Source organism: Tachypleus tridentatus, chromosome 3 (assembly GCF_004210375.1).
Source record: "Tachypleus tridentatus isolate NWPU-2018 chromosome 3, ASM421037v1, whole genome shotgun sequence".
NCBI lineage: Eukaryota > Metazoa > Arthropoda > Merostomata > Xiphosura > Limulidae > Tachypleus > Tachypleus tridentatus.
This window is the reverse complement of record NC_134827.1, coordinates 57,478,275-57,550,363: the sequence shown is the minus strand read 5'-3', so window position 1 is coordinate 57,550,363 and position 72,089 is coordinate 57,478,275. Positions and strand designations below refer to the sequence as shown.

At 35.6% G+C, this 72,089-nt stretch overlaps 2 protein-coding genes and 1 long non-coding RNA gene across 5 annotated transcripts; 1 reads left to right on the top strand and 2 right to left on the bottom strand.

Moving 5' to 3' along the window:
* The first annotated feature begins 25,450 nt into the window (after nucleotides 1-25,450).
* Nucleotides 25,451-31,188, top strand: LOC143246927 (uncharacterized). 2 transcript variants are annotated; one of them, XR_013026235.1, is made up of 5 exons: nucleotides 25,451-25,586; nucleotides 26,035-26,212; nucleotides 28,025-28,163; nucleotides 28,726-28,847; nucleotides 29,630-31,188. It is a non-coding gene; the product is annotated as an uncharacterized LOC143246927 (long non-coding RNA). The 2 variants fall into 2 exon arrangements; XR_013026234.1 differs by having other exon boundaries at nucleotides 28,025-28,847.
* A 1,565-nt stretch (nucleotides 31,189-32,753) lies between these two features.
* LOC143246071 (sodium- and chloride-dependent GABA transporter 2-like) lies at nucleotides 32,754-45,198 on the bottom strand. Its single transcript, XM_076492293.1, has 5 exons — nucleotides 44,947-45,198; nucleotides 42,784-42,916; nucleotides 42,376-42,510; nucleotides 41,418-41,854; nucleotides 32,754-33,025 (listed from the first exon to the last, which is right to left on the bottom strand). Exons 1-4 carry the CDS (start codon nucleotides 45,153-45,155, stop codon nucleotides 41,747-41,749), a joined length of 585 nt encoding a protein of 194 aa, XP_076348408.1. The 5' UTR covers nucleotides 45,156-45,198; the 3' UTR covers nucleotides 32,754-33,025; nucleotides 41,418-41,746.
* Nucleotides 45,199-49,614: 4,416 nt separating this feature from the next.
* Nucleotides 49,615-51,959, bottom strand: LOC143246928 (sodium- and chloride-dependent GABA transporter 2-like). Of its 2 annotated transcripts, none has more exons than XM_076494201.1 (4): nucleotides 51,861-51,959; nucleotides 51,204-51,303; nucleotides 50,719-50,880; nucleotides 49,615-50,416 (listed from the first exon to the last, which is right to left on the bottom strand). In XM_076494201.1, the coding sequence occupies exons 1-4, from the start codon at nucleotides 51,869-51,871 to the stop codon at nucleotides 50,264-50,266; spliced, it is 426 nt and encodes a 141-aa protein (XP_076350316.1). In that variant the 5' UTR covers nucleotides 51,872-51,959; the 3' UTR covers nucleotides 49,615-50,263. The 2 variants fall into 2 exon arrangements, with proteins under 2 accessions (XP_076350316.1, XP_076350317.1); XM_076494202.1 differs by having other exon boundaries at nucleotides 50,779-50,880.
* Between the last annotated feature and the right edge of the window lie 20,130 nt (nucleotides 51,960-72,089).

Here is a 72,089-nt window from a genome sequence, read left to right as displayed (position 1 = left end):
CTCACTGATGGTTGTCACTAGAAACACAGTCTCACTGATGGTTGTCACTAGAAACACAGTCTCACTGATGGTTGTCACTAGAAACACAGTCTCACTGATGGTTGTCACTAGAAACACAGTCTCACTGATGGTTGTCACTAGAAACACAGTCTCACTGATGGTTGTCACTAGAAACACAGTCTCACTGATGGTTGTCACTAGAAACACAGTCTCACTGATGGTTGTCACTAGAAACACAGTCTCACTGATGGTTGTCACTAGAAACACAGTCTCACTGATGGTTGTCACTAGAAACACAGTCTCACTGATGGTTGTCACTAGAAACACAGTCTCACTGATGGTTGTCACTAGAAACACAGTCTCACTGATGGTTGTCACTAGAAACACAGTCTCACTGATGGTTGTCACTAGAAACACAGTCTCACTGATGGTTGTCACTAGAAACACAGTCTCACTGATGGTTGTCACTAGAAACACAGTCTCACTGATGGTTGTCACTAGAAACACAGTCTCACTGATGGTTGTCACTAGAAACACAGTCTCACTGATGGTTGTCACTAGAAACACAGTCTCACTGATGGTTGTCACTAGAAACACAGTCTCACTGATGGTTGTCACTAGAAACACAGTCTCACTGATGGTTGTCACTAGAAACACAGTCTCACTGATGGTTGTCACTAGAAACACAGTCTCACTGATGGTTGTCACTAGAAACACAGTCTCACTGATGGTTGTCACTAGAAACACAGTCTCACTGATGGTTGTCACTAGAAACACAGTCTCACTGATGGTTGTCACTAGAAACACAGTCTCACTGATGGTTGTCACTAGAAACACAGTCTCACTGATGGTTGTCACTAGAAACACAGTCTCACTGATGGTTGTCACTAGAAACACAGTCTCACTGATGGTTGTCACTAGAAACACAGTCTCACTGATGGTTGTCACTAGAAACACAGTCTCACTGATGGTTGTCACTAGAAACACAGTCTCACTGATGGTTGTCACTAGAAACACAGTCTCACTGATGGTTGTCACTAGAAACACAGTCTCACTGATGGTTGTCACTAGAAACACAGTCTCACTGATGGTTGTCACTAGAAACACAGTCTCACTGATGGTTGTCACTAGAAACACAGTCTCACTGATGGTTGTCACTAGAAACACAGTCTCACTGATGGTTGTCACTAGAAACACAGTCTCACTGATGGTTGTCACTAGAAACACAGTCTCACTGATGGTTGTCACTAGAAACACAGTCTCACTGATGGTTGTCACTAGAAACACAGTCTCACTGATGGTTGTCACTAGAAACACAGTCTCACTGATGGTTGTCACTAGAAACACAGTCTCACTGATGGTTGTCACTAGAAACACAGTCTCACTGATGGTTGTCACTAGAAACACAGTCTCACTGATGGTTGTCACTAGAAACACAGTCTCACTGATGGTTGTCACTAGAAACACAGTCTCACTGATGGTTGTCACTAGAAACACAGTCTCACTGATGGTTGTCACTAGAAACACAGTCTCACTGATGGTTGTCACTAGAAACACAGTCTCACTGATGGTTGTCACTAGAAACACAGTCTCACTGATGGTTGTCACTAGAAACACAGTCTCACTGATGGTTGTCACTAGAAACACAGTCTCACTGATGGTTGTCACTAGAAACACAGTCTCACTGATGGTTGTCACTAGAAACACAGTCTCACTGATGGTTGTCACTAGAAACACAGTCTCACTGATGGTTGTCACTAGAAACACAGTCTCACTGATGGTTGTCACTAGAAACACAGTCTCACTGATGGTTGTCACTAGAAACACAGTCTCACTGATGGTTGTCACTAGAAACACAGTCTCACTGATGGTTGTCACTAGAAACACAGTCTCACTGATGGTTGTCACTAGAAACACAGTCTCACTGATGGTTGTCACTAGAAACACAGTCTCACTGATGGTTGTCACTAGAAACACAGTCTCACTGATGGTTGTCACTAGAAACACAGTCTCACTGATGGTTGTCACTAGAAACACAGTCTCACTGATGGTTGTCACTAGAAACACAGTCTCACTGATGGTTGTCACTAGAAACACAGTCTCACTGATGGTTGTCACTAGAAACACAGTCTCACTGATGGTTGTCACTAGAAACACAGTCTCACTGATGGTTGTCACTAGAAACACAGTCTCACTGATGGTTGTCACTAGAAACACAGTCTCACTGATGGTTGTCACTAGAAACACAGTCTCACTGATGGTTGTCACTAGAAACACAGTCTCACTGATGGTTGTCACTAGAAACACAGTCTCACTGATGGTTGTCACTAGAAACACAGTCTCACTGATGGTTGTCACTAGAAACACAGTCTCACTGATGGTTGTCACTAGAAACACAGTCTCACTGATGGTTGTCACTAGAAACACAGTCTCACTGATGGTTGTCACTAGAAACACAGTCTCACTGATGGTTGTCACTAGAAACACAGTCTCACTGATGGTTGTCACTAGAAACACAGTCTCACTGATGGTTGTCACTAGAAACACAGTCTCACTGATGGTTGTCACTAGAAACACAGTCTCACTGATGGTTGTCACTAGAAACACAGTCTCACTGATGGTTGTCACTAGAAACACAGTCTCACTGATGGTTGTCACTAGAAACACAGTCTCACTGATGGTTGTCACTAGAAACACAGTCTCACTGATGGTTGTCACTAGAAACACAGTCTCACTGATGGTTGTCACTAGAAACACAGTCTCACTGATGGTTGTCACTAGAAACACAGTCTCACTGATGGTTGTCACTAGAAACACAGTCTCACTGATGGTTGTCACTAGAAACACAGTCTCACTGATGGTTGTCACTAGAAACACAGTCTCACTGATGGTTGTCACTAGAAACACAGTCTCACTGATGGTTGTCACTAGAAACACAGTCTCACTGATGGTTGTCACTAGAAACACAGTCTCACTGATGGTTGTCACTAGAAACACAGTCTCACTGATGGTTGTCACTAGAAACACAGTCTCACTGATGGTTGTCACTAGAAACACAGTCTCACTGATGGTTGTCACTAGAAACACAGTCTCACTGATGGTTGTCACTAGAAACACAGTCTCACTGATGGTTGTCACTAGAAACACAGTCTCACTGATGGTTGTCACTAGAAACACAGTCTCACTGATGGTTGTCACTAGAAACACAGTCTCACTGATGGTTGTCACTAGAAACACAGTCTCACTGATGGTTGTCACTAGAAACACAGTCTCACTGATGGTTGTCACTAGAAACACAGTCTCACTGATGGTTGTCACTAGAAACACAGTCTCACTGATGGTTGTCACTAGAAACACAGTCTCACTGATGGTTGTCACTAGAAACACAGTCTCACTGATGGTTGTCACTAGAAACACAGTCTCACTGATGGTTGTCACTAGAAACACAGTCTCACTGATGGTTGTCACTAGAAACACAGTCTCACTGATGGTTGTCACTAGAAACACAGTCTCACTGATGGTTGTCACTAGAAACACAGTCTCACTGATGGTTGTCACTAGAAACACAGTCTCACTGATGGTTGTCACTAGAAACACAGTCTCACTGATGGTTGTCACTAGAAACACAGTCTCACTGATGGTTGTCACTAGAAACACAGTCTCACTGATGGTTGTCACTAGAAACACAGTCACAGTCACTGATGGTTGTCACTAGAAACACAGTCTCACTGATGGTTGTCACTAGAAACACAGTCTCACTGATGGTTGTCACTAGAAACACAGTCTCACTGATGGTTGTCACTAGAAACACAGTCTCACTGATGGTTGTCACTAGAAACACAGTCTCACTGATGGTTGTCACTAGAAACACAGTCTCACTGATGGTTGTCACTAGAAACACAGTCTCACTGATGGTTGTCACTAGAAACACAGTCTCACTGATGGTTGTCACTAGAAACACAGTCTCACTGATGGTTGTCACTAGAAACACAGTCTCACTGATGGTTGTCACTAGAAACACAGTCTCACTGATGGTTGTCACTAGAAACACAGTCTCACTGATGGTTGTCACTAGAAACACAGTCTCACTGATGGTTGTCACTAGAAACACAGTCTCACTGATGGTTGTCACTAGAAACACAGTCTCACTGATGGTTGTCACTAGAAACACAGTCTCACTGATGGTTGTCACTAGAAACACAGTCTCACTGATGGTTGTCACTAGAAACACAGTCTCACTGATGGTTGTCACTAGAAACACAGTCTCACTGATGGTTGTCACTAGAAACACAGTCTCACTGATGGTTGTCACTAGAAACACAGTCTCACTGATGGTTGTCACTAGAAACACAGTCTCACTGATGGTTGTCACTAGAAACACAGTCTCACTGATGGTTGTCACTAGAAACACAGTCTCACTGATGGTTGTCACTAGAAACACAGTCTCACTGATGGTTGTCACTAGAAACACAGTCTCACTGATGGTTGTCACTAGAAACACAGTCTCACTGATGGTTGTCACTAGAAACACAGTCTCACTGATGGTTGTCACTAGAAACACAGTCTCACTGATGGTTGTCACTAGAAACACAGTCTCACTGATGGTTGTCACTAGAAACACAGTCTCACTGATGGTTGTCACTAGAAACACAGTCTCACTGATGGTTGTCACTGGTTGTCACTAAACACAGTCTCACTGATGGTTGTCACTAGAAACACAGTCTCACTGATGGTTGTCACTAGAAACACAGTCTCACTGATGGTTGTCACTAGAAACACAGTCTCACTGATGGTTGTCACTAGAAACACAGTCTCACTGATGGTTGTCACTAGAAACACAGTCTCACTGATGGTTGTCACTAGAAACACAGTCTCACTGATGGTTGTCACTAGAAACACAGTCTCACTGATGGTTGTCACTAGAAACACAGTCTCACTGATGGTTGTCACTAGAAACACAGTCTCACTGATGGTTGTCACTAGAAACACAGTCTCACTGATGGTTGTCACTAGAAACACAGTCTGATGGTTGACTAGAAACACAGTCTCACTGATGGTTAGAAACACAGTCTCACTAGAACTACACAGTCTCACTGATGGTTGTCACTAGAAACACAGTCTCACTGATGGTTGTCACTAGAAACACAGTCTCACTGATGGTTGTCACTAGAAACACAGTCTCACTGATGGTTGTCACTAGAAACACAGTCTCACTGATGGTTGTCACTAGAAACACAGTCTCACTGATGGTTGTCACTAGAAACACAGTCTCACTGATGGTTGTCACTAGAAACACAGTCTCACTGATGGTTGTCACTAGAACACACTGATGTTGTCACTCACAGTCTCACTGATGGTTGTCACTAGAAACACAGTCTCACTGATGGTTGTCACTAGAAACACAGTCTCACTGATGGTTAGAAACACAGTCACTAGAAACACAGTCTCACTGATGGTTGTCACTAGAAACACAGTCTCACTGATGGTTGTCACTAGAAACACAGTCTCACTGATGGTTGTCACTAGAAACACACAGTCTCACTGATGGTTGTCACTAGAAACACAGTCTCACTGATGGTTGTCACTAGAAACACAGTCTCACTGATGGTTCACTGTCACTAGAAACACAGTCTCACTGATGGTTGTCACTAGAAACACAGTCTCACTGATGGTTTGTCACTAGAAACACAGTCTCACACTGAAACACAGTCTCACTGGTTGTCACTAGAAACACAGTCTCACTGATGGTTGTCACTAGAAACACAGTCTCACTGATGGTTGGTCACACTAAACACACAGTCTCACTGATGGTTGTCACTAGAAACACAGTCTCACTGATGGTTCTCACTCACTACTAGAAACACAGTCTCACTGATGGTTATCACTAGAAACACAGTCACTAGAAACACAGTCTCACACAGTGATGGTTGTCACTAGAAACACAGTCTCACTGATGGTTTGTCACTAGAAACACAGTCTCACTGATGGTTGTCACTAGAAACACAGTCTCACTGATGGTTGTCACTAGAAACACAGTCTCACTGATGGTTGTCACTAGAAACACAGTCTCACTGATGGTTGTCACTAGAAACACAGTCTCACTGATGGTTGTCACTAGAAACACAGTCTCACTGATGGTTGTCACTAGAAACACAGTCTCACTGATGGTTGTCACTAGAAACACAGTCTCACTGATGGTTGTCACTAGAAACACAGTCTCACTGATGGTTGTCACTAGAAACACAGTCTCACTGATGGTTGTCACTAGAAACACAGTCTCACTGATGGTTGTCACTAGAAACACAGTCTCACTGATGGTTGTCACTAGAAACACAGTCTCACTGATGGTTGTCACTAGAAACAGTCTCAGTCTCACTAGAAACACAGATGGTTGTCACTAGAAACACAGTCTCACTGATGGTTGTCACTAGAAACACAGTCTCACTGATGGTTGTCACTAGAAACACAGTCTCACTGATGGTTGTCACTAGAAACACAGTCTCACTGATGGTTGTCACTAGAAACACAGTCTCACTGATGGTTGTCACTAGAAACACAGTCTCACTGATGGTTGTCACTAGAAACACAGTCTCACTGATGGTTGTCACTAGAAACACAGTCTCACTGATGGTTGTCACTAGAAACACAGTCTCACTGATGGTTGTCACTAGAAACACAGTCTCACTGATGGTTGTCACTAGAAACACAGTCTCACTGATGGTTGTCACTAGAAACACAGTCTCACTGATGGTTGTCACTAGAAACACAGTCTCACTGATGGTTGTCACTAGAAACACAGTCTCACTGATGGTTGTCACTAGAAACACAGTCTCACTGATGGTTGTCACTAGAAACACAGTCTCACTGATGGTTGTCACTAGAAACACAGTCTCACTCACTGAAACACAGTGATGGTTGTCACTAGAAACACAGTCTCACTGATGGTTGTCACTAGAAACACAGTCTCACTGATGGTTGTCACTAGAAACACAGTCTCACTGATGGTTGTCACTAGAAACACAGTCTCACTGATGGTTGTCACTAGAAACACAGTCTCACTGATGGTTGTCACTAGAAACACAGTCTCACTGATGGTTGTCACTAGAAACACAGTCTCACTGATGGTTGTCACTAGAAACACAGTCTCACTGATGGTTGTCACTAGAAACACAGTCTCACTGATGGTTGTCACTAGAAACACAGTCTCACTGATGGTTGTCACTAGAAACACAGTCTCACTGATGGTTGTCACTAGAAACACAGTCTCACTGATGGTTGTCACTAGAAACACAGTCTCACTGATGGTTGTCACTAGAAACACAGTCTCACTGATGGTTGTCACTAGAAACACAGTCTCACTGATGGTTGTCACTAGAAACACAGTCTCACTGATGGTGGTTGTCACTAGAAACACAGTCTCACTGATGGTTGTCACACTGATGAAACACAGTCTCACTGATGGTTGTCACTAGAAACACAGTCTCACTGATGGTTGTCACTAGAAACACAGTCTCACTGATGGTTTGTCACTAGAAACACAGTCTCACTGATGGTTGTCACTAGAAACACAGTCTCACTGATGGTTGTCACTAGAAACACAGTCTCACTGATGGTTGTCACTAGAAACACAGTCTCACTGATGGTTGTCACTAGAAACACAGTCTCACTGATGGTTGTCACTAGAAACACAGTCTCACTGATGGTTGTCACTAGAAACACAGTCTCACTGATGGTTGTCACTAGAAACACAGTCTCACTGATGGTTGTCACTAGAAACACAGTCTCACTGATGGTTGTCACTAGAAACACAGTCTCACTGATGGTTGTCACTAGAAACACAGTCTCACTGATGGTTGTCACTAGAAACACAGTCTCACTGATGGTTGTCACTAGAAACACAGTCTCACTGATGGTTGTCAGAAACACAGTCTCACTGATGGTTGTCACTAGAAACACAGTCTCACTGATGGTTGTCACTAGAAACACAGTCTCACTGATGGTTGTCACTAGAAACACAGTCTCACTGGGTGTCACTAGAAACACAGTCTCACTCACTGAAACACAGTCTGATGTTGTCACTAGAAACACAGTCTCACTGATGGTTGTCACTAGAAACACAGTCTCACTGATGGTTGTCACTAGAAACACAGTCTCACTGATGGTTGTCACTAGAAACACAGTCTCACTGATGGTTGTCACTAGAAACACAGTCTCACTGATGGTTGTCACTAGAAACACAGTCTCACTGATGGTTGTCACTAGAAACACAGTCTCACTGATGGTTGTCACTAGAAACACAGTCTCACTGATGGTTGTCACTCACAGTAGAAACACAGTCTCACTGATGGTTGTCACTAGAAACACAGTCTCACTGATGGTTTGTCACTAGAAACACAGTCTCACTGATGGTTGTCACTAGAAACACAGTCTCACTGATGGTTGTCACTAGAAACACAGTCTCACTGATGGTTGTCACTAGAAACACAGTCTCACTGATGGTTGTCACTAGAAACACAGTCTCACTGATGGTTGTCACTAGAAACACAGTCTCACTGATGGTTGTCACTAGAAACACAGTCTCACTGATGGTTGTCACTAGAAACACAGTCTCACTGATGGTTGTCACTAGAAACACAGTCTCACTGATGGTTGTCACTAGAAACACAGTCTCACTGATGGTTGTCACTAGAAACACAGTCTCACTGATGGTTGTCACTAGAAACACAGTCTCACTGATGGTTGTCACTAGAAACACAGTCTCACTGATGGTTGTCACTAGAAACACAGTCTCACTGATGGTTGTCACTAGAAACACAGTCTCACTGATGGTTGTCACTAGAAACACAGTCTCACTGATGGTTGTCACTAGAAACACAGTCACTCACACTAGAAACACAGTCTGATGGTTGTCACTAGAAACACAGTCTCACTGATGGTTGTCACTAGAAACACAGTCACTCACAGTCTCATGGTTGATGGTTAGAAACACAGTCACTATGGTTGTCACTAGAAACACAGTCTCACTGATGGTTGTCACTAGAAACACAGTTTCACTGATGGTTGTCACTAGAAACACAGTCTCACTGATGGTTGTCACTAGAAACACAGTCTCACAGTCACAGTCACTGATGGTTGTCACTAGAAACACAGTCTGGTTGTCACTAGAAACACAGTCTCACTGATGGTTGTCACTAGAAACACAGTCTCACTGATGGTTGTCACTAGAAACACAGTCTCACTGATGGTTGTCACTAGAAACACAGTCTCACTGATGGTTGTCACTAGAAACACAGTCTCACTGATGGTTGTCACTAGAAACACAGTCTCACTGATGGTTGTCACTAGAAACACAGTCTCACTGATGGTTGTCACTAGAAACACAGTCTCACTGATGGTTGTCACTAGAAACACAGTCTCACTGATGGTTGTCACTAGAAACACAGTCTCACTGATGGTTGTCACTAGAAACACAGTCTCACTGATGGTTTGTCACTAGAAACACAGTCTCACTGATGGTTGTCACTAGAAACACAGTCTCACTGATGGTTGTCACTAGAAACACAGTCTCACTGATGAAACACAGTTCACTGATGGTTGTCACTAGAAACACAGTCTCACTGATGGTTGTCACTAGAAACACAGTCTCATGGTGACTGAAACACAGTTCACTCACACTAGAAACACAGTCTCACTGATGGTTGTCACTAGAAACACAGTCTCACTGATGGTTGTCACTAGAAACACAGTCTCACTGATGGTTGTCACTAGAAACACAGTCTCACTGATGGTTGTCACTAGAAACACAGTCTCACTGATGGTTGTCACTAGAAACACAGTCTCACTGATGGTTGTCACTAGAAACACAGTCTCACTGATGGTTGTCACTAGAAACACAGTCTCACTGATGGTTGTCACTAGAAACACAGTCACTGATGATGGTTGTCACTAGAAACACAGTCTCACTGATGGTTGTCACTAGAAACACAGTCTCACTGATGGTTTGTCACTAGAAACACAGTCTCACTGATGGTTGTCACTAGAAACACAGTCTCACTGATGGTTGTCACTAGAAACACAGTCTCACAGTCTCACTGATGGTTGAAACACAGTCTCACTGATGGTTGTCACTAGAAACACAGTCTCACTGATGGTTGTCACTAGAAACACAGTCTCACTGATGGTTGTCACTAGAAACACAGTCTCACTGATGGTTGTCACTAGAAACACAGTCTCAGTCTGACAGTCTCACTGATGGTTGTCACTAGAAACACAGTCTCACTGATGGTTGTCACTAGAAACACAGTCTCACTGATGGTTGTCACTAGAAACACAGTCTCACTGATGGTTGTCACTAGAAACACAGTCTCACTGATGGTTGTCACTAGAAACACAGTCTCACTGATGGTTGTCACTAGAAACACAGTCTCACTGATGGTTGTCACTAGAAACACAGTCTCACTGATGGTTGTCACTAGAAACACAGTCATGGTTGTCACTAGAAACACAGTCTCACTGATGGTTGTCACTAGAAACACAGTCTCACTGATGGTTGTCACTAGAAACACAGTCTCACTGATGGTTGTCACTAGAAACACAGTCTCACTGATGGTTGTCACTAGAAACACAGTCTCACTGATGGTTGTCACTAGAAACACAGTCTCACTGATGGTTGTCACTAGAAACACAGTCTCACTGATGGTTGTCACTAGAAACACAGTCTCACTGATGGTTGTCACTAGAAACACAGTCTCACTGATGGTTGTCACTAGAAACACAGTCTCACTGATGGTTGTCACTAGAAACACAGTCTCACTGATGGTTGTCACTAGAAACACAGTCACTAGAAACACAGTCTCACTGATGGTTGTCACTAGAAACACAGTGATGGTTGTCACTAGAAACACAGTCTCACTGATGGTTGTCACTAGAAACACAGTCTCACTGATGGTTGTCACTAGAAACACAGTCTCACTGATGGTTGTCACTAGAAACACAGTCTCACTGATGGTTGTCACTAGAAACACAGTCTCACTGATGGTTGTCACTAGAAACACAGTCTCACTGATGGTTGTCACTAGAAACACAGTCTCACTGATGGTTGTCACTAGAAACACAGTCTCACTGATGGTTGTCACTAGAAACACAGTCTCACTGATGGTTGTCACTAGAAACACAGTCTCACTGATGGTTGTCACTAGAAACACAGTCTCACTGATGGTTGTCACTAGAAACACAGTCTCACTGATGGTTGTCACTAGAAACACAGTCTCACTGATGGTTGTCACTAGAAACACAGTCTCACTGATGGTTGTCACTAGAAACACAGTCTCACTGATGGTTGTCACTAGAAACACAGTCTCACTGATGGTTGTCACTAGAAACACAGTCTCACTGATGGTTGTCACTAGAAACACAGTCTCACTGATGAAACACAGTCTCACTGATGTTGTCACTAGAAACACAGTCTCACTGATGGTTGTCACTAGAAACACAGTCTCACTGATGGTTGTCACTAGAAACACAGTCTCACTGATGGTTGTCACTAGAAACACAGTCTCACTGATGGTTGTCACTAGAAACACAGTCTCACTGATGGTTGTCACTAGAAACACACTGATGACTAGAAACACAGTCTCACTGATGGTTGTCACTAGAAACACAGTGGTCACTGATGGTTGTCACTAGAAACACAGTCTCACTGATGGTTGTCACTAGAAACACAGTCTCACTGATGGTTGTCACTAGAAACACAGTCTCACTGATGGTTGTCACTAGAAACACAGTCTCACTGATGGTTGTCACTAGAAACACAGTCTCACTGATGGTTGTCACTAGAAACACAGTCTCACTGATGGTTGTCACTAGAAACACAGTCTCACTGATGGTTGTCACTAGAAACACAGTGATGGTTGTCACTAGAAACACAGTCTCACTGATGGTTTGTCACTAGAAACACAGTCTCATGATGAAACACAGTTGTGATGGTTGTCACTAGAAACACAGTCTCACTGATGGTTGTCACTAGAAACACAGTCTCACTGATGGTTGTCACTAGAAACACAGTCTCACTGATGGTTGTCACTAGAAACACAGTCTCACTGATGGTTGTCACTAGAAACACAGTCTCACTGATGGTTGTCACTAGAAACACAGTCTCACTGATGGTTAGAAACACAGTCACTAGAAACACAGTCTCACTGATGGTTGTCACTAGAAACACAGTCTCACTGATGGTTGTCACTAGAAACACAGTCTCACTGATGGTTGTCACTAGAAACACAGTCTCACTGATGGTTGTCACTAGAAACACAGTCTCACTGATGGTTGTCACTAGAAACACAGTCTCACTGATGGTTGTCACTAGAAACACAGTCTCACTGATGGTTGTCACTAGAAACACAGTCTCACTGATGGTTTGTCACTAGAAACACAGTCTCACTGATGGTTGTCACTAGAAACACAGTCTCACTGATGGTTGTCACTAGAAACACAGTCTCACTGATGGTTGTCACTAGAAACACAGTCTCACTGATGGTTGTCACTAGAAACACAGTCTCACTGATGGTTGTCACTAGAAACACAGTCTCACTGATGGTTGTCACTAGAAACACAGTCTCACTGATGGTTGTCACTAGAAACACAGTCTCACTGATGGTTGTCACTAGAAACACAGTCTCACTGATGGTTGTCACTAGAAACACAGTCTCACTGATGGTTGTCACTAGAAACACAGTCTCACTGATGGTTGTCACTAGAAACACAGTCTCACTGATGGTTGTCACTAGAAACACAGTCTCACTGATGGTTGTCACTAGAAACACAGTCTCACTGATGGTTGTCACTAGAAACACAGTCTCACTGATGGTTTGTCACTAGAAACACAGTCTCACTGATGGTTGTCACTAGAAACACAGTCTCACTGATGGTTGTCACTAGAAACACAGTCTCACTGATGGTTGTCACTAGAAACACAGTCTCACTGATGAAACACAGTCTCACTGATGGTTGTCACTATGAACTAGAAACACAGTTTCACTGATGGTTGTCACTAGAAACACAGTCTCACTGATGGTTGTCACTAGAAACACAGTCTCACTGATGGTTGTCACTAGAAACACAGTCTCACTGATGGTTGTCACTAGAAACACAGTCTCACTGATGGTTGTCACTAGAAACACAGTCTCACTGATGGTTGTCACTAGAAACACAGTCTCACTGATGGTTGTCACTAGAAACACAGTCTCACTGATGGTTGTCACTAGAAACACAGTCTCACTGATGGTTGTCACTAGAAACACAGTCTCACTGATGGTTGTCACTAGAAACACAGTCTCACTGATGGTTGTCACTAGAAACACAGTCTCACTGATGGTTGTCACTAGAAACACAGTCTCACTGATGGTTGTCACTAGAAACACAGTCTCACTGATGGTTGTCACTAGAAACACAGTCTCACTGATGGTTGTCACTAGAAACACAGTCTCACTGATGGTTGTCACTAGAAACACAGTCTCACTGACTGAAACACAGTCTCACTGATGGTTGTCACTAGAAACACAGTCTCACTGATGGTTGTCACTAGAAACACAGTCTCACTGATGGTTGTCACTAGAAACACAGTCTCACTGATGGTTTGTCACTAGAAACACAGTCTCACTGATGGTTGTCACTAGAAACACAGTCTCACTGATGGTTGTCACTAGAAACACAGTCTCACTGATGGTTGTCACTAGAAACACAGTCTCACTGATGGTTGTCACTAGAAACACAGTCTCACTGATGGTTAGTCACTAGAAACACAGTCTCACTGATGGTTGTCACTAGAAACACAGTCTCACTGATGGTTGTCACTAGAAACACAGTCTCACTGATGGTTGTCACTAGAAACACAGTCTCACTGATGGTTGTCACTAGAAACACAGTCTCACTGATGGTTGATGGTTGTCACTAGAAACACAGTCTCACTGATGGTTTGTCACTAGAAACACAGTCTCACTGATGATGTTGTCACTAGAAACACAGTCTCACTGATGACTAGAAACACAGTCTCACTGATGGTTGTCACTAGAAACACAGTCTCACTGATGGTTGTCACTAGAAACACAGTCTCACTGATGGTTGTCACTAGAAACACAGTCTCACTGATGGTTGTCACTAGAAACACAGTCTCACTGATGGTTGTCACTAGAAACACAGTCTCACTGATGGTTGTCACTAGAAACACAGTCTCACTGATGGTTGTCACTAGAAACACAGTCTCACTGATGGTTGTCACTAGAAACACAGTCTCACTGATGGTTGTCACTAGAAACACAGTCTCACTGATGGTTGTCACTAGAAACACAGTCTCACTGATGGTTGTCACTAGAAACACAGTCTCACTGATGGTTGTCACTAGAAACACAGTCTCACTGATGGTTGTCACTAGAAACACAGTCTCACTGATGGTTGTCACTAGAAACACAGTCTCACTGAACTAGAAACACAGTCTCACTGATGGTTGTCACTAGAAACACAGTCTCACTGATGGTTGTCACTAGAAACACAGTCTCACTGATGGTTGTCACTAGAAACACAGTCTCACTGATGGTTGTCACTAGAAACACAGTCTCACTGATGGTTGTCACTAGAAACACAGTCTCACTGATGGTTGTCACTAGAAACACAGTCTCACTGATGGTTGTCACTAGAAACACAGTCACTAGAAACACAGTCTCACTGATGGTTGTCACTAGAAACACAGTCTCACTGATGGTTGTCACTAGAAACACAGTCTCACTGATGGTTGTCACTAGAAACACAGTCTCACTGATGGTTGTCACTAGAAACACAGTCTCACTGATGGTTGTCACTAGAAACACAGTCTCACTGATGGTTGTCACTAGAAACACAGTCTCACTGATGGTTGTCACTAGAAACACAGTCTCACTGATGGTTGTCACTAGAAACACAGTCTCACTGATGGTTGTCACTAGAAACACAGTCTCACTGATGGTTGTCACTAGAAACACAGTCTCACTGATGGTTGTCACTAGAAACACAGTCTCACTGATGGTTGTCACTAGAAACAGTCTCACTGATGGTTGTCACTAGAAACACAGTCTCACTGATGGTTTGTCACTAGAAACACAGTCTCACTGATGGTTGTCACTAGAAACACAGTCTCACTGATGGTTCACTGTCACACTAGAAACACAGTCTCACTGATCTCACTGATGGTTGTCACTAGAAACACAGTCTCACTGATGGTTGTCACTAGAAACACAGTCTCACTGATGGTTGTCACTAGAAACACAGTCTCACTGATGGTTGTCACTAGAAACACAGTCTCACTGATGGTTGTCACTAGAAACACAGTCTCACTGATGGTTGTCACTAGAAACACAGTCTCACTGATGGTTGTCACTAGAAACACAGTCTCACTGATGGTTGTCACTAGAAACACAGTCTCACTGATGGTTGTCACTAGAAACACAGTCTCACTGATGGTTTGTCACTAGAAACACAGTCTCACTGATGGTTGTCACTAGAAACACAGTCTCACTGATGGTTGTCACTAGAAACACAGTCTCACTGATGGTTGTCACTAGAAACACAGTCTCACTGATGGTTGTCACTAGAAACACAGTCTCACTGATGGTTGTCACTAGAAACACAGTCTCACTGATGGTTGTCACTAGAAACACAGTCTCACTGATGGTTGTCACTAGAAACACAGTCTCACTGATGGTTGTCACTAGAAACACAGTTTCAAACACAGTGATGGTTGTCACTAGAAACACAGTCTCACTGATGGTTGTCACTAGAAACACAGTCTCACTGATGGTTGTCACTAGAAACACAGTCTCACTGATGGTTGTCACTAGAAACACAGTCTCACTGATGGTTGTCACTAGAAACACAGTCTCACTGATGGTTGTCACTAGAAACACAGTCTCACTGATGGTTGTCACTAGAAACACAGTCTCACTGATGGTTGTCACTAGAAACACAGTCTCACTGATGGTTGTCACTAGAAACACAGTCTCACTGATGGTTGTCACTAGAAACACAGTCTCACTGATGGTTGTCACTAGAAACACAGTCTCACTGATGGTTGTCACTAGAAACACAGTCTCACTGATGGTTGTCACTAGAAACACAGTCTCACTGATGGTTGTCACTAGAAACACAGTCTCACTGATGGTTGTCACTAGAAACACAGTCTCACTGATGGTTGTCACTAGAAACACAGTCTCACTGATGGTTGTCACTAGAAACACAGTCTCACTGATGGTTGTTGTCACTAGAAACACAGTCTCACTGATGGTTGTCACTAGAAACACAGTCTCACTGATGGTTGTCACTAGAAACACAGTCTCACTGATGGTTGTCACTAGAAACACAGTCTCACTGATGGTTGTCACTAGAAACACAGTCTCACTGATGGTTGTCACTAGAAACACAGTCTCACTGATGGTTGTCACTAGAAACACAGTCTCACTGATGGTTGTCACTAGAAACACAGTCTCACTGATGGTTGTCACTAGAAACACAGTCTCACTGATGGTTGTCACTAGAAACACAGTCTCACTGATGGTTGTCACTAGAAACACAGTCTCACTGATGGTTGTCACTAGAAACACAGTCTCACTGATGGTTGTCACTAGAAACACAGTCTCACTGATGGTTGTCACTAGAAACACAGTCTCACTGATGGTTGTCACTAGAAACACAGTCTCACTGATGGTTGTCACTAGAAACACAGTCTCACTGATGGTTGTCACTAGAAACACAGTCTCACTGATGGTTGTCACTAGAAACACAGTCTCACTGATGGTTGTCACTAGAAACACAGTCTCACTGATGGTTGTCACTAGAAACACAGTCTCACTGATGGTTGTCACTAGAAACACAGTCTCACTGATGAAACACAGTTGTCACTAGAAACACAGTCTCACTGATGGTTGTCACTAGAAACACAGTCTCACATGGTTGTCACTGAGACTAGAAACACAGTTTCACTGATGGTTGTCACTAGAAACACAGTCTCACTGATGGTTGTCACTAGAAACACAGTCTCACTGATGGTTGTCACTAGAAACACAGTCTCACTGATGGTTGTCACTAGAAACACAGTCTCACTGATGGTTTGTCACTAGAAACACAGTCTCACTGATGGTTGTCACTAGAAACACAGTCTCACTGATGGTTGTCACTAGAAACACAGTCTCACTGATGGTTGTCACTAGAAACACAGTCTCACTGATGGTTGTCACTAGAAACACAGTCTCACTGATGGTTGTCACTAGAAACACAGTCTCACTGATGGTTGTCACTAGATGGTTGTCACTAGAAACACAGTCTCACTGATGGTTGTCACTAGAAACACAGTCTCACTGATGGTTGTCACAGTCTCACTGAAACACACAGTCTCACTGATGGTTGTCACTAGAAACACAGTCTCACTGATGGTTGTCACTAGAAACACAGTCTCACTGACTTGAAACACAGTCTTGATGGTTGTCACTAGAATGGTTGTCACTAGAAACACAGTTTCACTGATGGTTGTCACTAGAAACACAGTCTCACTGATGGTTGTCACTAGAAACACAGTCTCACTGATGGTTGTCACTAGAAACACAGTCTCACTGATGGTTGTCACTAGAAACACAGTCTCACTGATGGTTGTCACTAGAAACACAGTCTCACTGATGGTTGTCACTAGAAACACAGTCTCACTGATGGTTGTCACTAGAAACACAGTCTCACTGATGGTTGTCACTAGAAACACAGTCTCACTGATGGTTGTCACTAGAAACACAGTCTCACTGATGGTTGTCACTAGAAACACAGTCTCACTGATGGTTGTCACTAGAAACACAGTCTCACTGATGGTTGTCACTAGAAACACAGTCTCACTGATGGTTGTCACTAGAAACACAGTCTCACTGATGGTTGTCACTAGAAACACAGTCTCACTGATGGTTGTCACTAGAAACACAGTCTCACTGATGGTTGTCACTAGAAACACAGTCTCACTGATGGTTGTCACTAGAAACACAGTCTCACTGATGTTTGTCACTAGAAACACAGTCTCACTGATGGTTGTCACTAGAAACACAGTCTCACTGATGGTTGTCACTAGAAACACAGTCTCACTGAAACACTAGAAACACAGTCTCACTGATGGTTGTCACTAGAAACACAGTCTCACTGATGGTTGTCACTAGAAACACAGTCTCACTGATGGTTTTAATTGAGTTAAACAGTCGACTCGTCTAACCGCTTCAAACATCACATGAGCAACAACTTGATCGTACTGTCGTTACTACCAACAGACTGTGATATTAATTATTGCGTTTTTTTTAGGGCCTTGCACAGCCTGGGAATCAGTGTCTTCGACTCGTAATCTGTGGACTGCGGGTTTGGATCCATTTTAATGAACATGATTACCCTTTTAGTCATGGGAACTTTATAACTGACAGCCAATCCCACAGTTTTTTTTTAAAACGAGAAGCCCCACAATTTGTCAGTGGATAATGTTGACTGACTGCATTCCCAGTAATATATCACTGCTATATTAGGGACGTCTAGGACAGATAGCTCTGGACTATCCTTGCGGGAATTACCAATCACACAAAATCTTAATGTAAATTTCAATCTCAAATTCTCAGGTACAACTTATCAGAGTGATGTTTTTTGTTGAATGAAATGATCGACAGGTTCGACAAACAAAACAGTACAAAAAAGAAGACTGAAAACAGGGAATGTCAAAACCTTAGTGATGTCTAAATATCATGTATTTATAGAAGGTGATAGTACTAGTAACTTGTGTAGCTTTATTATTTTGTTTCTTGTGGCGAAATATATGTGTATAAACAAGGGACTTCAAAAACACAGCTGTAAGTTATCATCTAAAGAAAATGCAGAAATATGCAAACTCTTTTTGTTAACCTGAAGATGACCTTAGAAGTTTGAAAAGTTTTGTCTACTTTATTTTAATTAAAAGTTTTAATACCCATTCTTGCCGTATTGAAATATCTTGTTATTTCAAGTAGGTTTCTCGTGATCATGAAGTACATTCTGTTGAAATAGTCAAAGAAAAAAAAAACCTTAACTTTATTAGATAATCTGATGGCAGTAATAGTAGCTTGGTCAAACTGTTGTTCTATGAAATTTGAAGCGATTAGAGAAGCTGGATATCTAACAACCAAACTCTCATTCGAAATAATGCTTCCTTCCTCAAACAGATAATTAAAGTAAAACAATTTTACTTTAAACTAAATTTGAAGAGAGAAAATAAAAAAGTATTGATATACCTCATGATAGGTATTTAATCCTACAAAATGTTTATTAAGGTTGCATTACCCTTAAAAAAAAAAACAACAAATGACATGTATATGTTCTGATCCGTAAAGAAAAAAGTTCGGGTTATCAGTTTGTGTGCGAGAGAAATTCTAGTATCGCGCACGTGATTTTCTAAATTACGAGTAGCCTCATGAAGTCTCCGGTTAAAGCATAAGTAAAACTGCAAATGCAAATAGTACTTTAAAATACTGTTTACCCATAAAGCAAGATAAAAAAAACAAATATATTTAAAACACATGTTGAGACGGTAGTCTTATATTTTGCCGTGATCAAACAAGTTAAATTGTTTTAGCTGTATCGCACGAAAATATTTCAAACTCACCAAGAATGGCGGATGTGATGACGTACAAAGGTTTGATTTCCTGTCACCTTTTGGTAACGTTTAAAACTTTCAGGCTCAATCCTGGTTCGAGATTTTCATCTCACTGCAAAACTTCTCTGAGCAATTATCATATGATCTGAAAGGACAAAAACATATGAAGATAAACACTCATACAAATTATCTAATTTCTTGTTAACTTAAAAGTAGTTTCAAAGATTTAGAGAATATGTAAACTGTGTCAAACTTAAAATGTCAACGGTAGTGCTGATAGAAAACTTTTATTAACAGGATATTATTATTTTCGTCTTACCTTTCACCATTAGGTTCCACTTCCATTTAGTTCATTATTAAATATGAAGCTTTTAATTTTACGATTTCCAATTCACTGTGCGACTGATTAGTCCTCGCCACATGAACGAGCGACATTTAAAAGTGGAGGGTAATTTACGACTTCGTTAACATCATAATCTACTATATAACGTTAGAAAATTAAGATTTATTTTAGAATGTGCTCTACATACTTATTTCTTCTTTTGTTTGCTGAATTTCGTGCAAAGCTGCTTGAGGGCTTCCAGCGCTATTTGTCTCTAATTTAGGAATGACAGAGTAGAAGTTGAAGTCAACATAACAAATTAGCAACTCTTGGCCAGTAAAAGAGCTAGCATGTTCAACAATGCAATTCGAACCCGCGACCTAAAGATTGGGAGTTGTCGAGTGCCCTAACCATAAGGCCATGCCTGTCCCTGTATGATATCTAAGGTACTGTAAATTGCTGAGGTGATATCTTGTAATGTTTACAGAAATATATCAGTGTTAATATTTAGCGATCCATGAAATTATGGAAATCTACATTTGAGTTGCGTTTATTTTGTTAAATTTCGTTTGTTTTGTAATTAAATGATAATTAGGTATTGATGTAACACTTGTATGGTAACCCAGAGAATTATCCCAGAAAGATAGAACAAAATAAATAGTTTTTCTTGAAAAGATTTAGGAAAGACTGAAGTCCTGTGATCTCAAACATTATTCTCATGATTTTAGCCAAGACTTTGCACTTGTTAAATCAACACGTTTTTAGATTGTATTGTTTGTTTGTTTGTTTTGAATTTCGCGCAAAGCTTCTCGAGGGTCATTTGTGCTAGTTGTCCCTAATTTAGCAGTGTGAGACAAGAAGGAAGGCAGCTAGTCATCACCACCCACCGCCGACTCTTAGGTTACTCTAGTACAAACGCATAGTGGGATTGACCGTCACTTATAACGCCCCCACGGCTGAAAGGGGGAGCATGTTTGGCGCGACTCAGGCGCGAACCCGCGACCGTCAGATAACGAGTCGCACGCCTTAACCCACCTGGCCATTCTGGGCCTCCTACAATAGCAGCTATAACTGATGGTAACTGGATTAGGTAATGTTGTATAGTTGAATGTGGAAACATACTGCTTACTGCTATATTTACCTTATAATTAATATTAAAGGAAAAAATATCACACGTGTCATTTACTGTCTTATTTACCTCTTTACTGACGTTTTTAATTGGCTAACAACACCACACATAACAACATATTCATCATCCACTAAAGATAAAAACTCGTGTATATGACAGATTCTGGTAATGAGGTGTGTTGGTTCTGTCGGACGTAAGCCTATTTTCCTTTAAAAATAAAAAGAACACGTAAAATTTCTAATAAAAACAGTGATAAATCCTAACACCTTTTTTTTAGTTAATGAGTATACTGGTAATCCCAATTAAGAAATTAATTGTCTGAACCTATATACGAACATGTTGCTGTATGTACGGCGGAGGTGTAGAGGAGGTTCATGAGACTTTGTGTATAAGCTCTGGACTGGAGAAGAACTGAAGTCCCTGAAAATAAACGAGGCACAGCATCTCTAATACCAAGGTTCTGTCAGAGTCACAAAGCAGAGACCCAAAATGTAGGTTCGATCGAATAAGAGTACGATGTATCTTTAGCATAGAACATCTATCTGCTCCCCAAATGGTGGAAGGAAGATGCAGAGAATGTTCAGTGCTCTTGTACATTTTACTCGTAGCTTCTTGATGTGTAGTATAAAGGTCAGCTTACGGTCAAAGAGGAGTCCCAAAATTTTGTCTTAGAAACCACGGGAAGCACAACTTCACCAAGACTGTATCAATAGATATTGTGTATGTCTCTAGCATCTTGAAAATTCTCAGTATACGTTATAAGTATTAATGCTGACAGTTAAATTGAACAAAGAAAGATGAGCAGTACCTGTACTCTTCATTTCTGTGATAAAAACATTCATCTGCAAATCAATTTTTATATTGCATGTAACACTCTTGAATAACAAAAGAAACTAACAATGGTAAAAGAGCAGAAATATATTAAAGTTATAGTTTTGGAAGCGTGTGTCTAGGACATCTGAGAACATCGATCAAGCTCCTTTCAACTATGAAATCTCCACTATTGTCTAGAAAGCATAAACAATACATTCCCGATGCCTAAAAGCACAGTTAAGTATCCCAAGTGAAAATTACATTTTGCCTCGAGGGCATTTTAGGATCAAAGTTTGGCCTTTCTATTTGATATAGGTTAGCTAAAATTGGAGAGAAGATCTTCTCGTGATTTAGGGCGCTTCCACACATGGTTCTGCACAAAGCAGTTTTCCCGTGTTCATTGAGTTAAAAACTCATGTTTTATTTTCTAAATCATTAAATAACTTTTCGTAACTACTTCTGTATTTAATTAATTGAACCACCAGAAATTTAAACAAGGTTCATAAAAGACTGACGTAAAACAACTTACCATGAAAACATAAAGAGGAATGTATGTCTTTGGCATTTTGTAAACTCTCATTATACGTTATAAGTATTAGTGCTGACAGTTAAATTGAACTAAAAAAGATATGTATTGTGTACTATCTGTTGTCTTGATTTCTGTGATAAAAAGATTTACCTACAAAGCAACTTTTACTTTGCGTGTAACACTCTTGAGTAACACAAAAACTAAATTTGATGAAAGAGCAGAAATATATTAAACCTATAGTTTTGGTAGCGTGTGTCTACGACATTTGAAAACATCGATCAAGCTCCTTTAAACTATGAAATCTCCACTCTTGTCTAGAAAGTATAAACAATGCATTCCCAATGCGTAATCGCACAGTTAAGTGTCCCAAATCAAAATTACATTTTGCCTCGAGGGCAGTTCAGGGTGTAAGTTCGGCCTTTCCTTTTGATATAGGTTAGCAAAATTGGGAAGAAGACTTTCTCGTGGTTTATGACGCTTCCATATATGTCACTGCATAAAGATTTTGGTCAGCAGTGTAATGTTGAAGATGTATATTTTTGGTAAATCCAATATCAAGAAATAATTTGGTGATATTTTCTGATCTTACTATTATTTTAAGGACATGGAGTGCATATCTGTATCTATGTGTCCGAAATAATAAACACATTGTGTCACTACCTATTTATTGGCACAAACAAAAATCTATAAAAAAAATTCCCACTTTGGTATTCTAAATTCAGACAATTATAAAAATAACTACGATACGTACGACAAACATTTGTTTATCAAAGAACAGAATTTTCAAGTACTGTCCTTGTTGCAAGAACTCGACTTTCACTGGTACTAAATCTGAACGTTTGATTATATCTTTATTGATGTAATTTATAGATATACTTTTGAGGAATGCAGTTAAAAATCTGTTGATTTTAAATAAACGGTACCATACTTAATAGATCAAAAATAGTATTTGTGTTATCACAATCACAGCAGTTTTCCTCTCCATTAATTACCGTAAAAAAGAATATTTTTCTCTCAGAAAATAGTGCCTTTTCCTATTTTTTAGTGCAACGCTTTCTAAAACAGTAGTTAGTTTACAGTAACTGCCTCGCCTCTCACAGGTTGCAGAGTAAAGTGAATATTTCTTACTAGTTGTCTGACTTTTTTTTTCTTCTCATTTCAAGAACTTAATTCATTTTTATAAAATGACCTTATGTGAATATACAATTAAAATATTTAAACAAAACTTTATACCTACAAATTGGACTAGTCGAAATACCCGTGGAATGCAAGGTGAATAATTACACTGGGAACACTTTTTCAGTAACTTTGAGTTGCATTGGATATTTTAACTGATTCTGAAGGAGTTTTAGGCGCTGATTTCAAATCTGAAATTAGTTTTTCTCTACAAGCTCTAGTTTGTATGCAATTTGAGGTTAATGAAATTGTACAAATGTGAACTTGCGTAAACCATGTATAAGCATTTTCACGTCCATTTTTTGAACATCCACCTTGATAAGTTCTCTGACAACCTGGGGGCTGTGAGTGACGAACAAGGAGAACGATTCCACCAAGACCTAAAGGTCATGGAAGAACGCTACCAAGGGCGCTGGGACAAAAGTATGATGGCTGACTACTGCTGGAGCATTAAACGAGATTGTCCAGATGAAGTGTACAAACGCAAAAGCTACAAACGCAAATTCCTACCTGAATAAAATACACAAAGAAATTGATAAGCTATTCCTATAATTTCCTATAATAACGAAACATTAAAAAATAAATAAAAAATGTCAAATTGCATAAAATCTGTAGCTTGCAGACAAAAACCGACTTCAGATTTGAAATCAACACACTCAAATTGACTATAGAAAGGTCTTTTTTAAATGCAACAAAATCAGTGTTCCCAGTGTTATTTGCTGTCACATTTTGTTCTTTCTTCTCAAAGTTGGGCCGCTTAATTTAATATCTCGTCTCTGTAGTTACTATGTACAAATATTCAGTAATATTATGGTTCCATTTTATTGTTGTCTTTCTTCACATTGGTTGGAAGTGTAACAATACTCTTGACTAAATTGTTGTAATGAAATAAGGCCCGGCATGGGCAAGCGTGTTAAGGCGTGCGACTCGTAATCTGAGGGTCGCGCCAAACATGCTCGCCCTTTCAGCCGTAGGGGCGTTATAATGTTACAGTCAATCCCACTATTCGTTGGTAAAAGAGTAGCCCAAAAGTTGGCGGTGGGTGGTGATGACTAGCTGCCTTCCGTCTAGTTTTACACTGCTAAAGTAGGGACGGCTAGCACAGATAGCCCTCGAGTAGCTTTGTGCGAAATTCCAAAACAAATATACAAAGTAATGAAATGACGTAACCAAACGAAAAGGAAAATAACAGAAAAATGAAACTGATAAGTGAGAGATAACAGCAGGAAAAGTAAGATGATATTCTTAGTTGAGTTATGAAAACGAAAATTTATACTATAAATCTAGTTAACAAGTTGTATATAGAATATAAATAAAGGTTTGTTTCTCGCGACTACAGGAATGACGATTTGTTGGTGTAGATCTCAGAGCAACAAGTTTTTTGATGTGACAACGTTTATTTGTCGTCTGTAGATTTATTCTATACATACAACTTTAACCTTTTACATATAGACTGTATGTATGTGTTATATTTAATATAAAAATAGAGAGAATTACAAATGTTTTATGATTCGATCAAAGTACACAAATACATGCTACTAAGAAACAAACATTTAAAGTTGAAAGCGATACACAGCTAACTAACAGTGATAAAAACACATTATAAGATTGTGATACTCCCCCATGCCCTTGGGATCCACCGTCATCTGGGGATCCGCGAGGAAATTTTAGAATGTTGTTATTTTACCATAAAACTATAAAATTTTATCAGGTTACGCTGTACAAAAATTAAAATATATCTTTAATATAACAAGCGTATTGGGCCTTTTAGTATTTTATTCTGCCTAACGCCAGACGATTTTATTTAGCTCAGGGGAAGTTCTTGCGGTGAAAGTGTTAATACAATCTCAATTAACATCAACAGTGGTGTCACTGGTTGCTTGTAGATATAGCACCTTCTCAAGATCGTATAGATAGCTTAGTAATCTTCGTATGAACCATCGATCAACCCTGGGTAGTGTTGACAAGTGTCTTTTAAAAGCCAGATCTGGATAAGCGGCTAAATTTCGAAGAAAATGAAACAAAATGAAGCATGACGTCATAGCTGAAACTGTTCCAAATTTGAAACTTTGTGATGCAATTAGATACAGTATCAGTTGTTTCAATTTCATTGTATGTTTATATGAAGTATAATTATATTCGTAAGAATTGGTAATTGTTAGGTTAGGTTAGATTTGTTGTAGTTTAATAAGATAAGCATAGCACCAATGAGCTATTTGACATCATAGAAGTGTATGACGTCATGTTTTATTTCGTTCAAGACTTAGACGCAGATGTAATAATTGTGTTAACCGTAACGGAGAATACATTTTAAGTAGTTTAAATATTAATGAGGCAGTCTTCAAAATAAGATATTGTATTTTTAACTGTATACGTTATTTTTTTTTATTTTACATCATCAGCTGTACATCACTGGTTAGAATGTGCTCTCTTGAAGGCGTGGAAGTGAAAGATGGCACAGAAAATGTTTGGTATGTTTTTCAATACGCAGTCAGTGCTGTAGGCCTCTATGTTACCTAAGGTGATACCATCTGGGAAGTGTACAAGGAGTTTGATGATACCTTTCTTGGTACTCTACAAGTAAGTGTATAAATTTTGTACACAAAAGATCTAGTATTATAAAGAGTTTATTACATCCATTATTGCTTGCTTAAACGCTATATAGCTGTCCAGGATGGTAAGAAAAACAATATCACATTGGGTTAACATTGTCATAAGTTCTTGCCAGTTGAGATGTGTAATAATTAATTATGAATTCTACACACAACTTTGCAGAATATGTTGACTTCTGACAGTGTTAATTTCTGAGTTGTAAATATGTTCTTATAAACAGTTTTATGTTTGTATAATTACAGTTGTATCATTCTTTAGTTTCTTTCATATTTGAAATTATTCATTCTAATTTTTATTTTAGGTAAGCTTTATAGTTATGCAATGAACCAACATGTGTGTATAGTCTTATTTACATTAGAAAATGAAAAGTAATTTATTATGTAACATTAACAATTATTTAAACAAGTATTCAAACATCCCAATATCTCTATACCATAGTTGTATCTGTAGGGCTGTCAAATGATAACTTTTTGTGAACAGTATTGTCAGTGGATATTTATACTAACTATTAATTGTGATGTGATATGAATAATGAGTAAAATTTTTGTGAAAACTGTAATCAGGGTTTTTTAAATGATTAGGTTTTATTCCATTGTTACTATATAGATATGAAAGTAAGACAGTTTTATGTGCCTGTTAATCAAACACAGTGTAAAATACACTGAATACATCATAAAAATATATCAATAAATAACTTTATTAAATTCATTCAGCAATACATTTTAGATTAATCAATTCAACACACTTGTTACTTATTTTCAGCTAACACTGATTGCATAGTTTGGTGTACAGGAAAAATTAAAAAAATAGATAGTACAAGTAATTACAGTAGAACTATAACATAATATTATCATAAATCATTGTAACTGTTCTGTGTTTTTAGAAAAGTATCTGAAACTTAGACTTATTTGTAAATAGTAATAATATATATACATGTGTAATGTATTAGAATTGAATGTGATTGTATTATATACAAAATACTGGTCCTCTAGAACACAAGAAAAATAGTTGCACTTATTAAAAGTCAGTTATATACTAGTTTATATCGGATGTGGTTGTACAATATGCACTGATTTGTGTATTAAAAATTACTGTACTGTAACATAGTCAACACTTTGGATGTGTAACTTAGTTGGAAACTTATAATCAGTTAAACTACTCAATACTTTGTGTTATATTACTTTCATTGCTTAATTTACCTGTAACTACACTGCTAGTAACTTTAATAACAAAATGAATTAAATCAGCTACAGAATTCTTACGAGTAGATCGTATGAGTTATGATCAAGTGATTTCAAAGACTGTCCTTGTTACTTACTAGTAAGGTGATTTATATAAAAAATAACAGTTAATGATAAACATTTAAAATTTTGTAATTAAAATTCTCTGTTGCATATGTATACATATATATATCTTATCTGTGGTAATGGAGGGTAAAAGGGATCCTGGATAATACAAAACAAAGAAAACTTGTATATCTGTGTATTTCTTAGCAAGATGAAAGTACTAGAAATGTAGTTTGACCTGATATTCAGCCTGACAGATTTCACAATTTTCATTTAAATTATCCTTTTGTTTTATTTGAGTTTTTGAATGGTAGAACACAGAATGTAAAAACTAGTTCTGAAGTTTTGTATAACAACTTGTGAGATTCTCAGGATTCTTTTAAAAGATAAACTGGATAATCTCTCCATGGATAATTGAGTTAACTATAGCTTCTTGTAAAAAGATAATACTTAACCATATTGAAATCTCTCTTTCTTTCTTGTTTGTCTGTAGGACACCCAGTTGAAAATCACTTCCATTTCTTTCTCTACTCATGAACAAGTTATCTGAAACTGTCTGTGGTCTGTCATCTTGTGGATCAACTATATTCAAGCCTTAGAACAGTGGAAACAACCTTATCGTAAGGTCAAAGGTCAGTAATATATATATATAAAGTTATAAGTTAAGTTTTACATGAAAAGGTAGAATAAATGTTGTAAAATGCAACAAAAAATTAAAAAAATGTGCCTTATATATAATTTTCTGTGGATAATAACATCATATGTTTTATATGTGTCAGAATACAGTGTATCTTGGAATGTTTTTAATGTATTACTCCCCCCTGGAAATGCATCACTCATTTTGTCTTCATACTTGATAACTTAATGTTCTGGTAATCTTTACTTTTTTGTGGTTTACCTTTAATGCATGACAGAGTTAAATATTGCTGGTATTGATTAAAATAAACTGAGTTAGTTACTATAATGCTTAAAACTCAGTGATGTTGAGAAAACCCACTTGTTGAGAAATATATGCAAAAACAGCTCATTTGGGTTGAGAAAATATTTTATGTAGAAGAGCGAACAACGTTTCGACCTTCTACGTAAGATATTTTCGCAACCCAAACAAGCCGTTTTTGCATATATAATGCCGAAAACTGTACAATTTATTTATGAAAGACTCATGTATGTTAACAAATGATATATCATATACAGTTTATAACACAAAATATACCAGAAAGTAATTGAGCCTTTCAGGCTGATTTCATCTAAGAAGAGGAGTTCAGATAGCTGTCTTACTCTGGATTATTTATGGAGAAGGTTAGACTAGAATAATAGTAAGTGTATAAAAGTTTTATATACTGTACTTCTGATTATACTTTCCTGTTTGTTTGAGGTGATGTGATATCCTTTGATATAAATATTGTTAGTTTTGTGAGATATACAGAAACTTTTGAACAAATAAATGACTGTAATATTGTCTGCTAGAATGAACAAGCACTAGAACATTGTTCAAAATGTATATAAACAAACATAATGTTACAAATTAACTTCAGAGTCTACTATCACTTAATAATTTAAAAAAGCAATTATTTAGTATACATATCATTTTTATATTATTTATAAAAAAGCTGATTGCTACTTTTATTGTTCATTCTTAGTTTGGCCTTGTTTTATTTAGACTGTATATCCTTGCAATAATTGGGTAATGAGGTTTGTCACATTGACATATAATTTGTTTTGTAAATGTCAATGATTTATGTTGATTTAAATGTTGTTTGATAAAACAGTAGTTAAAAAAGGAAGTTTAAAACAATAATGTGTTGAAATTACATCTTCAGATCCCACATGTCTACTGACTGATACAGGTATCATGATAGTCATGTCAGTTTTTATAACTCAACAATAAAAATTTACTTATCACACAGTTTGTTATTAAGGCTCTTTTTAACTGCATTTGTATCAGGTCATCTCATAAGTACTGTCTGAAAATTTAATGCAGAAAGTGCATCATCATTTCTGTCTCTGTAGAATGCTTTAATGACTGAGATTATGTAGTAGGACATGTATAAAATTCTTCAGACAAATAAAAGAAATTAATTTAACTCTACTTTTTCAGAGCATTAATCAAATAAACCTTCATGAAGATGGATGTGTCTGAGGAGCACATTAGGCATATAATACTTTATGAGTTTAAAAAATCAATAGTGCAGCAGAAACTACATGGAAACATTCAAGGTGTGGAGTCTCTCAATGAAAGAAAATGTCGAAGGTTGTTTCAGAAGTTCGTATCAGGTGACTTAAGTGATGGTCCATGTTCAAGTCATCCTGTTGAGTTTAATGGTGACTTGCTGCTGGCAGCAACTTATGAAGATTGTGCTGTAACAGTTGAAGAACTAGAATAGAAGCTTAATTTCAAACCATTTGACAGTTCACCGTCATCCGTAACAGCTTGGAACGGTGTCAAAACTTGGAAAATGGGTTCACCATGATTTGACAGTAGCCAACCTTGGAGCAAGAGTGGACATTTGCACTTCTTTCCATGAACATACCTTGCTTTTTTTTTGGACAGGTTAGTAACTGGAGATGAAAAATGTATATGTTATAAAAATGTTAAGTGTCTCAGACAATGGCTCAGTGTAGGTAAACTGGCTAAAGCACAGCCCATAATGGACCTCCACCTTAGGAAAGCCTTGTTAAGCATTTGGTAGGATATCGTTGGTGTGATCCAGTTTGAGTTGCTGCCACTCAATCTAAAGATTACATCAGACTTCTATTGTCAACAGTTAGAGCGTTTGACTGTTGCACTGAAAAGAAAGAGGCCTGCTTTGGTCAATCGTATATGTATTGTGTTACACCAGGATAATGCATGGCTCCATACAGCAAGGATCACATTTATAAAGATTGAAGAGATAGACTGGGAGAAACTTCCAGATCCTACTTATTTTCCAGTCCTTGCACCATCTGATTATCATCTGTTCTGGGTTAGTATGAGCTGAGAATTTGTCTCTAGTATATAAAATGGAACTTGTTGGTTTAAATAATAAGGAAGTTTTCATTGTTACTTAACACTGTGATGTGTGTGTTATTTTTGCTTATTTTAATCTTATATGGAAATACTTTTTGCCAGCAATCAGAACATAGAAACAAAACTGACAAGGAATATTAGAGCCTTAGCAATATATGTAAACATCTGTAATGAATGTTTTGAACTACACATATTTCATCTTCAACAAAAATCAATAAAATTAATTAATTAAACAATCTTTAGTATAAATATTAATATAATAATACAGTGTTTAGGAAGTTATAAAACTTTCAATTTACAAAGAAACAAATGTATGTGGGAGTGGGTTTGAATATCTACTGAGGCTTCAACTTTCATTTATAATATATATACTTTCTTTTATTATCAGTTTGTTATCATTACATCCATAAGTTATTACTAAAAAAAAATTAAGAAATGGGATATGATGATGACGTTTAATTGTATAATATATAGGAAAGTTAAGTGTAGTTAGAATATTAACTGTTAGAAACTTTCATGTGTTTCAAGGTATGTATATTAATAAGTGATGGGAAGTTTTGTCTACGTAGGGAATCTTACAGTTACCATCTTAGTTGTTTATGATAAATAGGATTTCAGTGAATCAAGCAATAAAATACATTGTTTGTATAACCTTATTGTTACTGACTAATCATACAAATCACAGGCAGTTGAGAACCGTGAGTGATTTAGTAATTAATTTTATGTTACTGCAGAATATTTCAACTTGTATCATCTTTATGGGAACAGGTACCCTGTTACCTTTAAAGTTGAAAACACGAAAAATAAACGTTTTGTGAAATTAATATATTTATAAAAATATAAGGTTTTATATAGAAAGTTTAATAGCTTATACATTTTGTTTTAAAAATGGCAGACATTTATAATAGTTTTGTAAAATGTTAACTTTTGTGAAACTAAAATAGTGTTTTCTTGGAACTGATATACAAATATATAATAAACACGTACCCACAAACACTTGTTAACATGCTGTTTGACAACCTTTATCTCTAGACATCAATGTTTATATAGTAGTGGACATAATAACAATAGAACAAATTTTTATATGAAAAATAAAAATAGCAAGTTAAAAAATGAATTTTAAATTCTGGAAAACTTATTTCACTTTAACAAAACTGGGAAGTCAGTTCATAGAATTTCTTATATCCTGAGACTGGTTATTTCCAGTTAGTATATTAACATTTAGATACTTTTCATGTTATGGTAATTATAAGAATGCATAATTGTAAACAAACGAGAATATGTTATATGTTAGTCACATTACATATGTCATCTCCGGCGTTGAAGAGGCCTCTCGTCAAACAGTAGTAATATAGTTAATACGTCAAAAGGTTTCTGATGTATTAACCAGTCAGTGATACCCCAGCGGTATATCTACGGACTCACACCACTAAACGCAAACTATAACATCATACTTTAGACGAAACTTTGTATAAAAACAACCAAATATAAAAGAGAAACAAAACGGGAGAGATAAATAAAACCAAATCACAAACCGCAGATGATATCCTGAGGAATTCCGATGTTTGTTTCATCGAGTTCTCTATATGTATTAACAACTTTCTCAGTTAGCGAATAAACAGTTAACCTGTTTCGATATATTTCACTGTAATTGTTTGTTTTGAATTTCGCGCAAAGTGACATGAAGGCTATCTACACTAGCCGCCCCTAATTAAGCAGTGTAATTTGATAATGTAGGTCCGTAAACTTTTAGTTAAACCACCGAGGAACAAAGAGTGTAGTGTTCACTTATAGGAATAAAATAATCAGCCTTATCTTTCTCCACTTATGTGCTATACCTTTTGTTAAGACAGTGTAATATTATTTTATATGTATCTACAAAACTAGTTTAGAATTAACGAACTCTCTTCTACAAGAACTAAATAAACTTTTATGTTACAATTGAAGAAAACATCATTTTTGGGAAAGTACAAGACCTCTAGCAATAGAAAAGATAGATTGGCCTAAAACAACGAATTAAATACCTACTAATGCATTTTATTTTAAACTGAAGTCCATGTTTAAGAAAGTTGTCGTTATTTCAAACTTTAAATCTAATTTTACAATTTTGCGAAAGGTAAAACTTATTAATATATTTTAATTTCAAATGTTACGTGCAAATAAATCCCTTTTGCAAAACCATGAAAAGCCATTTATTTTGCTTAAATAACATTCAAATTTAATGAATAGCAAATAAATTATTTTAACTAAACTTCTGTCCTCACCTTTAAATGAAATATTGTAAAATAAAACATCTCTTCCAGTTTCCTCCACAAATCATTGTGACCTTTTTTCATTTTTTTGTTTGTTTGTTCTTGACAGAAGGAAGTTTCTTTGTCTTATGTGGCGCCCTCCGCTAGTACAGCGGTATCTCTCCGGATTTACAACGCTAAAATCAGGGGCTCGATTCCTCTCGGTGGGCTGAGCAGATAGCCCTTTGTGGCTTTGCTATACGAAAAAAAAACACTTGTCTTATGTGGCATATGATTAGGTTTTATATAATATTTGTTAGATGGTTTTACAGAAATTTTTCGTGTACAATTTGAAAGAATGCTAAATATGTTTTATTAAGATATTAAAACATTGTCAACGTTAACCAATTAGAATTTGGTTCTAAACAACCATAAATTGGAATATTGTCTATTAAAGAAGAATGTTTTAGCTGTAACAGCACTTCCACATGAATGATAACAAGTTCCTAACAGAACACGATTCAGTTTTTATTACGCTTTACTTAACCAAATATAAGATTTTTTCTTTGAAACCACAATAAATTAGAATATGCCGCTCAGTGTTTCACATGTGTTTTTATAACTCAAATAAATATAAACCAATAATCTACAACAATGTTGTACATTGAAAATATGTAAATTTCCCTCATGCAATCAGGGGCTCGATTCCTCTCGGTGGGCTCAGCGGATAGCTCGATGTGGCTTTGCTGTAAGAAAACATTCATACGCTCTCATGCAAAGAGCCTGAAGTTATTCTATAGTTCCCAGTAGTATGTGAAGCCAGTAAGGGAAAGTGAAATAATTTTTTTTCTTAAATAAAAATTATGTCAATTAGTTGTTGTTTTCGTTTAACGCTTTAAATGTTAAAGCATTGTTGAAGTTGTTCTTTCGTTTCTTTATATCTGAATATGGAAAAATACAGTTGCAGGCATAGTGCGTGTTACAGTTAAATTGACGTAGTTTGGTTTGTTTTGAATTTTGCGCAAAGCTACATGCGGGCTATCTGCGCTAGCTGTCCCTAATTTAGCAGTGTAAACCTAGAGAGAAGGCAGCTAGTCATCACCACCCACCGTCAACCACTGGGCTACTTTTTTACCAACAAATAGTGGGATTGACCATCACATTATAACGCTCCCACGGCTAAAAAGAACAACCATGTCTGGTTCCACGGAGACTCGAACCCGCAACCCTCAGATTACAAGTCGACCGCCCCAGCCACCTGGCCATGCTGGGCAAATTCACGTTTCAAAAGAACATACTTGTAGGGCATTTCTCTGATGTTTTGACTTCTTCCCATGGAGGAAACTGCATTTCCGTTGGGTTTTTTTTCAGTGATTTATGAAAGGATAATTGTCTGACGGTTGTTCACTTTTTAATGTCAGTCAAACAACGTCCTCTACTATACCAGTCACAAGGTCAATATTCAAACTCTTTAATAGCGGTTAACTTGAGTCAGTCTAGAAAAAACCTCTTTGTTTTTTCGGTCTTTCTTAAGTACTTACAATGGTTACTTCCTCACTCAGAGTTGCTGGTTTTCTTTATAATTCACTTTGTCCATCTCATCCTTGATTTTTATCTATTACTTCAACATTATTATTGGTAATTAATATAATTAATTCTGACTGAAATAAACAAGAACGATGTAGTTCCGGTTTTCTTGGTTACATTTACAAAAAGTGTATATATACATATATTTATCTTTAAAATTAATATTTATCTTACAAAAGCTACTTTTTAAGTAGAGTTTAATTTATATCTATTTAGTGCTTTGCACAAGTCCATTGTTGTCCCTAAACATTATATTGTGACTTTTCATCTTTATATTCCATGGTAAAGAGTTGTCCAAGAGATCACGGAGGATGATATTAACAAGCTGCCTCATTTGTAGTGTATTAACTTCAAAATTAGGGACTGCTGAACATCTACAAATAAATAAAAATATGCGTAGTGATAGTCATTCTGGACAAATTTTACATTATCAAGGACTCTGAGCAACGTGATATTTACTGTCTGGAACACAATACTAACAAACTGAATCTGAAGAGTAGCTCAATACAGCCAATCTTACTGATGATTTTCTCTCAAACATTCACAAGAACTTCAAACAGAACTCTCCAGTAAAAACGACTGTCTTTTGTGGCAAATAAACTATATTTTTTGCTGTACTTGTTAAGGCGAAATAAATATGAAAATGGGAATTTAAAAATATGTAAATATTGATTGTAAACAAAACAAGGAACCCGGATTGGAGATACTGTAAACATTATTTACTGAAACTAGAAACCCTTATTTTGATTCCATGCTTTTACCTTTAATTATATTTGGTGTTTTCAAAATGCACTTTCTTTCCTAATCCTTTTATGGCGTCTATTTGCAGATTTGTAAATTCTCAGTTTTTACTTTTCTTATTTTGTATACTGGATTATGGGCAAAGGATTACTGGGTAAGGTAGCAAACTTTATACATTGTAATGATAATAAACATAACTAATACCTAGTTGCTACGGTTCGTGATTATTTACTGCACTATTGACTATTTGATCGCAGTTGTTTTAAATCTAAAATGTTAAACTGCAGATGGAGATTTGTTTGAGAATATAGCTGCCGTGTAACGACATTATGTATGTATAGTAAAGGAAAACTATATACAAGACACAACCTCCACTACGTGAGTATAACATTTTACAAGTACAATAGCAGTCTTTCAAATAAAACATGAGACTAAAATGTCACAATAAATATTTCTTCGTGTCTTTTAAAGTAATTATTCTACGATGTGTGAAATAAAAGTTGATATCATGTGTATTGATTTATTTACTACTTCTCTTCATGTATAATATAGGGGGCTGGCTTCTTAAAAACACCGACTGTTTGTTTGGAATTAAGCACAAAATTACATGGGCTCTATGGGTATCAAAACTCGGTTTCTAGCGTTATAAATTCGTAGATGCACGGCTGTGCCACTAGAGGTGACCAAGTATATAACGTGGAAAGCATTTAATATCTACATGTTACATATAAATATATTTATCTGTTATGGGCTGATAATTCTTCTTTCACCTCATATATAACATTTTTAAATGGGTCGTTTTGTACTGCTTTTCTTTTTTACAAATTTTTATATAGGTATAGTCTTAGTTATAAACAACAAGGGGTTTAAAGTGTTTGAACTGAATTGAATATTTACTATTTAAGGTGTTTTTCGTCGTCACATTCTATACGGTTTTGTTGTGATCCATTTTATGAAACACTGCTGTGGTTCATGATAAAATTTGTTTATTATGATTTTGCTGGCTCTCTTTATTTATACTGGTTTCTATTTCTCACCTAGTCCAATAATATAAAATTAAAAAATCTCCCATTATTCACCATATCTTCATTGCCACTCAAATCAGAAATCAGTGCAATATAAAAATACAATATTAGAAACATTGCTTTACGTGTATCATTTCTGTAGCTGACCAACTGTAGTACAATTAGAAGTGATGTATTTCTGTCTTTTTTTTTTCGTCCGTAGCTTCCTGGTTTATCAACACATACTTGATTATTCAATAATTATCTGTGAAGAAGACACTACATGTATTATTTTTACACTGTTCTGTCTGAAGAAGTACAGAATTTTATTCAAGTTTCATTTTTCAAATGAATTTATGATTTTATATGTTTTAGTATGTGTGTTACTAAAATAAAGTCTTGTCCTCTCATTGGAATAAAGCTTCTTGGTGTGGTGATTTCATTTTTATGTCATATTATCTGTCGTACATTATGCAAGTGCTCTACAAACTTCACCCCTACATTGCTTACTAGTAAGGTTGGTATCGAACCCTGGATACCCTGTAGAATGGTCAAGTGGTTTACCTACTGAGCTAACATACTGGATATTCGATAACTAAGTACAAAGTCATTGGACAGCTTCCTATTCAATGTTATGTATCTATAAATTGTATTTTAGTTGTCTTCTACTCGCTATGGTGCGTCAATCTATATCCATACAGGATTTTAAAATATTTAGTATTTCCGCTTCTAATTTATCTTTCTTAATTGCTCAGTAGATAAATCGTTTAAAATACTAAAACAAATATCTAGTCCAATCTATCGGTTAGTTCGTCAACTGTATTTGAGAAATATCAGTTTTGGAAGATTATTCCCCCCATCAGCTACCTTGAAAATACATCAGCGGTATATCTTTAATACCTTTGAAATTCCAACTGTACTTATATTCAACATCAATGGTTTCAAGCTCTTGATTAACAATAATTTATCTTTATTAACCATTTGATGACAACTAATTCTGCTGTTCTATCGACGTGGTTTGGTTTGAATTTCACGCAAAGCTAAAAGTGGGCTATCCGCGCTACCCGTGCCTAATTTAGCAGTGTAAGACTAGAGGAGGGCAGTTAGTCTCGAGTTAGTATCTGTGTGCTCCACTCACCCACTACATCCTCACTTAAAAATAAATAAGTCGTGTAACAACACGTACTATCAGTCGAAGTTCCAACAGCTAAACTAAACCAACCACTCGGCCTGCCTTGTCACCGTTACGTGATTGGTGAAGTCTTGGAGGATATTTTTGGAGTAAATAACAACAGGTTGGGTAAAATAAAGAAAGAGGTTGAGGTAGAGAAATTAGTTTAAGGTTCTATAAGTTGGGTAAGTAGAAAATAAAATTAAATAAGTAACTATGGCTATTGCTGGCATAGACACTACTCTTATCAGAGGGGCTGATGATAATCTAGAAGCTGTGCCAGATCCACTCACTCAAGTAGGTTCATGAGGCACTAGACACTACTCTTACCAGAGGGGCTGATGATAATGTGGAAGCTGTGTCAGATCCAGTCACTCAAGTAGGTTCGTGAGGTACGACACACTTAACGGGCACGATACCTTTTTTTCACTATAAGTTCGACGAGGATGTCGAAAGTTTTGTAGATGCATTAAATGAAGCTGTTAGAATATCTGGTTGGACTGACGCACAGAAATCAGACATTTTGAGACAAAAACAGCAGGAAAAGCAAAACGTTTCATTGAGGCATTGCGTGAAACTGTAGATTTTCAGTTTGTAACACGTATGCTGACATAGGAATATGGTAAACGAGAAAGGCCAAGCACAATCATGGTACAATTACGAAATATGAATCAAGAAAAAGGCGAGTCTGTTCGAGTGTTTGGACATAAAGCTACAAGAGCAAGGTAGTAGATTACGTAGAACTTAGATTAGATGATGATTCAAGATACACTAAAGTCTGAGTATCAGCGAAGGTCGCTTAGCGATAGAGCTCGGAGTGATGTTAATGAATCCAATACCCAACGAGAAACCTTATTAGATTTAATCGAGGATACAAGAGAGCAACAGATATATAGGTACAAGCAGTCTGTAATAAGTATGATAAGTAAGAGTATGAATGAAAAAGTAAACTGGCGAAGTGGACAAAATAAGTGCGAGGACTTGCAGTGTTTTAAATGGGGTAAGGTTGGCCACATAACAAAAAATTGTTTTATAAAACAAAATGAGCCTGTAAGTTGTTTTGCCTGTTGTATTTTACGTTCTTCTGTAAAAGTAAAACTGCTGTTGCAAATTTCTTAAAAGATCCTGAGGGATACGGAACGAGAATTTTAAGAGGTCAGCCCAAGAACATTTCGACGGGTTGTCCGGCAGGACAATAGCCGATCGTCGAACCAGATTAAGGTCCTTACGGACAGAGAATGCAGCTCAAGAACAATAAGACGGCACCTACGAGAGAAAGGCTTTAAAAAATGATAAACGTCTTCAAAGGCTACGCCTCCTTCCACACCACGAAACAGCTCAGTTAAACTTTGCTGAGAAGCACCAAACATGGGACGTAGAAAAGTGGAAGAATGTTTTGTTTTCCGATGAGACAAAATTTAACCTGGATGGTCCAAATGAGTTCCAACGTTACTGGCACGATAAGGATATCACACCGGAGAAAGTTTCTACACGACACAGTGGAGGAGGTTCCATCATGATCTGAGGTGCTTTCTTCTTCCATGGAACAATAGAGCTTCAGGTTATACAGGGGCGTCAAACAGCAGCTGGCTACATTGGCATATCGGAGAGAGCATTTTTATTGACTGAAGGCCCCCGCTTGTGTGGAAATAACTGGATCTTTCAGCAGAACAACGCTGCAATCCACAATACCCGTGATTCTTTGGGACCATCCAGCGTGTTCGCCCGAACTGAACCCCATTGAAAATGTTTGGGGGTAGATGGTAAGAAAAATCTATAGAAATGGACGTCAATTTCAAACAGTGCATGATATTCGTCAAGCCATCTTCACCACTTGGAATAATATACCAGCCAGCCTTCTGCGAAATCTTATATCGACCATGCCAAAGTGAATGTTTGCAATTATTCGCAATGATGGCCGTGCAACTCACTAATGAGACCTCTTATTGGGCATTTCCTACCCTGTTTGGGACTTCTTTCTGGTATGGTCTTAACCTTTTGATCAGCTAGTATTCAGACTAATTTCTTAGTGTTCACATATTTCCCTATTAAATACTAAAAAAGTTTTTTATTTTTATTTTCCCTTTTCTTATTTTCATCTTTTGAAGCTCTACTCAAACAAGTGGTTGAGCCTAACAATGCAAAATGCAAATTTTTGTGTTAATTGGCCTTAAACTTTTGGCCAGCAGTGTATATATATATTTAGTGAATTAATGTTTTATATAATAAAGTTTCAAACATACGTGTTATTATTTAGTTTGATAACGTAATACTTCATCTTGCGTGAGAGGACGTTTTAAGTTATTAGTTTCTGAAATAGAAGTTTATCTCTATTGATCACTGAAGAATGGTACTTTGAAATTTATTGCATATTGAAATATTTAACCAGCGATAAACAGTTAAACAATATGTGGTTTCGCATCCATTGTTTGATTTGTCAGATATAAAATAGAACATAATGTAAATTCATGTGACGTGCAGCAACAAGTATATGTACCACAAAACAAACATGTGTTAGAGGTCGCAGTTGAAACACACAACAATCTGGAACTAGGACTAGAATAACGTGGTGAGATTTGTCGCAGGTATCAACCACGTAACTCATTAGTGACATCTGTAACAACTTACAAACATATGTAGCAACTGCAAGAGATATTAACCATGTAGCTGATATAGTTCATTACTGTGACATGTGGCACATAACTAAAAAATGTAACACGTAACAGCCATGTAACTTGTTACTAATATATGTAACACGATAGGAAAACATAGGAGGTATCCATCGTGTAGATGATATCTGTTATATGTAGCAAGTTACATACAATTGTAGGATGTAGCATACACACGTATTAACAATTGTATTGTAACTCGACACATGACTTGCAACCAAATATTTGATAGGGCAGAGGAGGAAATAAAATATATGATATTAGCAACACACCAGAAGGGCTAGTTTTGTTAAACTGAAAAATTATATGTTACACGCACACCAGGGAATAATATATGGGAGTCATGGAGTAAAACAGTTCGTAGCTTCTACCGTTAGCTCCTGTTGCTACTCAGGTTGTCAGTGCAATTAATGACAATGATATCCTTTCATTTCATCAACTACAAGTTTTACAAATTTCACGTACTAGCCTTACGTTCATTGAGGGATTGGCAGAATTTCTAAATCCCAAAAAACAGTCGCAACTTGCTAATTGTTTTCCCTTACCTATCGGTTCTCTCGAAAATCTCTTGTTCTTCGTTGAAATGTGTAATTGAGTAAAATGTTACTCACGTTTTTATACTGCTGAAATTGTTTATTTCACTTCCAAGCAGATCCCATACGTTGAACCACGCACAAGACGTTAAAACTCTCACCAAGCAAACGATAAGAGAAACGTATAAATTTGAAACAAAAACGAAAGACAGTGTTTAGTCCCTGAATATTTCACAATGTTGACGTACATTAACACACATCAACACATTATATGTTCACCTGGCTATCAATTAACACACATCAACACATTATATGCTCACCTGGCTATCAAATAACACACATCAACATATTATATGTTCACCTGGCTATCAAATAACACACATCAACGTATTATATGCTCACCTGGCTATCAAATAACACACATCAACATATTATATGCTCACCTGGCTATCAAATAACACACATCAGCATATTATATGCTCACCTGGCTGTCAAATAACACACATCAACATATTATATTCTCACCTGGCTATCAAATAACATACATCAACATATTATCTGAATTAACAGAATGAGGAAGAACACAATTGACCATAAAGGGGGAGGTGGCAACTGTAGAACAATTTCTGGATAAACAAGGAAAACTAACCCTGGACCTGAAGAAAGTACACCATGTTAGATGAAATTTGAACAAAGACCGTGTTTGTACTCTGAAAATAACACAGCAGGTCACTGTCTGATGATACTTAGTTTATGTTAAGATGTTGATACACTGTAACTTACCAATAGACGTTTCATTTTAAATGTTTTAGAACCAAGATTAAAAAAAATATATTAATAAAGTTTGTTCTGAAATATTCTGTTACACGTTTATTTTGTACAGAAACAGAGCTTTTACTGTTTATATAAACAACTGAAGCACTAGAAGACTGAATTATCTTACCGGACTTTACAACATCAGCAACTTCAGTCCCGCCGCCTTTCAAATATGCCATGTGCCCGAGGACGGAAAATACAACGCTACCAGCAAATATACTGGTAGCAGGATTAATAACACAAAAAATATATCCGTCTCTAGAAATAAAGATATAGAAACAATAATGAATGTGTGCAAAGTGTACAATAATATCCATGGAAACAGAAACACTGAAACAATAAGGAATACAGAGTACAGAGAATTATTACATTGAACATTTTTGTGCGAATCATTGTTAAATAATTACATTAACACATAAGAAAACATTTCTCAAAAGTTTGTTTGTTGTTTTTTTGTTACCGGAAGAAGTTGTGGCTAAACTTGTTGTAACTTCCAAGAGTTACGACGGAATCGAAACCAATACCAAAGGTGAAAAACACTTGCGCTCCTGCTGTCACCCAGACCTAATAACATTAATACAATAAATTAATACTGATTACAAAGAGTTCACTTCTTTAAATTTAACACTAATTTAGTTTCGTTGCGTTTTGATTAAAGAATTATTAACTAGTATTAAACCTTGATAGCAAATAAACGAAAAAAAAAGTCGCTTGACAGTTACTGATTAACAATGACACTGTTTTCACTAAAGACGTAAACTTCAGTTACATTAGATGGGAAGTTTAATTTGTTGTCCAGCCTGGTTGTTAATGTTTGTCTTCAGCGTCAGGGCATTAAAATATATGGTTAATCCCACTATTCGTTGGTAAAAGAATATGCCATTGCTTCTGTCCAACAACCTTTAACATCTAACATTAATATTTACTTGTGTTTATATCGTATATGAATGTAATAATAATAACATTAGTATATTAATATCATGACAATAACATTTACATATGAATACAATAACAATAACATGAGTATATGAATGTAATTACAATAACATTTACATATGAATATAATAACAATAACATAAACGAACCTTGGGATCCAAAAGTTTGTCGAATTGAGGAGTAACGTAAAAAAGTAGTCCGTCTCCAGCGCCCTCTAACGTCACTCCACGAATAAGAAGAATGATTCGAATGACGTATGGAGTGACTGCTGACACCTTAATAATCTGTAAACAATGAACAAATAATAAAGTAAAACAGTCCAAAGATATGAAATAATTAATGCTAGAAACATTAAAGATTATTGGATTAAATAAAAGATGATGTTTCCTTATGATTACTGTAATGGTGTTTAATGTCATTAGGTGATGTTTTCTTATGGTTACTGTAATGGTTTTTTATGTCATTAGGTTATCTTTCCTTGTGATTACTGTAACACTGTTTTATGCAATCTTTCCTTTTTCTTTTGTTTCGAAGTTTTATTTTAGTTTAAATCTCACCTTGCCACTACTCTGTAGTCCTTTCAAGATGACCAAATAAACCACAAACCAGGCAAGTAACAAACAGAAACTCAGTTCTATGTTCACACCTCCCAGGTCATGTAATCCCGAAGTAATCTGTAATGTTCGACGCCTTCAAAAGAGTAATAAATACTGTTTTATTGAAATGTACTATTAAACCAATTTCAGTTAGGATTTCATAATTTTTAATTTTTGAGTATTAAATGATAAAACTGTCTACTATGGTATTGTAAGTAACTTTCAAGCCAATAATAGAAACAAGGAAGGTTATTTAAAAACCAATTATACCTAGAAATATATGTCCTAAAATTTATCTTACAAGATTAACAATAACAAGGTTAACTGGGTAAAATTCTCACAAGGTACATGGTGCATAATAAACTGGCACATAAGGTGTCCATTATTATTACAGTCCTTGTTAGTTAAGCCTATTCCTAGATGTAGCTACAGTAAGCATCACCTGTTTTGAACAGAATTCTACACACTGACACATATTGTACTGAAATCACTAATCTCATATTGTGAAAAGGAAGAGAAACAAAGGCAATGGTAGTTTGTGAGAATAGTGACTCACATGCAAAATAATTTTGAAACACTATTTCTAAACTTCCCTAATTAAAACATGTGTACCTCTGGAGGAAGTGTGCTTCCCCTGGAACAATTACCTTTTTACGTATAATGACTTTGAATGATGTGCTTGTATTTTTAACCAACTTCTACAAAATATACGTATAACAAACATTATAACAGAATTAAAATTAAACAGCTATTTTGAATTATCTATCTTATTTCTCAACCATGAGTCACAACGAATAATGTAAGTGGTCATTACATTATTTTATCAGATAAAATCCAGACATTGATGTCAGACTAGTCAGCAGGTATGTAAAATCATTTAAGGGTTAGAATTTGAGTGCTTACAAACGTAATATCTCAACTCCTACTGCCTTTCATAGGGCTGCAGCCAATTGTGAGAAGGCAGTTATGCTTAATATTCAGATAGAACCTCCACATGCAAAATAATCGTAGAAAAAGAAAATCGTAGAAATAAAAGTATCCTAAAAGTTCTAAAAGTTGAAACTTCCAACCTCCACTCTTTTACTTAAAAAATGATATTAAACAAAATTTAATCAAATTTAAAATTAAACTTTAATAGAAAGATATTTGAATTCAAAATTTAACAATTATTTTACAAATATTTAAATTTTCTATCATTTATATAAAAAACTTCTATTATTATTAATTTTAAGTGTTAACATATCTGCAAAAAGAAGTATCTTACATTCTAATACAAATTATCAAAAGTAATCATTTTTTTTATATTTTTACCTTTAACTTTATCATTGTTAAGCACAAAGATACACATTGAGATATCTGTTTCTTACATTATAAGTCTTCAGACAAACCGTTATGCCACTAGGAAGCCACCTTTACTTCTTTTTTTTTTTACTATTACAAGTATTTATTTCAATTGAAATTCTAATACAAATAAGTTTATTTAAAAATCAGTAGTTTTGTTTTGAAAATCATTGTATAATTCATAAGAATAAGGAGTTTTTTCTTCAAAATATTTTCCTCTTTTTATTAGTAGATTTACATTGTATAATTTTCAAAGATAGTTATTTTGGCATTAGTAAATGAATGTTTGTTAATGGAATCTATTTCAATAAAATTGGGAAGATCTTTATTACTTTGAGATCTTCCTAGAGTAAAACTTAAATGTAAAGGATTAGTTGTTTGTTCTACATGCTTAAACCACATATATTATAAGTTAATAAATAAATTATATTATCATTTTACATAGTGGTATATCTTAAAATAAATGTTGAAAATCCACTGTGGCTGGACAAGTTAAACATTTTGGACTATCGACAATATATTTTTCATAAATTAAAGTAGAAAAATATAAATTACTGGTAAACAGTTAACTGGACTAAAAACCAGTGTACAAATGTGGAAAATGAATAAATAATAACATTATGTTGATAGAAAATAGTTATATAATTGTACTCCCATTGTAATATATATATGTGTATATATATACATAGAAAACAATATTTTGAGAACACTAGATCCAAATACGACTTTTATTTATTGATCGAAAATAAAAGATTCATCTGAAAAATAAAAAATTAAACCTACTCCCAGAATTCGGTTACAGGTGATTTTGCTTCGGTGGCTGTAATATTGAGATTCGTGATGTTGGTTCCCTCTTTCATGCAGTATTTTGTGTTCCACCAATTACCACACGATTCCCAAGGCAGTTGTGGCGTCATTGAGAACACGAAGTAGAATAAAGTCCAAGCTATTATCACCACGTGGTAGATATTATAGAGACAAATGATGGCCATTGAAGCAAAGCCAATTCCTAGTGAAAGTATAGATTACATAATATAAGAACTGTTGACATATTTGAGACACAAGTATGAGTTATATATATCCGGAAAAGGTGAAAAATACTAAGGCACTAGAAGTAAACAACAATAGCTACCTTTAAAGATAGGAATCAAATACCAGACCCCGATACCACCAATGCTGAGGTACTAACCAATGGCCACTTCCAGAAAGAATAGAGGAACAGCACACAAGACTAAACAGATGAGATAGGGAAACAAAAATGCCCCTAAGTAACAAACAACAACATATAATCCATTAGAACCATCGATTTAACATTTAGTAAGGTAAAGGTTTCATGTATATTATGTTGGATTAAACCACAAGACACATACCTCCACCATTTTCATAACACAAGTATGGAAATCGCCATACGTTTCCAAGACCGACAGCGTAGTTTATAGAACTTAAAACAAAGTCCAGTTTTCCTTCCCATTCCCAACGTTCTGGTTCTTTCTCCTTATCTGGACTTGTTACCAACTGGCTCATTTCATCAGGTATTGTGATCACTACCGACTGGTTCATTTCCTCGGGTATTGTGATCATTTCCACTCCATTTTCTACACTGACGGTTTCTGATGTTTCATTTTCAGGAGATATGTTATCAAAAGACGTAACTTTAACACAAACAAATGCTGTAGAAAACAAAATACACTGTCAAGATATATATGTATATATATATATATATAGTTGAAAAAGCATACAGTTATATACATGTATAGTTAAAGCGATGAAGAAATAAATACACCTCAGAAAACCAGTAAAATATATTTGTTTAAATGTTCTGTTTCATTTAATCCATGAGACACAACTTCTATGTGCACCCACACCCTAAATTGTATCATTTAAAACCATTTTCATGTGCACATATACACAATAATTCATCTAGGGAGACATTAATTCAGTACAATCAAATACATTATGTAACTGTACGTTCCAAGAGATGTCATTTATGTATATTTACGTTTTATTCAAGTTGATCCATTTTTAAATTTCGTATGTTAAAATTTTTGTATTTTAAACTGCCACAATTTCTTCTTTGTTTATATAGTTTTCAAAATTTTTTAAACAAACTTTCAAGCATAAAAAACCTAGAAATGAAATTCAGAAAGATAATACTAAAACTAACAATATATTTAACAAAATAATTCCATCATTGCAAAGTCGTTCTTATTCTTATGTGCATTTATTAAAGCCAGGATTGGTCAGAAATTAGGATTTCTCTTCGTTCTGCACTTTATTGGTTGATTTTGTTCACCCTTTGATTTAATAAAATTATGCTAGTGGCGCTTCCTACTGAATGGTTGGTTGTTGACTTGCTGCCTCAAGCAGTAAGTAAAAACCATGAACAGTAGAGTAGAAAGGTGTTTTCTGTTGTTTGTTGTTCGGTTGCTGTGTGAAGTTCATGTCCCGTGCGTCTACTCTTTTCCTAAGTTAGTTAATACAGTAGTCCTAATATATCCTAAAGTGAGTTTTGCTCCGTACAAATTTTTATTTCCTTGACGTCATAACAGGTCTGTTAAAGAAATGTTACCAAAAACCTGAAGGTCGTTTTGTCGGTCAGTTCTGTTTGTGTCTCAATAAAACGTACATTACAAATCTTACTCCAGTTTCCTTATTTTTATAAACATCAGTCACTTAAAAACCTCTTGGTGTTAAATGAAAAAATTAGTTACTTGCGATGCGATGGTGGCTTCCTCATTTTAAAATAACAATAGACAGTCGCCTAAGATGTAATTTTCACCTTCAACTGTTATAACAACAACAACAAAAACATTTACTTATGGTTTGATAGTATCTTCTATATGTTAGGATATCAATAGGTAGTCGCTTAAGGTGTAATATTGACCTCCAGTTGTTTGGAGAACAAAAACCAGTAATCTGAGAAGTGATATTGGCTATGTGTAGAGATAAAATATTCATTCAGTGTTGTTGAGTTTATCAACAAGTGCGAATAATGATTGACGTGTAGTGATTTGTTTATAAAAAATGCGACGATTTGTCCTGATTTCTTTGAGTATTACAATTTGAACAATTGTTAGTCAAGTCTAGCACTACGACACTTGAAAATGTGTTTACAGTTATGAAACTTGAAATAGTGGTTATAAAATAAATTGAGACACCTAAAGTAAGTACATGTACCTCTTTTACTGTTATGTATGTTTTAGGTTAAGATTAAAACACAGCCGGCTTCATTTCGATACTAAATGTGAATCGTATTTGATTAACAGAGATATATAAAATAAACACGTCTTTCGCTTCATAACAAAACCTATCAGGTCATCTAATACATGGCCTCAAATGAAAATCTGGTGGAATGGTGTGTCTTACTGTTAGACATACATTAATACTAAAATGTCGTTCTTCGCCAGCTGATGTAATTTATACCATTTCCTTTCGTTTTTTTTAAAAAAGAACGACTCACTGAGCTATTTCCCAACTAAACAAAAAGCTGATTCATTAAATTTATTCCTATATAATGTAGAGAATGAACTTCGAAAATGTTAAACGACAAGATATCTGTAAAACAAAATTTGGCACAAGCAGGAAGGAGATGTTTGTTTATAGTTAACTTTGTAGGTCCGTATCAGGTTAGCGGTTTCTAGCGTTTTAAGTCCCCAGCCATACCTAGGAAGCCAAACGAAAGGCCTGACACTTCTTAACGCAAATCAAATATCTGTATCGATATCTGTTTATCTCAAATAAAAGTACATAACGTTTTCACTTCCATCTTAAGTTGTATAATAGCATTTAAGGTAAGAATTACAGAGAGACTTCACAGTAAGATGTAAATGGAAAGACTGGTTGTAAAGAGACAAACGAAATAGTTTGATTTGTTTGTTTTGAATTTCGCACAAAGCTATAACAGGGCTATCTGCGCTAGTCGCCCTAATTTAGCAGTGTAACACTAGAGAGAAAACAGTTAATCAGAACCACCCACCACCAACTCTTGAGCTACTCTTTTACCAACAAATAGCGAGATTGACCGTCACTTTATATCTCTCCCACGGCTGAAAGGGCATGTTTGGTGCGACGGGGATTCGAATCCGCGACGCTCGGATTACCAGTCGAGCGCCTTAACCACCTGACCAATAGTAGAGAACACAGTGTTAACACTTGCATATCGTGTATAATAGTATAGAACACCGATATAACACTCGGTGCTGTTTATAAATAGAAGATAAAGATTTAAATTGTGTGTATTGTGTATAACACAAGACAACACGGGCTAAATACTCGTGTGTTATATAATATTCTAAAGGATGCTGACTGAACATTGTTTATTTCTTAAGTTATTAATATTGAATTGTATATCCATTTGATATTATTTCGTGATTTATATTTTTCTATATTATACTGCTATTAATTGATAATAAAACATGAAATCTGATCTTTTAATTGAAGTAATTATTTATACTATTTACTCCGAAGGCCTTTGTAGATCACTGGACAATCTGCATTTTATTCTGATACTGTTGTCAATACTTACAGTTATTTACTCTGAAGGCCTCCTTGGTTCACTCGACAATCTATGTTCTAATATAATATTGTTGTTATTACTGATAGTTATTGATAATATTTACTCTGAAGGCTTCCTTGGTTCACCCGACAATCTATGTTTTAATACAGTATTGTTCTACTATACTACTGGTAGTTTTTAGTATAGGAACTGATTTCTGTTTGTGACAGAGGAAATCAGACTGTGTTCACCGTGGGAAATCAAAACCCGAATTTTAGCTCCATAAGTTTATAGACTTACCGCAGAACCTCCGGAGGACACTGGACCAGAAATCTACATTAAAGACTCATCGTAAAATTAAATTTATTGTGATTATTACCCGCACGTGTACGAAGTCAAATCACTCACCGCCAATTCTATCTGTATATGGAATCTACATGGTAGTCTTTGCATTACATATACAGAGGATGAAATACACAAACACACAGTAGCTACAAATATTAATTTAGAAATAAATCATTCCATTGTTTATTAATATGCATAGAAGTATGCTCAGAAATATGAGGTTAGTACTTTCATATTTTGTGTTAGGGAACTACATACTTGAATTGTAAATAAAACATAACATTTTTTATTACACATCTTGGCTTTTAAACGTAAATAAAACATAACATCTTTTGTTACACATCTCGGCTTTTAAACGTAAATAAACTATTTATTTATTGTCCGTGTAAGGGTAAATTGCAATATCAGAAAATTATTAAATTTATCAAAGATTTTCATAAAAGTGAAGTGTTCAGTAATTACTAATATAATAAAGGTAAAAATTGTATTTACATACTATTTATAAGGTTTGAAAATGTAAAAAAAATGTTCACTGAACACTAAATTACAAGTGTGTGTTGATAATAGACATATTTATGCAAAACAAATCGTGTTATTTCTAATATTTCAATATTTTCTTTTCTAATTATCACCTAACGTCTAATTAAACTCAAAGCACAGAACCATTTGTATAAAATATACAATCAAGTGTGAAATTAATATAACGAATAAATTCTTTACGACATTTTGAAGGGAGTTACAAATAATTCACTTTTATTTTACCTACTTTAATTGTTGGTTTTACTAATAAACTAACTATCAATCATAACGACATAATATTTACAAATGTGCGAGAAAAAAAGGTAAAATGATATACGTTACATCTGTTGTTGTTTATGGTAAACTAGAAACAAAAACAAAAACTGAACATAAACAATTGGATGCAGCTTGAGTGAGGTTTAATACACCTATGGCCAAAGGTATTGTATCATAACTATCATAATTATAATCTAGTTCATCTTTACGTGGTGTGAGTGCATTAGAGTCTAGTTTCCTCTATAATATAATATAAAACTTGCTTTTCTGATTTCATTGTCACCAATATTAAGTGCACAATTAAAAACAGTTTTGGTTTATGCTAGTAATATGATCATGTACTAAAGCAAAACCTAGTGTTAGTAATAAGATGACGTACTAAAGGAGAATCTAGTGTTAGTAATATGATCATGTACTAAAGGAAGATCTAGTGCTTGTAATATGATCACATAGACTTTTTAACAGTTAAATATGAAGTACGTCTTGGGCTGTCGACTTATAATCTCCTGAGTCTGACAATTTATTGTTTTTACTTCTGGGAAGCTCGAAATCTTGAACAAGTGTCTTGGTTAATTTCTGAGAAGGTTGAAGTTTCGGAGTTAGGCCAGCTATCAGTCGCTGAAATAAAAACGGAACCAACAGTTGAGGTATAAATTTCAAATCTGATTGTTAACTTCATTTATCATCGTATATATCATATATGGAAAGAATAACATACATAATATTATATGTAAAAATCTGAAGTACTTTACTAATATCTTGTTTGCCAATTTTAAGACTGTCTCACTAGTCAATACAAGTTTTGAAAATCTACTACAAAGGAAACAATAACCTAGTGTTGAGTTTCAATAGGTTTCAGTCTGAATAACTTGTCAATATCTTTAAAAGTTTACTTTTGATAAAGACTAAAAGCTACTCACGTCCTTCAGAGAACCTAGTGTGACTAGCATGAAATAAACAGCATAAGATGGAATCCATACCATGGAAGCCAAGGCTATCCCCCAGCCTAAGAGTTCTCCCCACCAAGGATAAACGTAAGTCTCTGCATACACCAGACTCATAACTGAAAACAGAAATATTTCCTAAAGGGAATATGTATTTAGAATTAGAAATAGCATTCTCTGAAAGAAACTGAAATAAAATTTAACATCATTTGTATATATATTAGGTACTAAAGATAAGATATTTATTTATATTATTTTGATACTATGAGAAACGTAACTGAGTAAGTAGGATAAATGATCTGTTCTTACAGTTAACGTATATTCTCACGTGCTGCAAGTTCGAAGGTCACTTTATGATTTACAGAGAACCTATGTACAGATCCATGTCCTCCATTACACTCAATTATTTATTTAATTAAACCGTTGAATATTCTTTCTTTAAAACACAGCATTAAACTTACCAAACAAACGGCTGGAGAGACAAAGACCCAGGTGGCAAGGAAGTACCAGTTGGGCCGATGTCCTGTCATCTCTTCAATGTTGCTAGAAAACATTTTACACCTGTAATAATTTACTAGTTTTATAAATTTGTTGATTTACAAACTAGAATTTTCATGTGAAAAAACACTTGACATAAAACCTGAATTCAAAAGACAAACAAATCTACAAATTAAATGTCCAATTGTTAATTAATAATACTGGCTTACACTGAAAACATTTGAAAATCCCGCAATAAATGAAAAGAAATTAAATTGTCAAAAGTATTGGCTATTGAGTACAATAATACACGGATTAAACGTAATGAATAATTAATTAACACCTCCAAAGAAAACAATAAAACACCATCTTCTATAGTTAACCTGAGAATAATACAGCCCATTTTAGGGATAACTTGCATATAGTATAACAGTACGTTATTGAGTTAACTCACATATACCATCTTTTAGGGCTAGCTTGTGTACAACAGATCCTCCCAGGATCAACGTACGTATAACACATCACCACATTTAACATAAAAATCTTACACCATAGAAATAAACAGATGTATTAGAAGTTGGAAGTGATGTATAAAACAATGGTCTATTTTACCAATGAAGGACATGTCATTTGAAACTTACCATAAACCCATGTAATAACTATAGTTTGAAAGAAAACAGTGAACAGTAGAGTCATTCGACTGGCAGAATAATAATCCATCAGTTGAAATATGTACATGCCCCCCTGAAAAGTAAAAAGATTATTTTAGTGAATAATACGATCAGTTTAACAAAATCCAGTCAGAATTATTACTTAACAGTTTCGTTTTGATTAAATATATATTATTACAAGTTACAGTTTCCATATTCTAGATACAAGATAACACCATGGTAAAGCCACAGAAATAAACAGATATATTAGAAGTGGAACGTTACTGAATAAATATAATAGTATTGGGAGTTGTGCTTATGGTAAGTTTTATTTATTACGTCATTTTTACAGTAAATATGATTTGATTTTATGTATGTTTTGAAAACAAATCTTACTTACTGTAAAAGATAAAACGTGTAATAAAATATAATTATTACGATACTGGTAAAAAATAATTCATCAACTGAAATGAATATAAGACCCCAAAATAAGAAACAAAAGAAAACAATAAAGGTAATTAGTTTTAACAATAAAACTAAAATAAAAATCAAACAAATTCAGGTTATGAATAACTGAAATATTATTGGACAGTTCTGTCATCAGTAAATTCATGAATATATACCTTGACCACAACAAAGAAACTGTTATTGTCTTGATAATGGGTATTTTACTAATTAAAATTAATATATTGGTAATTGACACTTGCTTGGTTAAACATTGCTGTTGTCAAGTATTCACAATCGTATTCTAGTTCATTTTATTGCCATGATATAAAAGACTGTCTAGTTTCGATAATAGTAATTTTGTTTAGTTTTCGAAAGAATGTTTTACGATTGTTTAGTTGTTTACTTTTAATTACTTTATAAGAGATTTAAAAATAGACGTGTATTGGGTGTTGTGTTTATTGATGCAGAGAATATAATGAACAGACGATTTGGGAAAAAATATACAAATAGTGTGAGATAAGCGAGAACAGTAGACAGACAAGAGGAGAGAGAGAAGTTGTCTGTTGTAAGAGGGGAAAGGCCGAACGGTTGCTATAGGCCTAACTATTAATGTGTTAGAGGAAAAATAACAGCAGAAGAAAGATAAAAATAATAGTTTATTTCAGAAAAGAGAGTTCTAAAGTGAATGAATTAGTATCAATAGACTCTGACATCTAAACAAACGATTCTTGGGAAATACGAAGGAAGAAGCGACAGTATAAAAGTTTAAACATGTAGGATACAACCGCGGTAAGTCCATGATAATTGTTTTTTTGTTTTTTTAATTTCGCACAAAGCTACTCGAGGGCTATCTGTGCTAGCCGTCCCTAATTTTAGTAGGGTAAGACTAGAGGGAAGGCAGTTAATCATCACCACCCACCGCCAACTCTTTAACAATGAATAGTGGGATTGACCATCACATTATAACGCCCCCACGGCTGAAAGGCGAGCATGTTTGGCGCGACACGGATGCGAACCTGTGACACTCAGATTACGAGTCGCACGCCTTAACACGTTTGGCCATCCCGGGCCCAAGTCAATAATAAAGTAAGTGAAGTATATTTAGATAGTAACAGAAGAAACTTCGCTTTGTCAACTGAAATTGTAAAGTAACTGAATAGGCCTAAGTGGACTTTTGACAAGAGGAAGATAACTATATATATATATATATATATATATATTTGTGTGTATGTGTGTAGTGTTTATAATATCCCTATAATGTGAAGATTTTGATGTACGTACGTTTAACTTGTTCCGAAAAATAAATATTTTGAAAACAAGTGGCGTACGTGCTTTTCATGTACGAGGAAGTTGAGAATTTCTCAAATTAATTTTGGCGGTGTCTATTGACAAATCGAATTAGCATTTTAATACACGTCTATAAGCTATTAACTCAGCTGTAAGGGAAGTTTTAAACTAGGACTATTTAATAAAGGGTAAAGATAAACTAAATAAAACAAAACTAAGATGTACAGGAAAATTTAACATCGGAAATCAGTACAAGTTACAAGAGTAGGCTTAATTGTTATTATAGTAATGCTAGAAGTTAAAGAAGTATAAGACTTTAGGGCACTGGTAGAAATGAAAGATTTAGAATAATTGAAACATGATTAAATGTAGATGAATACATGATTATAGGATATTTAATAGGGACAGAGTATTAAAGAAAGGGGAAGGAGTGGCTGTATATGTGAAGTGTGAGTTACTGTTGAAGTTGAGAATATTAAGGATAATAGCAAGGAGATTGGGTTTCTGTTAGTGGATAGCAAGGGATAAAGCTTTTAGTAAGAATGTGTTATAAATCACCAGATGGAACTGATGAAATCAGGAAGAAACTTTGTAATAAGATAAAGATCTCAGTTGTTAATGAAATCTTAATTAAGGGTAGTTCCAAGTACAGATATAATGATTGGGAAATGAAAATCCCTCAAACCATGAGGGAGAAAGGTTTCTGAAAACTTTTTAAGATGGATTTCTTGACAATTGGTCAAGGAACCTACTGTAAATAATGCTATCTTAGATTTATTGTTAAATTCTAATATAGAAATGGTTAAGAGGGTGTAAACTAGGAAGCACCTAGGTACAAGTGATCATTGCTGTATTATGTTTGATATTCAGCTGCATTTGGAAATTGGAAATAATGATATTTTGATTCCAAATTTTAAAAAAAGTAAATTTAAAAGAGATGTGTTCTGAATTGGACAGCTGAGTTATTTTGAGGCACTAATCAGTTGTGGAAAATGTTTAAAGATAATTTTTTAAAGATTCAAGATAAACATATTCCTTACAGAAACAAAATGGGATCTGGAAGTTAAAAAGACAGGTTGGTTCACAAAGGGAATAAGAGATAGAATCAAAGAAAAGTACCACACACTAAAGTAATTAATGTAACTTTAAGTGTCTAGAACATCAGTGTCAGAACCTGCGGTTTGATCAAACGTTAAATTATGTGTGCATAATTACGATAGTATTTCTAACTTGGCTGTAGTTACTTTATATATATATATATATTATTGTTATTATTTTTAATCAATGTTTTTTTTAAATAACTGTGATGCATTAATTACGTTATTTACTCAGATCCTTGTGAGATGGATTTCCTGCTGTTGTTTTAGCGCAAATTTACTCAATGAGCTACTTTCTCTCTGTCCACAGCGAGGAATCGAACCGCGGATTTTAGGATTGAAGACTGTAAAATTATCGCTATTCAGTTGGGGAAATATATATTGGTTTGTTTACAGCACAAAACTACACGATTAGTTATCTGCACATTTTTTTCTACTGCGGGAACTAAACCCGGAATTTAACGTTGTAACTCAGAAAATTTCAATGTCCCTAACTTTCAAGTTTCAGTTAAGAAAAACAAACAAATACAAGAAAACCTAACAGGGAAATTATAGTATACCAGTAATACTAATAAGAGATTCTTAAAACTCAATACTAGGAGAAAAACTGTCTGGGAGAAATTCAGGGAAGTGTAGGTTTGAGTTTTATGGTTTTTTACTAGGTCCTTAAGTCACACGTAAGTTCTTTCTTTAGAACTGATATTCTTCCTCGATAATCTCAGTTTAAGCCTCGATGATTATCTGAGTCTATCAGAATAACAAGAAGAACTATTAATATTGTGACAAGGCTCGACTTTTATATGGAAGTTTCGTTGTCAAAAGACACGTGTTGGTGACTTTAATTTGCGAGGTGATTTAATAACGCATTACAATGTAAAGATTTCAGTATTAAGTAAGTCCTGGTGATTGTTCAAGACGAGGAGAAAGCTCTTCTTGTGAAAATATTTTTAAATAATGAATAATGAGATCTTTATATAACGTTCAGGAGTCTCGTAAGCTGAAAGGTTCCTTATCAACTCTCCGTTTCACATCACACGTAGAATACAAGAAGAATGTTAAATAATCTTCGAACCAGCTCTCCCAGACTCATCTAATCCTTCTCTTCAGAAGAGAGGTCACAATAAGGCTATCATGACAGGCTGTTTTCATGAGAAAAAAGGGTCAGAAACAAAATGAATGACAAGAGTACGTTCAAATACTAATAATAAAACATAATATTAAATAACTTAACATTGTGTTCGATGTTATAAATATAATTTTTATTACTTAACAATAGTATAAACAACACTCTAAATACCAAGAAAAGTTCACTAGCCGTCCCTAATATAGCATTAGTTTAGTTACTAGATGGAAGGCAGCTAGTCATCACCGCCTACCGCCAATTTTTGGGTTACTCTTTTATCAACGAATGGCGGGATTGAACGAACATTGTACCACCTCCACAGCTGAAAGGGTGAGCATGTTTGATATGAGAGGGATTCCAACCCACGACCCTCAGATTGCGAGTTGATTGTCGTAATCACCTGACCATGCCGGGATAACCTAAAAAAAGGCAGATACTCTCTCCTAGAACAAACGTCTATAGCGTATAGTCATTAGTTTCGTATAAACAAGTAACACGTTTTGTTTAGGCTTGGTATGTCAATTCAGTAATAAACTATGTGTACTTTTAATTAGAAACAGCCACGTTTGAGGCTGAATTGAGAAATAAACAAGTTATTAATTAACGACAAAAATAGCCAATTTTTATTTTCATGCTGTTGGTTATACCTAACTGTTTGTAAAACACATTTAAATCTAAAGTCCTAAACACTGCTAGCATTACTGTGCATGAACATTTTCATGGAAATTTCGAGAATGTTTCTTTGAACATTTGAATCTGGAACTATCCGATACAGAGAAGTATCTGGAACCACGTGAAACGAAGGAGAACCGAGAACTGACCGTTCAGTATAGAAGAACTTCTGGAACGTTTTTTTACAGGTTTGGACAGCGTGGAACAGAGCAGTATCTAGAACAATGAAGTAAAGAAGGAAAGCTCTGGCCGCACAGGTAAGAGGGGGAATGGAACTGTTCAGTCTGACAGAAGATGAACTTACAAATGAAGTAAAATGTCTTCCCAACAAATTGCTGCTACAGCATAATGACCTCTGAATCAAGTGATTAGTACTGTTATTCTCTGTAGGGTAATAACACCCTGATATCCAGTGGTGTAACTCAATACAGGACAGTATTCCTTAATACCTAATGGTGCCACTCAGTATAGAGCAATTCATACTTGGTGGTGGTGCTACTCAGTTTAGGATAACACATCCTAATACCTAATGGTGCCACTCAATATATAGTAATCAATACGTAGTGGTGCCACTTAGTACAGACCAATACCCCAATCTGTATCTTTTGTTAACCAATAAAAATACTTGCTGAGGTAGCACAAAAGGGCATCATAATGGGATTCTTTTGTGTGTTATAGTGGGGTTGTCTTGGTATGACTTGATATAAACAGATCTAAAGCTGACTTGAGCAGACGTAAAAATACTTGTACAGGTACAACTGATTTAAACAGATGTAAAGATACTCGTACAGGTGTAAAGGTACTTGTTTAGTTCCTAATAAGAATTATACAAGAAAGAAGTAGTGAGACCTAAGAAAACGCCAGTGGGACCTAACCTCGTGTAACGATACTTGTACAGGGCTTATATGGGATATCGAAAAAGTCTCCTTATATATAGAATGTTGCAGTAATGATTTTAGAAGTACTAATGAAACTCGTAGAGGTGCCTTTTGTGTTTTAAAGTATGCCGATACTCATGAACGAAACAAAGTACTTGATATGAAGTGAATACAATAGCTACGCATGTTGTATTACATGATTTAAAGTTTCTCTATATCTTCCATTTGTTTTTATAAAGTGCAACTCTAGAATAAAAGAGCTGTTATAAATAAATAAAAAATTAAATTGACCTAAAATTTACAAAATATATATGTGTATTACTTTATAATTATGTAAACAAAGATTATAATAAATTTATTCTGTTATCTGTCTGCACCTCCGTCTGTTTAATTGTCTATTTGTCAGTGCATACGCCTGTTTAATTGTTTATCTATCAGTACATCTGTCTGGTTAATTGTCTGTTTCTACATCCATCTGTTTAATTTTCTATCTGCGCATCTCTGTTTCATTGTGTAGCTGTACATAATCTGTTTAATTGTCTATTTGTTTCTACATCCGTTTCTTTAATTGTCTATCTATCTGTATGTCCGTGTAGTTAATCGCCTGTCTGTAATTCCGTCTGTTTAATTGTCTATCTAGCTGTCTGTTTGTCTATCTATCTAGATATTTGTCTGTCTGTCTATCTACGCGTATGTTAAAGGGTTGACTTATAGTTATCATTACAGTCTGACCATAAAAAACAAGAAACACCCAACTTGACGAATTTTTCTAGATTAAAATGAAACTTGTCTCATTATAAAATACTACATGATGTTTTTGTAAGGTTTAGTGAAATACTGCTAATGATGAAAGTTTCCCACTTCAGAACCAACAAGAATAAATGTTCTACTTTAATGATGAAACTGTTTTTCTTTTGGTGAAATTCAAAACCATCGAGGGGAACCTTTCTGTCTTTATATATGTATATAATGAGATGTGTGTATTCATATATCTTTGTCTAAAATCATTCAAGAAAAAAACTTATCACAGATGCATGAAAATGAGTCTAGCCTAGTTTGACTTTTTTTTTAAAATGGGACCTCAACCTACGTAACTAATATTTTATTTGGAGATAAGAAGTTAACTGTTTCACAATCAACTCCTGACTACACTTAAGTTTTATTTTAAAATAATCTGTAAAAGTGTTGGATGTTTGTACGGTTGGTATGGGTATTAAAACTTTAATTCCCATACACTGCGAGTTGTGGGCATGAAAACAACGTTGTTATGACACATCATTGCAGAGATTTATCATTTCTTTTAAACCGAATTAATAGCAAAATAATAACAATGGGTCATAGATTAGCAAAGGTTATCTACTGCCATCTACCGGCAAATATGCAAATTTCCCGTGTTCACAACTTCATTCAGTTGTCTGTCACGTCACCCTAAGGATGAATGTCGTTGTTTACGACATTGGTAACTACATTGACCATTTTCGTGTTCATTGATTCGAATTCTCCTTGGTGTATTTAGTAAATCCCCAAACTAATATTGCTATAATACCAATGTAATTCATTTTTTTACAAATAATAGTACGCTAAGGAACTTTATGATGCGTTTATGTTCAAATAAATTGTTAATGTTATTGATTATTAAATAAATATAATTGTTACTGTACTTCATTCTGAGTTCTGTGACTTCAGTATCAGTTTGTAATATTTTTAGAAGTGTTCCTACTTTTTAATAGGGCCCGGCATGGCCAGGTTGTGGAGACACTCGACTCGTAATTCGAGGGGAGCGATTTCAAATCCCCTTCACACCAAACATGCTCGCCTTTTCAGACATGGGGGCGTTATAATGTGACGGTTTATTCCACTATTCGTTGGTGAAAGAGTTGGTGGTGGGTGGTGATGACTAGTTGACTTCCATTTAGTCTTACACTGCTAAATTAGGAACGGTTAGCGCAGATAGCTTTCATGTGGCTTTGCGCGAAATTAAAAAAAAAACTACTTTTTGATTTATACCTCAAATTGATGTGATAGAAAAGTTTGTAGTCTAAAGAATAAAACCATACATGCGATAATACATATTTGCTATTAAAAACTAACTTAGAATAAACCTGAATCTAGTTTTAAACTATTCGAGCTAAACGCTTCATAACTCGTGCATTCTATGAAACTTATTACTTCATACGAAGGTTGGTAACATTATTCTGTCTTTCATTATTTTCTTCTCTTATAATAGCTTTTACACTCAGCGATATAATATTTACAAATCAGGGGTTCGATTCCCCTTGGTGGACTCAGCAGATAGCCCGATGTGGCTTTGCTATAAGGTAACACACACACAATATTTACAAAAGAGCGAACAAGAAGTAAATATTATATTAAACGTAACATCAGAAAAATAAGGAAAAGATTAAAATATGATCGTGGAAACAAGAATCTGCATAATTTTATTCATATTTAAAACAACTATAGACGAAAATAAGTTAAGTATCTGGTTAATATTAAATCATAATTAGAAATTAATAAAAGTGCCTTAGGCATCGGTTCACTTTACTTACTGTGATGTTATGGTTTTGAAATAGTTCTCTTTCGCTGTTTTTTATATAGATGTGGTATAAATATTTAAATACGCCAGCTTATAACCCTATGAAATATGTTTCGTAGATAAATTGGTTAGCTAGCTCAACTTAGACAAGGACCCGGCATGGCCAGGTGGCTAAGGCACTCGACTCGTATTCCGAGGGTCGCAGGTTTGAGTCCCCATCACATCTAACATGCTCGCCCTTTTCAGCCGTGGGGGTGTTATATTGTGACGGTCAATCTCACTATTCGTTAGTAAAAGAGTAACCCAAGAGTTGGCAGTGGGTGGTAATGACTAGCTGCCTCCTTTCTACTCTTACACTACTAAATTGGGAACGACTACCGATAGCCCTCGTGTAGCTTCGCGTGAATTTCAAAACAAACCAAACCTTACAAAGAAGTTAGTAAAATACTATTTCCTTCAAGTAAAAATATCTGCTTCTGCATTAGTCTTAACATAAATGAAAGAAATACTCAGATTAGTAACGCTAATACAATAGCTATATTACAAACAAAATATTTGCTACGATTAAAAGAGGCTTACGAGTTAGGAAGAGAAGAATACTTGATCAAATTGCTAATTACATTTTAACCTTATGCACTTAACGATCGAATTAAAAAAATTAAAGCAATGTTTCTCAAGGCTACCAATTTTCATACAATTCATGTTTTGCTTTGTATTCATTGTTGAGTACGTTATATTAAAATAGTTTTAAATATGCAAATCACCATTCATGCGAAAACTATAATCAATATAAAATTCCGGTGAAACGGTGTATAAAGAATTGTTTGGCGTTATGTTGTATTATTACACGAAAAACAGGTCACTTTCAATAAGGGTACGTGACAATCTTTTAAGATTTAAAATGTTTATACAACCATATCATGTTCAGAATAAAGAATTTTATATTTTCAAAATGGATATATCCTTTGTTCTTAAGGACATTGTAAAATGAAAACAATATGGATCAGCTTAGGATACCAGATCCATCCAGAAAAAAGTCTACAACAAGCTGGGTAGCCATGATAAACAAAGTGCTGCATCTTGTAGTAGTAGAGGATCAAAGAACACTAAGGTCAGAGACTATTAAGAGCCCTCTGTGTGCCCTAGGTAACAGTATGCAACATAATCAAACAGAATCTTTGTCTGGAAAACTGACACAAGTTACATGTGCACATTTTGCTTCAACGATATATTAATCGTCGTGTACCTCAAAGCAGCTGTAAAATGAAACATATATTTATGCTCCATATGAAGACGTAGAGATGAAATCGTTGGATACAGTGCATGTAGATTTCTATACGATCAGACCATTTAAACAGACCCTAGAAAACCGTTGTTCTTTCACACTGGTTGACTTATGGAAAGTTCTCACGGAGGAGTGGCAGCCTCATGACAGAACCTTTGCTATGGGAACTACGTCACAAATCTATTTTTTATGATGCATTGTGGTGAGATAAGCCCGACTGGGTGTGAGTACATGGACTGTAACGGCTTGATAAGCTTCGAAAATCGATTTATTATAACATAGCAATAAAGACTGTCTTATCCACTAAATCAATCTAAATACCACCCAAGACATCATCTTCGCAGCCTTTTCAACAATCCATTGTCCTTTTGGAGGTAAGAAACTCAAGAATAAACAAAATACTTCAAACGGGACCTAACAAATGATACAAACAATGGCATTATAATATCTTTAGGCTTGTATGCAGTATTTCTGTACATACAAAATCATAGTTGTTCAGCCACTAGCGACAACACATTGCTGGATGTCTTTACAAACTGATCAACGAGATCCTTTTCTTTCATACCACTGTTGAGACTATTCTATTCATAGTTATACTCATAATTCACATTATATTATCTGAGGACCATTTTTTCGTTTTAACAGCTTTTTATCGAAATGGTCTTGGGCTCTTTAAACATTTCATCCGTCTTTATAACTTAGTATGTAATTTTTATTCCTATCAAAATATTATTTATGATAATGCCATTCGAAGAACACCATAATTTTGTTTGTTTGTTTTTCTTATAGCAAAGCCACATCGGGCTACCTGGTCAGAACACCGAGGGGAATCGAACCCCTGATTTTAGCGTTGTACATCTGAAGACATACCGCTGTACTAGCGGGGACCACCATAATTCTAACAAATAAACATTTATTTATACATTAATTACAACAAAAGTATATTTTTATGTAATTTTGATAAGTTAAAATCGTATTCAAGAACACTTCTCTGGTAAGTACAAATTTATATTTTTTCCTTTTTTTTGTTTAAACAATAATTTCAGTTCTGCTAGAAAGTAGCTAGCCAAAATTGCACGTTACATAAATAAAAACAAATGTGGATCACAAGCATGAGTTTGCACAAAATAATATTTCAGAATAGTATTACCTATGTTCTACACATTAACGATTACAGAATTAATGTGTTCAACATACAAATATTTCACTCAAATGCTGTGATAACTTTGCTCAGTAATTCTTTCGTGCATTGTCTTTAAGTAAATGCTTCAACTGTGACAATCAGTAGCATGTTTCAGTAACAATCTAAACAAACTAATCTGTAATAATCTAAATTCCAAAGTTTATCGCAAGCTGTGTAGATTTGAAAGTATCAAATCAGAACCCAGCTAACGAATCGAATTCTCAATCCAGATTCACAATCGAATGAATCTCAAAGCTTCTCATGGTCCTACCTCATACAATATTCTTTATTGTAGCCCAAGAGTTGGCGGCGGGTGATGATGACTAGCTGCCTTCCCTCTAGTCTTACACTACTAAATTATGGACGGCTAGCACAGATATCCCTCGAGTAGCTTTGTGCGAAATTCAAAAAAACAAACAGAACAAAACTACACAGTGGGCTATCCGTGACCTGTCAACTACAGATTTGTACTAGCTGAAGTAGCACAGATAGCCCTCGAGTAGCCTTGTACGAAATTCCAAAACAAACAAACAAACTAGCTAAAGATAATTGTTAAATAATCCAAAATTGTATAAAGGATATAAAATAAACAATCTCGCTCTTTCTTTTATTGTTATATTCCCAATGACCTCATTATTTTATAATCTGTTTTGTTAAACATAATAATAAATTAATTTAACTGATTAAGTACTTGTGTCTTTAAATCAAAAACTGAAAACCTATGAAAAAACAGTGGAAATAAGTCCTATTCCAAGGTATGTTTTGTCTCTCTTCTTGATTCAAAATCCTATAACGAAGTAATACATTTTCTGACAATTCATGGTTACCATATAAACATCGAATGAACCAACACTATTGATGATTGTACACACCGACTCATACTGATCAAGCTTGAGCTCGATAAACGATTAAACTTTTTAAAAAATGTTCCAGATTTCGCTTTATTAAAGGTTCAAGAAGTTAATTTTGAAAAAAAGATTGTATCATTTCTTTCTGTGTAAATGTTACACAGCACTCTATATGTTTGCCCTAGGCCTGCACTCTTAACATTAACCATATTAACCACAAAAGATACTTCAAACCCTACATGAAAAGTATGATGAATTGTTGTTGTTTTTTTGACATACTGATCACATATGTTTACAAAATGGAACTATTTTCCATACAGTGAATGTTATGTAGCTGTAGTACTTATAAGACAGTGCAAGAAAGAAATATTACAAACAAAGTCTGGTGTTATACCACTGCAAGTTTCTTGTTGATGATAACCTATACTCACCGTTTCAAGTAAAATTTGAGTTTACCACAAAACTTTGTTTTATTTATAAACATACATATATAAGTAGCGGTGGGTGGTACACTGCTAAATTAAGGACGGCCAGCACACATTGCCCTCGAGTAGCTTTGCGCGAAATTCAAAACAAACAAACAATCTAGCTGAGTATCCACAGACGCAAATTACGTCGGATTCTAAACATTTATATTAGAAACACACAAAATAGGCCCACTTTTGTGTGCAAATTGTATTAAATAGGCTATGTTGATACTGAATTATACCAAATACGTTTGCTTGGGAAATACTTTGATATAATAAAATGTATTCATTGGGCATTTAATGCCCTGGAGGTTTCGATGCTGGACTCTCAATCCGAAACGCCATGTCAATCAAAACTCATGCTATCAGCTTTGGGGTGTTACAAAATTATGGTCAACTCTGTCATTAGTCGGTAGGTAGCCTATGAGTTGACCATAAGCATAAAACAGTTTGTTTTAACATTTGTAATTTCTACATTTGTTGAAAGACCAAAGTTCAATAGTTTATTTATTATTCCAGCATTACCTGAAGAGGAGAAATCCAATAAATGTTTATATATACTGTAAAAGTTCATTTGTTAATATTTGTAGTACTATAACAAATGTTATGAAAATATTAAAACTGTACAGTGCTTATCAAACAAAAATAAATAATACATACTCGGCGATGGATTAATCCAAAAGAAAGAGAGAAACTTTTAGGCTAATTTTAGGTCTAATTTACCCTTCAAATAATATTATTAACTCTTGAAACACACAAACTACGCTACAGTGTTTACGTTTTATCGAACTTTTCTCACATAACGTTATGGTTAAGAGGAGTGGGTTTTCATTTAGCAAAACCACTTGCGGCTATCTGTTAATTCTACCAAGTAGAATCGAACCCATGATTGTAGCGTTGTAAATCTGTAGACTTATCTCTGTACTAGCGAGAGACTGATGGTTAAGCTAATACTCGCTGATTGAATGCTGTTCTTGGTGGAAGAAGCTTGCATTTTATAAATCTAACAACATATATTTATGGTATGAATGCCTTTTCCAAAACGTTTTCATTATAATGTATTATTGTCATAATACATTAGTATTAGGCCTATTGTAGATTTTGTCACTTCACTATTTATCATGTCTCTTAAGGTTTGTAATATTATTATACACTATTCTTCAAAATCCCTAAGGTTCTAGGTTTAAAAAAAAAATGTAGTTAATAATATAGTAGGCTTCCAGTTGATGTTTCATGATAAGAATAACTGAAGAAACATTTTTGTTTTTGACCAACGTCCCCAAGAAATACAGGAATTTGACTCTAAACCGTCAGAAGAGGCTTATCCCCACTCTTACGTTTTATGTAAGTCATTATCTGTTGTTGAATATTGTTATGTTGAAATTGAATATTTTCATTTTTATCATCATTCAAGCAGTTCTTATAAGACGAGATTGTTGGAAATCTTCGTTCAATGTCGACAACAACACCAACCTTGAGCAAATCTCCTGGTGATGTACAAGTATTTATATCCTGTTTTGAATATGTTTACTATTTATCTCTACCATAAATTCTTGGTGACATTTAATTAAACATTTGGAATGTACCAAGCTAACAAGAATAAATTTTGGATATTGAAATTGCCTTGAGTGATAGAAAATTATTTTTAATCTTAGTTGTTTAAATACCCTTAAACAAAGGCTTTTATTTTAAAATCATGGTAACAGTCTATATATCCGATCATCTTTTCTCAGTTTCGAGAATCCACGGCTGAAACGTAGAGAGTTGCAAGTGAAAATGACGTACAAAATTGACCCAGTCTTAGGTCCATAAAAAACGAGAAAATTACCAACATTTCCTCAAAGCACGTGACCGAATGGAGAGGCTATACGTTCTACAGTAAGTGACACATATTGAATGAAAATGTGTATTGACAGCAAAGTTCACACCTTTCATCATTCTATTGCCGTTAATATATTTAAGATTTGATACAAGTCGCAAACCTATGTTCTTGTAATATATGCTGGGTGAAAGTTACAGTGGTAATGATAAGGTACTATGTCTGTATGCACTGCATGCCAAATAAGGTATGATTTAAGGTAAGAAATGAATATATATTTATTTCACGCCCTAACAACCATAAACAGCCTCGAGGGGAAAATTGTACCACTGAATTAAAATAATGTGGAAAATAAACATTCATTTGTATTTCCAAACATTAAAAACTTCATATTAATATCAATCAACATCTTTTTAATTTATTCCATTTTGTACATCTAAATGAAAGTTATGAATTTTTATTTTAGTTTTAAACTACAGTTCCAACGCAATTAGTGAAGGTTATGAATATATTTATTTATATGAGTGTTATATGGCACCCTTAGCCATAAAGCAGGAAAAGCACAATAATTTAAAATAAAATAGAAACAATTTGCTCTTCTAACTTGAGTAAAAAACGCGTTTTTATTGATTTTAGCCAATCGCTCTTTCCCAATCTCGGTTGCCGTGATGTATACCATTGCCACTACTTACCTTCCCAATGCCATAGTTTACTGATGAAAACGCGTCATGTAAGTTTTCCATACTTTCTAACTGTTTAAATCATAGAGGGATTTATTTCAGTAAGGATATGATTTTAGGTATAAACTGAGAAGTACAAGCTCAACTCGATGATACGATATTAGAAGAAAAGATGTTTGTGAACAATTTCTGTAGCAACTATAGAACTTTTTTAATTTTGAAAAGAATGATTTATCATTTTGTATGTTATTTGAATTACGAGGCTGAATTATGATAAGAGAATAGATATTATTTTATGGAACAAGATAATGTATGGTTAGATAAGTCATTTCACTTTCGAACAAACGAAGTTTCATATTGCCATCAAGGCCTTTCCTTTCTTAAAACCCTGTATGTCCCAAATGGCACAGTGCAGAGGCAAACTGTGTACTTTGTTTTTCGAATCAAAACAAAAACAAAATTTGTAGTTTTAAAAATATACAATAATCGGAACGTTTTAAAACGATTTAGGAATAAATAAAATCAGTATTTTAAACCTACAACAAAAAACAAGCATATTTAACTGTGTCTTAAAATAATTACAGTGGAATGTTTTGAAAATTTCATAGTTAAGAATTCATGTTAATATCACATATATACGTTGGTATAAAATTAAGGTAGAATGTTTGCTTAAGTTAAATATCTTACAGAAAGTAATTATTTACAACATAACCATTATATTTAATAGTTTTTATAGAATTCAATAAACCACACAAGTACGTCTAATAGACACACCAGGGTCTTGAAGAAGTATTTAAATAATTTAAGTAGTTAATTCTCCTTATCACAATCCAAAGATTATCTACAACTTTAACAATATGGGAAACGACAGGAGGAGAGGAAATTAACGCTCAGTGACTCCTCTTCGTCTCTTTAGATATACATAAACAGTTTTATACATCTAATGTCTTTTGTCCATAATATTAAGAAGCGAAACCTCTCATGCCCAGTGTTTGTTGTTGCACTATAGTCCTATGTAAGCTAGGAAAACATTTGTGAGATTTACATTTATATATATATATAAATTATGAGGTATCACCACAATAATTAAATTAATAAATGTTAATTTCTCTGGTAACTTGATAACTTCATGATTCGTGTTTGGAATAGTTTTGAAGTTTAACTGCTTCTGTGGATATCATGCTAATATTATTGATAAAGGAATGAAGTGGTACATATAAGTGCACACGAAAAATTTTACAGAAACAGGTGTGATATGCATATGTCAATAACTATACTTACATTGTTGCCTAAACTGCTGGTACCTTTCGCCTCAAAGTAATTAAGACTTTGAGCAAACGTCTTAATTTCAATTTCACCAAAGAAAAAACTGAAAGGATCATGACGACCCAAGTATAAAGTCGAAACGTTGCATGGTCTTTTATATATATACGTATTCTTTAAATAATAACTATTTTGTATATAATGGAAAAAACTGTAAACGTTTGTCGAGATTATGGGAAGATTACGATGAGAAGGTTATATTACATTAATTTAGTTATATCAGGCATTTTTACTTGAACCCAAGGCAGCAACTGCTTACTTTTAAAATTTAAGGTATATTTTTACCGGCTAATTCCTTCTAGAGATTGTAACATACAAATCATTTTGTTTTTACCTTCTTTATTAAGAAGTATTTATAAGATTTGTTTGTTTCGTGTTTACTTCCACTTAATTTAATATCGATAATTTCTGTGTTTACACTTTTGAGGTTTAAACTTTTCTCACTATTCGAATTATTGTTCTTTTTCGAATTTCCGTGACGTTGCAAGACAGAAACAAGCCTTATTAGTTAACGAGAAACTCATAAGGAACATTTTGAAACGAAACAATAATATATATACGAAAACATAATGTAACGTAGACAGAGCAACAAGAATTAACCAATGCCAGAGTTTACACTGATGATGATTATGTTTTTATTAACGGTCAGATTTGAGAAGTACTTGGTGTTGCTAACACAGTTGTAACTGTTTCATTCTTTCAAGTACAAGAATACATAAAGGAAAATCATATTAAGGACAAATTAATCGAACAAGGTTGCACTTTAAAACGCCCGATTGTGTGGAAACGTATTAATGGTATCTATACAGGTAAGTACGCATTCAGTTACCAACAGGTGTATCATCTCTACGGTAGACAGACAGATCTAGATAGGAATTTTGGTTAAATTATTATTTCGTTCTGGTCGAACGAAAATAACCAGGGGCGGTCAGAAACTACTGTTTCTCTTCACCACCGTAGGTTATCAAATAAGGCTTATAGATCCAGTTAAAAAGGCTGCATTCTATCAGATAAAACACAATGATCAGGTAAAAGTGTCTAATAGATGTATGGCCGATGATCATTTGTACAGCAGGTGTCCTAAACGTAAATATCAGAAATGTGGAGAGGTCAGACATTTTTCGCGAGATTGCACTAACGATAATAATCAACTTACTAATATCGAAAAAGAAAAGCTTCCTGATTTCACCGACACCCCCTTTGCGTCCGGAGTAGAAGTGGACTCGCCTGTTTTAATCACTCAAGTTACCAACGTACAATCGTATGTTGAGAACACGAGACAAGAAAAACCGTTGGAGAGTGTTCCCGCCACTGTTACAGAATCAGAAGATAATGTTATGAACTACGCGAATGCAACAAGAAATAGGCTATCAACTGAGGAAAATGTCCACAAGAAAATACAAAATAAAACAGGTTCGTCTCAAGAATAGCTGGAAACATAATCAGAAAGATATTATTAACACAATGTAATTTTCCAGTTAAAATTATGCACTGTTAATGTTAACGGGTTATCTGATATGTTTAAGCTAGAAAACGTTTTAACCTTTCTTAAAAAGAGAAAATATGATATTATTTGTTTACAGGAAACATTTTGGTATGATACTTTTTTTGATCAAGTTAACTCACATTGGGGAGGGGATATTATCTCTGACCATAGTGAATTACATAGAAAAGGTGTTGTGATTTTTATTCGCAGAGGTTTAGATATTAGTGATATTAATTATCATATTAGTGGAGTAGGTCGTAAGATAGTTTTATCTTTTACTTATAGGCCCGGCATGGCCAAGCGTGTTAAGGCGTGCGAGTCGTAATCTGAGGGTCGCGGGTTCGCATCCCGGTCGCGCCAAATATGCTCGCCCTTTCAACCGTGGGGGCGTTATAATGTGACTGTCAATCCCACTACTCGTTGGTAAAAGAGTTGGCGGTGGGTGGTGATGGCTAGCTGCCTTCCCTCTACTCTTACACTGCTAAATTAGGGACGGCTGGGACAGATAGCCCTCGAGTAGCCTTGTGCGAAATTCAAAAACAAAAACAAACTAAAGTCAAAGTTACCTTCGTAGGGAGAACAATTACTTGTCGAGAGACGCTCAGTGTGATCCTAAGTAGGTCTATTACTTGGAACAGGGTCTCCAAACTTCTTTCACAGGGGACCAGATTACTCGGGAATGAGAAACGCGGGCCGCATGATCATTATGTTCAACATTCATAAGCTAGAACGAAACCTCTCTGTAAAAGACTTAACACTAAGTTTAGGATGCCACATTAGCCACGTGGGAGTAGCATGCAATACACACATATAATAAAAAAACAAACAGAAACACAACCAACATTTTTATTTACCGAAAGGTTATCAAAGAAGGTGACATTAGCAAAAACAATTGTCACATTGCACTTAGTGAGTACAAATCTGAATTTCACTAAGCCGCAAAAATGTTAGTGAAATTTATGAAATTGGCGTTTAGCTTTCGAAATATCTTCAATATTCGGTTTTTAATTGCTGCATCCAATCATTAGAATTGCTCTCAAATGTTCATCAGTCAACCTTGATCGACGTACCGACTTCACATACTTCATTTTTTAAAATGCTTGTTCGCAGACATAAGTTGTTCCGAACACTGATGCCATACCAGATGCGAACTGCTTCAGCTTTGGAAAATCATCATCAGGTATCCAGCTGTAAAATTCAGTAAGTTCTCTCTCTCTGTGTTTTGCTTTCAACAAGTCATTTCCTTGCAAATCGATGACCTCCAGCTGAAGTTCCACTGGCACGTCATCAATGACACAATCAAAAGGATTCTGAAAAAGGAGAATGTCACTTTCGATTCTGTCGAGATCCGAAAATCTCTCTAAAAATGCTTATTTAAATCACCAATAATCTTTTCTGAAACTTCAGGTTGACATCTTCTGTGATTCCAGCATGAAACTCATTGAAACACTGAAAATGAGAGAGGTTTTCTCCTTCCAAATGTGCTTCAAACAATGACAGCTTTCTCCGAAATCCTTTAATGATTCTATAGAGATCACAGACAAAGTTATTCTCCCCCTGAAGTTTCAAGTTCAATTCATTCATGTGGGATGTGATGTCACCAAAATTGACAACCAAGTTGGATCCGACAGAAGTGGATCGGTTCTATATTTCTCGATAAGAAATATATATATTCCTCTTCTCAGCTTATAAAAACGAGACAAGACTTCACCGCAGCTGAGCCACCTCACTGCCGTGTGATAAGGCTATTCACGGAAAGGCCTTGAACTGGCGATGATTAAGTGCATGACTCCGAATGCAGTTCACTGCAGAAATGACTGGTTTCAGTATGCAAGAAATATCTAAGTCTTTTCCACAGAGTGCTTGCTGATGTATGATGCAGTGTATGAACAGAGCGCTTTGGAGTTGAAGATCTTCCAGCTGTTTCCTGATCAGTCCCACCAGACCCTTCTTTTCTCCAGCCATGTTTTTTTCCTTCAACAACTGTTACACCTCTAAGCTGATTTCACTAAAGGTTATAGTCTTACAAAGTTTTATGCTTTTATGAAAATGTCTTCTCCAGTTGTTCTTCCGTGCATGCTGCAAACTGATGCCAACTCTTTCGTGATTTGAAAGTCCAAATTAACTCCACGAATGAACACGAGAAGTTGTAACATACTCGAGAGATCAGTAGACTCATCCTGTGTCAGAGAATACCATAGGGAGTTTCTTGCTTTTTGGCGTATCTGTAATGCGATGTTCTCTCCAAGTTCTTCTGCTCTCCGTACAACTGAAGTTGCTGAAAGGCAAATTGTCTTTTTTCAGGACACAGCTCATTTGCTGCTTCCGTCATACACTTTTTGATGAAGTTGCCGTCAGTAAAAGGTTTTCCTCGCTCTGCCATCCTATGCACTATTTTGTAACTTGTACGAGTGACAGATTTATTTTCAGCAAACTTTCTCGTGAGGAGAGTCTTTCGAGATTCAAAAACACGTTTCATGGATTCAGATGTCTCAGAATGGAAATTTACTGTACTTTTCAAATATGTTGATCGATGTTTTGTTTCATAGTGACGCCGAAGACTATACTCTTTTAAAATGGCAACACTTTCTGTGCATATCACACAAGTAGCTTTCTGTTTTCTTGTTTCCACAAAGAAGTGCTTTTCTCCCCATTCATCATTGAAAGCATGACACTCAAAGTCCACTTTTCTTCTTTTAAAAGCAGTCATGAAAAAAAAACAGGGTCTGAAAATGAAAAACACAGATCATTGTGAGAAAAGTATTGTACTGGTCCAAGAACGTACAAACAAAATATATTGAAACGTACGTTTGCCACGACACTTACCTAAGAACGAGTTACGAAAAGCTCATAACCCGAATACTAAGAAAAATGAGCTTGCTGAAGCGGTAACCCAAGGCCGCTGAATTTACAAGATAAGTCGATAGGACGAGGGTTAAGTCTGTTCTTGTTTTCGAAATCCTAATGCTTTCAAAGATACGTGCCTCGTTATGAATAAACGGCAACCACTGTTTCTCAATGTTTTTGTTCCCACTATGAGATTAAGCACATTCTATAATAAAAAATTTATTAGCGCGGGACTAATTCGC

What these genes read in the sequence shown, in the direction of transcription:
- LOC143246928 (XM_076494201.1), bottom strand. An exon ending in TCTCTCCAGCCGTTTGTTTG is followed by an intron (nt 50,881 to 51,203) that starts GTAAGTTTAATG and finishes TATTCCCTTTAG; the next exon opens with GAAATATTTCTGTTTTCAGT. An exon ending in CACTAGGTTCTCTGAAGGAC is followed by an intron (nt 50,417 to 50,718) that starts GTGAGTAGCTTT and finishes TTTTTATTTCAG; the next exon opens with CGACTGATAGCTGGCCTAAC.
- LOC143246071 (XM_076492293.1), bottom strand. Translation starts at nt 45,155, where the DNA reads ATGGCCATCATTTGTCTCTATAATATCTACCACGTGGTGATAATAGCT. An exon ending in GACTACAGAGTAGTGGCAAG is followed by an intron (nt 42,511 to 42,783) that starts GTGAGATTTAAA and finishes CATTGTTTACAG; the next exon opens with ATTATTAAGGTGTCAGCAGT. An exon ending in ACAAACTTTTGGATCCCAAG is followed by an intron (nt 41,855 to 42,375) that starts GTTCGTTTATGT and finishes TAATGTTATTAG; the next exon opens with GTCTGGGTGACAGCAGGAGC.